Consider the following 67,578-nt stretch of genomic DNA (forward strand, 5'->3'; position numbering starts at 1 on the left):
AGCACTCAAAGTACTGACCCACTGACCGTGTATCTTTCCCTCATACTAACCCTCAGACCTTGCAGCACGCCCTCAGTACTAATCCTCTGAAAGTTCGTTCACTTCGCTCATTACGTCCTGACCCTCTGACATTGCAGCACTCACTTTATCCCGACCCTCTGACATTGAGGCACTCCCTTTGCATTAATCCTCGGACAGTACATCACTCCCTCAGTACCAACCCTCCGACAGTGCAGCACTCCCTCAGTACCAACCCTCTGACAGTGTAGAACTCCCTCAATACTGACCCTCTGACAGTGCAGCACTCCCTCTGTACTGACTCTCTGACAGCGCAACACTCTCTCATTATTGACCCTCGGACAGTGCAGCACTCTCAGTACTGACCAGCTGACAGTGCAGCACTCCCTTTGTACTAACACTCAGAGTGCAGCACTCCCACAGTACCAACCCTCCGACAAAGTGGCACTCCCTTAGTACTGACTCTCAGAGATTGCAGCACTCCCTCAGTCCTGACCCTCTGACAGTGCAGCGATCCCATCGTACTGACCTTCAGACGGTGTAGCTCTCCCTCTGTACTGACCATCTGAAATTGCAGCACTCTCTCAGTTCTGACCATTGACAGTGCAGCACACCCTCAGCACTGACCCTCTGACAGTGCAGCACTCCCTCAGTACTGACCCTCTGACAATGCAGCACTCCCTCAGTACTGACCCTCTGACAGTGCAGCACTCCCTCAGTACTGACCCTCTGACAGTGCCGCATTTCCTCAGTATTAACCGTCTCACAGTGCAGGACTCCCTCAGTACTTACCCTCTGTCGTGCAGCACTCCCTCAGTACTAACTAACTCTCTGACATTGCAGCACTCCCACTCTCCTGACCTGCTGACTGTGCAACTTTCCCTCAACACTAACCCTCAGAAAGTGCAGCACTCCCTCAGTACTGACCCTCTGACAGTGCAGCACTCCCTCTGTACTAACTCTCTGACAGTGCAGCACTCTCTCAGTCCTGACCATCTAACACGCAACACTCCCTAATTACTGACCCGCGGACAGTGCAGCTTTCCCTCAGTACTACCCTTAAACATTGCAGCACTCCCTCAGTGCTAACCTTCTGACATTGCAGCACTCCCTCAGCACAGACCCTCTGACAGTGCGGCACTCCCTCAGCACAGACCCTCTGACATTACAGCACTCCCACAGTACTGACCCTCTGACATTGCAGCACTCCCTTCGTACTGACCCTCTGACAGTGGGCACTCCCTCAGCACTGACACTCTGACAGTGCAGCACTCCCTCAGCACTGACCCTCTGACATTGCAGCACTCCCTCAGCACTGACCCTCTGACATTGCAGCACTCCCTAAGCACTGACCCTCTGACATTGCAGCACTCCCTCAGCACTGACCCTCTGACATTGCAGCACTCCCTCAGCACTGACCCTCTGACATTGCAGCACTCCCTAAGCACTGACCCTCTGACATTGCAGCACTCCCTCAGCACTGACCCTCTGACATTGCAGCACTCCCTAAGCACTGACCCTCTGACATTGCAGCACTCCCTCAGCACTGACCCTCTGACATTGCAGCACTCTCTCAGTACTGACCCTCTGAGAGTGCGGCACTCCCTCAGCACTGACCCTCTGACAGTGTGGCAAACCCTCAGTTCAAATCCTCAGATATTGCAGCACTCTCACAGTACAGACCCTCTGACAGTGCAACTCTCCATCTAAACTAACTCTATGACAGTGCAGCACTCACTCAGTACTGACCCTTTGACAGTGCAACAATGCCTCATTAATGACCCTCTGACAGTGCAGCACTCCCCGAGTACTAATCCTTCTGACAGTGCAGACTTCTCTCGGCACTGACCCATTGACAGTGCACCTCTCACTCTGAACTGACCCTGACAGTGCAGCACTCCCTCCGTACTGTCCCCTGAGCGTGCAGCAGTCCCTCAGCCCCAACTCTCCAACAGTGTGGCACTCCCTTTGTACTGACCCTCAAACAATGCAACAGTCCCTCATTACTGACCCTCTGGCAGCGCGGAGCTTCCTCAGTACTTACCCACAGGACTCAGCATTGACAGTGCAGCACTCACTCACTACTGACTCTCTGACAGTGTTGTGCTCCCTCATTACTGACCCTCTGACAGTGCAGCACTCCCTCATTATTGACCCTCTGACTGGGCAGCACTCCTTCAGTACTGACCATCTGTCAGAGCAGCACTCCCACAGTGCTGAACCTCCAACAGTGCTGCACTCCCTTAGTACTGACTCTCTGACAGTGCAATTCCATCTTTCTACTGACCCTCTGACACCGCAACACTCCCTCATTACTGACCCTCTGACAATGCAGCACTCCCTCAGTACTGAGCGTCTAGCATTGTGGCATCCCTCAGTACTGACCCTCTGACATTGCAGCGCTCCCTTCGTACTGACCCTCTGACAGCGCAATACTCCCCCATTACCGACATTGTGACAGTGCGGCACTCCCTCAGTACTGACCCGCTGACAGTGCAGCACTCCCTCAGTACTAACCCTCTGATATTGCAGCGCTCCCTTCGTACTGATCCTCTCACAATGCAGCACTCCCTCGGGACTCAGCATTGACAGTGCAGCACTCCCTTCGTACTGACCCTCTGACAGTGTAGTACTCCCTCATTACTGACCCTCTGACACGGCAGCACTCCCTCAGTACTGACCTTCTGTCAGAGCAGCACTCCCTCAGTACTGACTCTCTGACAGTGCAGCACTCACTCAGTACTGACTCTCTGACAATGCTGCGCTCCCTCATTACTGATCCTCTGACAATGCGGTACTCCCACAGTACTGACCCTCTGACAGTGCAGCACTCCCTCAGTACTGACCCTCTGACAGTGCAGCACTCCCTCAGTGCTGACCCTCTGACAGTGCGGCACTCCCTCATTACTGATCCTCTGACAATGCGGTACTCCCACAGTACTGACCCTCTGACAGAGTGTATTCCGTCTGTCAGAGCAGCACTCGCTCATTATTGACCCTCGGACAGTGCAACACTCTCAGTACTGACCTGCTGACAGTGCAGCTTTCCCTCAGTACTAATTCTCAGACAGTGCAGGACTCCCTTTGTACTAATCCACTGACAATGCAGCACTCCCTCAGTACTAAACTAACTCTCTGACAATGCAGCACTCCCTCAGTACTAAACTAACTCTCTGACAATGCAGCACTCCCTCAGTACTAAACTAACTCTCTGACATTGCAGCACTCCCTCAGTACCAACCTTCTGACGGTGCAGCACTCTGTCAGTACTAACCCTCTGACAGTGCAGCACTGCCACAGTACTGACCCCCTAACAGCGCAAAACACCCTCAGTAATAACTCTCTGACATTGCAGCCTCCCATCGTACTGACCCTCCGACAGTGCAATAGTCCCTCAGTACTGACCTGTTGACAGTGCAGCTTTACCTCAGCACTAACGCTCAGTGTAGGACTCCATTTGTACTAATCCACTGACAGTACAACACTCCCTCAGTACTAACTCTCTGACATTGCAGCACTCCCACACTCCTGACCTGCTGGCAGTTTTCCCTCAACACTAACCCTCAGACACTGCAGGACTCCCTCAGTACTAACCCTCTGAAGGTGCAGCACTCCCACAGTACAGGCCCCCTGACAGCAGAAAACTCCCTCATTACTGACCCTCTGACAGTGCAGCACTCCCTCTGTACTAACTCTCTGACAGTGCAGCACTCTCTCAGTCCTGACCATCTAACACGCAACACTCCCTAATTACTGACCCGCGGACAGTGCAGCTTTCCCTCAGTACTACCCTTAAACATTGCAGCACTCCCTCAGTGCTAACCTTCTGACATTGCAGCACTCCCTCAGCACAGACCCTCTGACAGTGCGGCACTCCCTCAGCACAGACCCTCTGACATTACAGCACTCCCACAGTACTGACCCTCTGACATTGCAGCACTCCCTTCGTACTGACCCTCTGACAGTGGGCACTCCCTCAGCACTGACACTCTGACAGTGCAGCACTCCCTCAGCACTGACCCTCTGACATTGCAGCACTCCCTCAGCACTGACCCTCTGACATTGCAGCACTCCCTAAGCACTGACCCTCTGACATTGCAGCACTCCCTCAGCACTGACCCTCTGACATTGCAGCACTCCCTCAGCACTGACCCTCTGACATTGCAGCACTCCCTAAGCACTGACCCTCTGACATTGCAGCACTCCCTCAGCACTGACCCTCTGACATTGCAGCACTCCCTAAGCACTGACCCTCTGACATTGCAGCACTCCCTCAGCACTGACCCTCTGACATTGCAGCACTCTCTCAGTACTGACCCTCTGAGAGTGCGGCACTCCCTCAGCACTGACCCTCTGACAGTGTGGCAAACCCTCAGTTCAAATCCTCAGATATTGCAGCACTCTCACAGTACAGACCCTCTGACAGTGCAACTCTCCATCTAAACTAACTCTATGACAGTGCAGCACTCACTCAGTACTGACCCTTTGACAGTGCAACAATGCCTCATTAATGACCCTCTGACAGTGCAGCACTCCCCGAGTACTAATCCTTCTGACAGTGCAGACTTCTCTCGGCACTGACCCATTGACAGTGCACCTCTCACTCTGAACTGACCCTGACAGTGCAGCACTCCCTCCGTACTGTCCCCTGAGCGTGCAGCAGTCCCTCAGCCCCAACTCTCCAACAGTGTGGCACTCCCTTTGTACTGACCCTCAAACAATGCAACAGTCCCTCATTACTGACCCTCTGGCAGCGCGGAGCTTCCTCAGTACTTACCCACAGGACTCAGCATTGACAGTGCAGCACTCACTCACTACTGACTCTCTGACAGTGTTGTGCTCCCTCATTACTGACCCTCTGACAGTGCAGCACTCCCTCATTATTGACCCTCTGACTGGGCAGCACTCCTTCAGTACTGACCATCTGTCAGAGCAGCACTCCCACAGTGCTGAACCTCCAACAGTGCTGCACTCCCTTAGTACTGACTCTCTGACAGTGCAATTCCATCTTTCTACTGACCCTCTGACACCGCAACACTCCCTCATTACTGACCCTCTGACAATGCAGCACTCCCTCAGTACTGAGCGTCTAGCATTGTGGCATCCCTCAGTACTGACCCTCTGACATTGCAGCGCTCCCTTCGTACTGACCCTCTGACAGCGCAATACTCCCCCATTACCGACATTGTGACAGTGCGGCACTCCCTCAGTACTGACCCGCTGACAGTGCAGCACTCCCTCAGTACTAACCCTCTGATATTGCAGCGCTCCCTTCGTACTGATCCTCTCACAATGCAGCACTCCCTCGGGACTCAGCATTGACAGTGCAGCACTCCCTTCGTACTGACCCTCTGACAGTGTAGTACTCCCTCATTACTGACCCTCTGACACGGCAGCACTCCCTCAGTACTGACCTTCTGTCAGAGCAGCACTCCCTCAGTACTGACTCTCTGACAGTGCAGCACTCACTCAGTACTGACTCTCTGACAATGCTGCGCTCCCTCATTACTGATCCTCTGACAATGCGGTACTCCCACAGTACTGACCCTCTGACAGTGCAGCACTCCCTCAGTACTGACCCTCTGACAGTGCAGCACTCCCTCAGTGCTGACCCTCTGACAGTGCGGCACTCCCTCATTACTGATCCTCTGACAATGCGGTACTCCCACAGTACTGACCCTCTGACAGAGTGTATTCCGTCTGTCAGAGCAGCACTCGCTCATTATTGACCCTCGGACAGTGCAACACTCTCAGTACTGACCTGCTGACAGTGCAGCTTTCCCTCAGTACTAATTCTCAGACAGTGCAGGACTCCCTTTGTACTAATCCACTGACAATGCAGCACTCCCTCAGTACTAAACTAACTCTCTGACAATGCAGCACTCCCTCAGTACTAAACTAACTCTCTGACAATGCAGCACTCCCTCAGTACTAAACTAACTCTCTGACATTGCAGCACTCCCTCAGTACCAACCTTCTGACGGTGCAGCACTCTGTCAGTACTAACCCTCTGACAGTGCAGCACTGCCACAGTACTGACCCCCTAACAGCGCAAAACACCCTCAGTAATAACTCTCTGACATTGCAGCCTCCCATCGTACTGACCCTCCGACAGTGCAATAGTCCCTCAGTACTGACCTGTTGACAGTGCAGCTTTACCTCAGCACTAACGCTCAGTGTAGGACTCCATTTGTACTAATCCACTGACAGTACAACACTCCCTCAGTACTAACTCTCTGACATTGCAGCACTCCCACACTCCTGACCTGCTGGCAGTTTTCCCTCAACACTAACCCTCAGACACTGCAGGACTCCCTCAGTACTAACCCTCTGAAGGTGCAGCACTCCCACAGTACAGGCCCCCTGACAGCAGAAAACTCCCTCATTACTGACCCTCTGACATTACAGCGCTTCCTTCGTCCTAACCCCCTGACATTGCAGCCTCCCTTCGTACTGACCCTCTGACAGTGCAGCACTCCCAGAGTACTGATCACTGAAAGATATGTTCGGTACAACTTGTGGGGCCGAAGGGCCTGTTTTGTGCTGTGGTTTTCTATGTTTCTATGTTTAACCCTCTGACAGGGCAACACTCCCTCAATACTGACCCTCTAACATTGCAGCACTCCCACAGTATTGATTCGGTTAGTGCAGCACTCTCTCAGTACTGACCTGCTGACAGTGCAGCAGTCCCTCAGTACTGTCCCTCTGACAGTGCAGCACTCCCTCTGTACTGACCCTCTGATAGCACAACACTCCCTCATTACTGATCAACAGTGCAGCATTCTCTCAGTACTGACCCACTGACAGTGCAGCATTCCCAGTACTAACCCTCAGATATTACAGTACTCCCTCAGTACTAACACACTGACATTGCAGCGCTTCCTTCGTACTGAACCTCGGACAGTGCAGCACTCCCTCAGTATTGACCCTCAGACACTGCAGCACTCCCTCAGTACTGGAAAACAGCAAATGTGACACCACTGTTTAAAAAAGGAGGTAGACAAAAGGCGGGTAACTATAGGCTGGTTACCTTAACTTCTGTAGTAGCTATGTTTGAATCATCAAGGTAACGGTAACTATAGACTGGTTACCTTAACTTCTATAGTAGATATGTTTGATTCATCAAGGAAGAAATAACGAGACATCTGGATACAAACTGTCCCATTGGGAAGACTCAGTATGGGTTCATGAAGGGCAAGTTACGTTGGCTAATTTGGTAAGATCCCCAGTTCATAAAGTTTAGTTTATTTCTTAGTGTCATATGTAGGCTTACATTAACACTGCAGCGGAGTTACTGTGAAAATCCCCGAGTTGCCACACTCCGGCATCCGTTTGCGTACACGGAGGGAGAATTTTATATCAGCATGTCTTTCAGACTGTGGGAGGAAACCGGGGCATCCGACGGAAACCCACGCAGACATGGGGAGAACGTGCAAATTCCACACAGTGAAGACTCAAGGCCGGAATTGAACCCAGGTCCCTAGCACTGTGATGCAGCAGTGCTAACCGCTATGCTACCATGCCATCCACTCCTCTTTGTAAAAGGCCAGAAGGGTCCTTCCTCCCTCACTGCACCGAATTCACTCACATAGCAAATTCCCAGATTTATGGGCTCGACCTTGGAGTGACTCATTCTGTGTTGGCTAAAGCTCCTGACTTGTTCCTAGATCAGCTTCCAGTGAAATGTGTCAGCCACTGCTGACCTCAGGACCGGTTCAAATGGGGTTACTCAATTGCCAAACTGCAGCTACCTGGGGCAAGTGAGCTTCTTTACCACTGACTACGCCAGTGATGGTTAAATGCTAAGCACACACGAGTCAATTTTGGAAAGAGGTTCACCCATTAAAACACCCCCGCTTATCAAATGCCACTGGCCAGAAACTGAACTAGACCAGCCATATAAATACTAACTACAAGAGCAAGTCAGAGGCTGGGAATCCTGTGGCAAGTAACTCACCTCGTTACTTCCCAAAGCCTGTCCATCATCTACAAGGCACAAGTCAGGAGTGTGATGGAATATTCTCTACTTGCCTGGATGAGTGCAGCTCCAACACCACTCAAGGAGCTCAACACCATTCAGGACAAATCAGCCCCACTTGATTGGCACCACATCCACTCCCTCCACTACTGACCATGGCTGATCTTTGCTGGTCTCAACTCCTTTTCTGTGCCATTTCCCCATAGCCCTCTATCCCACTATCAAATATTTATGGAGGATCATGTATGTTTGAATGTCACCCCTCACTCTTCTAAACTCCAAGGAATACAGACCCAGATTGTTTATTCACTTTTGAGCCTCTCATCCCAAGAATTAGCCTGATGAATCTCCTTTGGACTGCCGCCAATATTATTGTATCCTTTTTTAGGCAAGGGGACCAAAACTGTCCATAGTATTTCAGGTGAGGCTTCACCAACACCAATTGCAACAAAACCTCCTGATTTTTAAACTCCAACCCTTTTACAATAAATGCCATTTGCCTTCTTCACTACTTGTTGGAACTGCTTTTAGTGATTCACCTAGATCTCTCTGTATTTCACTCATACGCAGTCTCTCTCCAGTTAAATAATCTGTCTTTTGATTCCGCCAACAAAGTGCATGACCTCACACTACCGAACATTAAACTCCATTTACCAGCTTTTCGCCCAGTCACCCAATCTATCTATATCCCTTTGCAGAATCACAATATTCTCATCACAACTTACATGTCTTCATATCATCGACAAATTTAGAAACCTTACATTCTGTTCCATCCTCCAAGCCGTTAACATAAATAGTGAACAATTGAGGGCCAATATTCTACTAGTTACATCTTTCCACTCTGAAAGGACCAATTTATTCCGACTCTCTATTTTCTTTGACAGCCAGTTTTCAATCCATGCTAACACACTTCCTCCTGTTCCATGGGCTTTGACTTTATGCACCAGTCTCTTATGCAGCATCTTGCCGAATTCCTTTTGGAAATCTAAATACACTACATCTACAGGTTCCCCTTTATCTATTGTTATTTCCTCAAAGAACGAATAAATTTGTCAAACAAGATTTATCTTTCATTAAACCATGTTAACTTGAACAAAGAAAATGACAGCCCTTCGGCCCTCCAAGCCTGCATTGACCATGCTGCCCGACTGAACTAAAACCCCCCACCCTTCCGGGGACCATGTTCCACTATTCCCATCCTATTCACGTATTTGTCAAGACACCCGTTAAAAGTCACTCTCGTATCTGCTTCCATTACCTTAACCGGCAGCAAGTTCCAGACACCCATCACCCTCTGTGTAAAAAAAACTTGCCTCGTACATCTCCTTTAAACCTTGCCCCTCGCACCTTAAACCTCGGGGGTTCGCAGCCTAGTCTGCAGCGAGTGGACGAAGGGCGGAGCTGAGCGTAACTGTAAGTATAAAACTAACTTTTTTTCAGAGCAGCAGGAAACCGGAAGTCGGCCGTGGGAAGTTCTAGGAAGGTTTGTAGTTTGCTTTTATAGTGCGGGTCGCGGTGGTTGCTGGTTAAGTGTTTTATTTTTACCTGTATATAAGTTGGGCGGTTCCTAAACCCAAGACACTACACTTAGTGTCCCCCACCCTTCCACCTCCTCTAAACTAATGGGGGTGAGTAAATATCAGCTAAGATCTTTCTTTCTTTCTTGTTGTATTAGCAAGTTATCTAGAGGGGATGGAAGTGAAGGCAGTGCAGTGTTCCTCTTGCAGAATGTTTGAGGTGAGGGACGCCGTCAGTGTCCCTGCTGATTTCACCTGTGGGAAGTGCACCCATCTTCAGCTCCTCAAAAACCGCGTTAGGGACCTGAAGCTGGAGCTGGATGAACTTCGGATCATTCAGGAGGTACAGGTGGCCATAGGGACGGCACGGTAGCACAGTGGTTAGCACTTCTGCTTCACAGCTCCAGGGACCTGGGTTCGATTCCCGGCTTGGGTCACTGTCTGTGTGGAGTTTGCACATTCTCCTCGTGTCTGCGTGGGTTTCCTCCGGGTGCTCCGGTTTCCTCCCACAGTCCAAAGATGTGCGGGTTAGGTTGATTGGCCATGCTAAAAATTGCCCTTAGTGTCCTGAGATGCGTCAGTTAGAGGGATTAGTGGGTAAATATGTAGGGATATGGGCGTAGGGCCTAGGTGGGATTGTGGTCGGTGCAGGCTCGATGGGCCGAATGGCCTCTTTCTGTACTGTAGGGTTTCTATGATTCCTATGATAGACAGAAGCTTCAGGGATATAGGTACTCCAAGGAATGAAGATAGATGGGTGACGGTTAGAGGGGCTGGGAGGAAGCAGTCAGTGCAGGGATCCCCTGTGGTCGTTCCCCTTGGCAACAAGTATTCCGCTTTGGATACAGATTAGGGGGACAACCTCCCAGTGGTAAGCCATGGTGACTGGATCTCCAGCACTGAGTCCGTCCCTGTGGCTCAGAAGGGAAAGGGGGAGAGCAATAGTTATTGGGGACTCATTAGTTAGAGGGATAGATAGGAGGTTCTGTGGCAGCAAAAGAGACTCACGGATGGTATGTTGCCTCCCGGGTGCCAGGGTCGGTGATGTCTTGATGTCTTGATGCACCTGTACAGGGCATTGGTGAGGCCGCAGCTGGAATACTGTGTGCAGTATTGGTCCCCTTATATGAGGAAGGATATATTGGCATTGGAGGGAGTGCAGAGAAGGTTCACCAGGTTGATACCGGAGATGAGGGGTTTGGATTATGAGGAGAGGCTGAGGAGATTGGGTTTGTACTCGTTGGAGTTTAGAAGGATGAGGGGGGATCTTATGGAGACTTATAAGGTAATGCGGGGGCTGGATAGGGTGGAGGCGGAGAGGTTCTTTCCATTTAGTAAGGAAGTTAAAACTAGAGGACACAGCCTCAAAATAAAGGGGGGTCGGTTTAAGACAGAGTTGAGGAGGAACTTCTTCTCCCAGAGGGTGGTGAATCTCTGGAATTCTCTGCCCACTCAGGTGGTGGAGGCTACCTCGCTGAATATGTTTAAAGCGCGGATGGATGGATTCCTGATCGGTAAGGGAATTAAGGGTTATGGGGATCAGGCGGGTAAGTGGTACTGATCCACGTCAGATCAGCCATGATCTTATTGAATGGCGGGGCAGGCTCGAGGGGCTAGATGGCCTACTCCTGCTCCTATTTTTTATGTTCTTATGTTCTTATGTCTCGGACCGTGTTTTCAGGATTCTTAAGGGGGAGGGGGAACAGTCACAAGTCGTGGTACACATCGGTACCAACGACATAGGTAAGAGAAGGGACGGGGATTTAAAACAGGAATTTAAGGAGCTAGGGTGGAAGCTGAGAGCCAAGACAAATCATGTTGTCATCTCTGGTTTGTTGCCGGTGCCACGGGATAGCGAGTTGAGGAACAGGGAGAGAGTGCAGATAAACACGTGGCTGCAGAGATGGTGCAGGAGAGAGGGTTTCAGCTACATGGATAATTGGAACACACTCTGGGGAAGGTGGGACCTGTACAAACAGTACAGGTTGCACCTGAACCAGAGGGGCACCAATATCCTGGGCGGGAAATTTGCTACGGCTCTTCAGGGGGGGTTTAAACTAATTTGTCAGGGGGAATGGGAAAAGGAGTTGTAGTCCAGAAGACAGTGTTGAGTGTAGTGAGGTACTGAAGAAGATATCAAGGTCGCAGGAGTGTACCGGCAGACAGGAAGGGGGGTTGAAGTGTGTCTACTTCAATGCAAGGAGCATCTGAAATAAGGTGGGTGAACTTGGAGCCTGGATTGGTACTTGGACTACGATGTTGTGGCCATTACGGAGACGTGGTTAGAACAGGGACAGGAATGGTTGTTGGAAGTTCCGGGGTATAGATGTTTCAGAAAGTAGGGAAGGTGGTAAAACAGGTGGTGGAGTTGCATTGTTAATCAAGGATAGTGTAACGGCTGCAGAAAGGCAGTTCGAGGGGGATCTGCCTACTGAGATAATATGGGCTGAAGTGAGAAATGGGAAAGGAGCGGTCACATTGTTAGGAGTTGTCGATAGGCCCCCAAATAGTAATAGAGATGAGGAGCAAGAAATTGCTAAGCAGATTATGGATAGGTGTGGAGGTCACAGGGTAGTTGTCATGGGTGACTTTAACTTTCCAAATATTGATTGGAACCTTTATAGGCCGAGTAGTTCGGATGGGGCAGTTTTTGTACAGTGTGTGCACGAGGGTTTCCTGACACAATATGTGGATGAGCCGACAAGAGGTGGGGCCACATTGGATTTGGTACTGGGAAATGAACCGGGCCAAGTGTTAGATTTTGTTGTGGGCGAGCACTTTGGAGATAGCGACCACAATTCGGTGTATTTTGTTATTGCAATGGAGAGGGATAGGACCGTACGGCAGGGCAAGGTTTATAATTGGAGGAGGGGTCATTATGATGCGATTAGGCAAGAATTAGGGAGCATAAGATGGGAACAGAAACTGTCAGGGAAAGGCACAAATGAAAAGTGGAGCTTGTTCAAGGAACAAATACTGCGTGTCCTTGATAGGTATGTCCCTATCAGGCAGGGAGGAAATGGCCGAGTGAGGGAACCATGGTTCACAAAAGAGGTTGAATGTCTTGTCAAGAGGAAGAAGGAAGCGTATGTAAGGATGAGAAAACAAGGTTACAAATTAGCAAGGAATGAGCTGAAAAAAGGGCTTAGGAGAGCTAGGAGGGGGCATGAGAAGTCCTTGGCGGGCGGATCAAGGAAAACCCCAAGGCTTTTTACTCTGTGAGGAATAAAAGAATGACCAGGATGAGGTTAGGGCCAGTCAAGGACAGTAGTGGGAACTTGTGCATGGAGTCAGAAGAGATAGGAGAGGCGATGAATGAATACTTTTCTTCAGTGTTCACCAAGGAGAGGGGCCATGTTATTGAGGATGAGTGTATGATACAGGCTGATCGGCTGGAGGAGGCAGATGTTCTGAGGGAAGATGTATTAGTAATTTTGAAAAACCTGAAGGTCGAGAAGTCCCCTGGGCCAGAAGAGATATATCCTAGGATTCTTTGGGAGGCAAGGGATGAGATTGCAGAGCCTTTAGCTTTGATCTTTGGGTCCTCACTGTCCACAGGGATAGTCATGATTGTGGAGATGCCGGCGTTGGACTGGGGTAAACACAGTAAGAAGTTTAACAACACCAGTTTAAAGTCCAACAGGTTTATTTGGTAGCAAAAGCCACACAAGCTTTCGGAGCTGCAAGTCCCTTCTTCAGGTGAGTGGGAATTCTGTTCACAAACAGAGCATATAAAGACACAAACTCAATTTACATGAATAATGGTTGGAATGCGAATACTTACAACTAATCAAGTCTTTAAGAAACAAAACAATGTGAGTGGAGAGAGCATCAAGACAGGCTAAAAAGATGTGTATTGTCTCCAGACAAGACAGCCAGTGAAACTCTGTGGGGGTTACAGATAGTGTGACATGAACCCAATCCGAAGAGGAAAGAGTCGAATTGGACTCCTCCGGAAGGCCGCTGCCCTCGACTTGACATAGAACATAGAACATAGAACATTACAGCGCAGAACAGGCCCTTCGGCCCACGATGTTGCACCGACCAGTTAAAAAAAAAACTGTGACCCTCCAACCTAAACCAATTTCTTTTCGTCCATGAACCTATCTACGGATCTCTTAAACGCCCCCAAACTAGGCGCATTTACTACTGATGCTGGCAGGGCATTCCAATCCCTCACCACCCTCTGGGTAAAGAACCTACCCCTGACATCGGTTCTATAACTACCCCCCCTCAATTTAAAGCCATGCCCCCTCGTGCTGGATTTCTCCATCAGAGGAAAAAGGCTATCACTATCCACCCTATCTAAACCTCTAATCATCTTATATGTTTCAATAAGATCCCCTCTTAGCCGCCGCCTTTCCAGCGAAAACAATCCCAAATCCCTCAGCCTCTCCTCATAGAATCTCCCCTCCATACCAGGCAACATCCTGGTAAACCTCCTCTGCACCCTCTCCAAAGCCTCCACATCCTTCCTGTAATGTGGGGACCAGAACTGCACACAGTACTCCAAGTGCGGCCGCACCAGAGTTGTGTACAGTTGCAACATAACGCTACGACTCCTAAATTCAATCCCCCTACCAATAAACGCCAAGATACCATATGCCTTCTTAACAACCTTATCTACTTGATTCCCAACTTTCAGGGATCTATGCACACATACACCTAGATCCCTCTGCTCCTCCACACTATTCAAAGTCCTCCCGTTAGCCCTATACTCAACACATCTGTTATTCCTACCAAAGTGAATTACCTCACACTTCTCCGCATTAAACTCCATCCGCCACCTCTCGGCCCAACTTTGCAACCTGTCTAAGTCTTCCTGCAAACTACGACACCCTTCCTCACTGTCTACCACACCACCGACTTTGGTGTCATCAGCAAATTTGCTAATCCACCCAACTATACCCTCATCCAGATCATTAATAAATATTACAAACAGCAGTGGCCCCAAAACAGATCCCTGAGGTACACCACTTGTAACCGCACTCCATGATGAATATTTACTATCAACCACCACCCTCTGTTTCCTATCCGCTAGCCAATTCCTGATCCAATTTCCTAGATCACCCCCAATCCCATACATCTGCATTTTCTGCAGAAGCCTACCATGGTGAACCTTATCAAACGCCTTACTAAAATCCATATATACCACGTCCACTGCCTTGCCCCCATCCACCTCCTTGGTCACTTTCTCAAAAAACTCAATAAGGTTAGTAAGGCACGACCTACCTGCCACAAAACCATGCTGACTATCACCTATCAATTCATTACTCTATATGACATGTATGCCCAAGCCGTCAGGAGGTGCGTCAACACCAAATTCATCAGCCGCACTCACAAGACAGCCCCGAGCATCACCCAAGCACAACGTAACGCCATCCACGCTCTCAAGGCCAACCGCAACATTGTCATCAAACCAGCAGACAAAGGAGGGGCCATCGTCATACTGAACAGAACGGATTACTGCAAAGAAGTGTACCGACAACTAAACAACGAGGAACACTACAGACAGTTACCTGCAGATCACACCCGTCAACTCAACACTCTGATCAAGACCTTTGATCCGGACCTTCAGAACACCCTCCGTGCTCCCATCCCACGTACTCCCCACGTTGGAGATCTCTACTGCTTCCCGAAGATACACAAGGCAACACACCCGGCCGTCCCATCGTATCGGGCAATGGGACCCTGTGCGAGAATCTCTCCGGCTATGTCGAGGGCAACCTGAAACCCATTGTACAAAGAACCCCCAGCTTTTGTTGCGACACGACGGACTTCCTACAGAAACTCGGCACACATGGAGCAGTTGAACCAGGAGCGCTCCTCGTCACAATGGATGTCTCGGCACTCTACACCAGCATCCCCCATGACGATGGCATTGCTGCAACGGCCTCAGTGCTCAGCGCCAACAACTGCCAGTTTCCAGATGCAATTTTACATCTCATCCGCTTCATCCTGGACCACAATGTCTTCACCTTCAACAACCAGTTCTTCATCCAGACACACGGAACAGCCATGGGGACCAAATTCGCACCTCAATATGCCAACATCTTCATGCACAGGTTCGAACAAGACTTCTTCACCGCACGGGACCTTCAACCGATGTTATACACTAGATACATCGATGACATTTTCTTCCTTTGGACTCATGGTGAACAATCACTGAAACAACTCTATGATGACATCAACAAGTTCCATCCCACCATCAGACTCACCATAGACTACTCTCCGGAATCGGTTGCATTCTTGGACACACGCATCTCCATTAAGGACGGTCACCTCAGCACCTCACTGTACCGCAAGCCCACAGATAACCTCACGATGCTCCACTTCTCCAGCTTCCACCCTAAACACGTTAAAGAAGCCATCCCCAACGGACAAGCCCTCCGTATACACAGGATCTGCTCGGATGAGGAGGATCGCAACAGACACCTCCAGACGCTGAAAGATGCCCTCATAAGAACAGGATATGGCGCTCGACTCATTGATCAACAGTTCCAACGCGCCACAGCGAAAAACCGCACCGACCTCCTCAGAAGACAAACACGGGACACAGTGGACAGAGTACCCTTCGTTGTCCAGTACTTCCCCGGAGCGGAGAAGCTACGGCATCTCCTCCGGAGCCTTCAACATTTCATTGATGAAGACGAACATCTCGCCAAGGCCATCCCCACACCCCCACTTCTTGCCTTCAAACAACCGCACAACATCAAACAGACCATTGTCCGCAGCAAACTACCCAGCCTTCAGGAGAACAGTGACCATGACACCACACAACCCTGCCACAGCAACCTCTGCAAGACGTGCCGGATCATCGACACAGATGCCATCATCTCACGTGAGAACACCATCCACCAGGTACACGGTACATACTCTTGCAACTCGGCCAACGTTGTCTACCTGATACGCTGCAAGAAAGGATGTCCCGAGGCATGGTACATTGGGGAAACTATGCAGACGCTGCGACAACGGATGAATGAACACCGCTCGACAATCACCAGGCAAGACTGTTCTCTTCCTGTTGGGGAGCACTTCAGCGGTCACGGGCATTCGGCCTCTGATATTCGGGTAAGCGTTCTCCAAGGCGGCCTTCGCGACACACGACGGCGCAGAGTCGCTGAGCAGAAACTGATAGCCAAGTTCCACACACACGAGGACGGCCTCAACCGGGATATTGGGTTCATGTCACACTATCTGTAACCCCCACAGAGTTTCACTGGCTGTCTTGTCTGGAGACAATACACATCTTTTTAGCCTGTCTTGATGCTCTCTCCACTCACATTGTTTTGTTCCTTAAAGACTTGATTAGTTGTAAGTATTCGCATTCCAACCATTATTCATGTAAATTGAGTTTGTGTCTTTATATGCTCTGTTTGTGAACAGAATTCCCACTCACCTGAAGAAGGGGCTTGCAGCTCCGAAAGCTTGTGTGGCTTTTGCTACCAAATAAACCTGTTGGACTTTAACCTGGTGTTGTTAAACTTCTCACAGGGATAGTGCCAGAGGACTGGAGAGTGGCGAATGTTGTTCCTCTGTTCAAGAAAGGAAATAGGAATGACCCTGGTAATTATAGGCCGGTTAGTCTTACTTCGGTGGTCAGTAAGTTAATGGAAAAGGTCCTGAGGGATAGGATTTACGACCATTTAGAAAGATGCAGCTTAATCCAGGATAGTCAACACGGATTCGTGAAGGGTAAGTCTTGCCTCACAAATTCGATTGAATTTTTTGAGGAGGTAACTAAGTGTGCCGATGGAGGTAGAGCAGTTGATGTCATAAACATGGATTTTAGTAAGGCGTTTGATAAGATCCCCCATGATTGGCTCATGAAGTAAGGAGGTGTGGGATAGAGGGAAATTTGGCTGATTGGATAAGTGACTGGCTATCTCATAGAGGCCAACAGCGAACACAATGAGACAGCCAATGAACTGAAACAGCCGACAGAGAGATCCGCAGTGCAACCGAAGAGGAAAGAGTCGAATTCGACTCCTCCGGCAGGCCGCTGCCCTCGACTTGACATGTATGCCCAAGCCATCAGGAGGTGCGTCAACACCAAATTCATCAGCCGCACTCACAAGACAGCACCGATCATCACCCAAGCACAACGCAACGCCATACACGCTCTCAAGACCAACCGCAACATTGTCATCAAACCAGCAGACAAAAGAGGGGCCATCGTCACACTGAACAGAACGGATTACTGCAATGAAGTGTACCGACAACTAAACAACGAGGAACACGACAGACAGTTACCCACAGATCCGACCAAAGAACACACCCGTCAACTCAACACTCTGATCAAGACCTTTGATCCGGACCTTCAAAGCACCCTCCGTGCTCTCATCCCACGTGCTCCCCGCGTTGGAGATCTCTACTGCCTCCCGAAGATACACAAGGCAAACACACCCGCCCCGTCCAATCGTATCGGGCAATGGGACCCTGTGCGAGAACCTCTCCGGCTATGTCGAGGGCATCCTGAAACCCATTGTACAAAGAACCCCCAGCTTTTGTCGCGACACGACGGACTTCCTACAGAAACTCGGCACACATGGAGCAGTTGAACCAGGAGCGCTCCTCGTCACAATGGATGTCTCGGCACTCTACACCAGCATCCCCCATGACGATGGCATTGCTGCAACGGCCTCAGTGCTCAGCGCCAACAACTGCCAGTTTCCAGATGCAATTTTACATCTCATCCGCTTCATCCTGGACCACAATGTCTTCACCTTCAACAACCAGTTCTTCATCCAGACACACGGAACAGCCATGGGGACCAAATTCGCACCTCAATATGCCAACATCTTCATGCACAGGTTCGAACAAGACTTCTTCACCGCACAGGACCTTCAACCGATGCTATACACTAGATACATCGATGACATTTTCTTCCTTTGGACTCATGGTGAGCAATCACTGAAACAACTATATGATGACATCAACAAGTTCCATCCCACCATCAGACTCACCATGGACTACCCTCCAGAATTGATTGCATTCTTGGACACACGCATCTCCATTAAGGACGGTCACCTCAGCACCTCACTGTACCGCAAACCCACGGATAACCTCATGATGCTCCACTTCTCCAGCTTCCACCCTAAACACGTTAAAGAAGCCATCCCCAACGGACAAGCCGTCCGTATACACAGGATCTGCTCGGATGAGGAGGATCGCAACAGACACCTCCAGACGCTGAAAGATGCCCTCATAAGAACAGGATATGGCGCTCGACTCATCGATCGACAGTTCCGACGCGCCACAGTGAAAACCGCACCAACCTCCTCAGAAGACAAACACGGGACATGGTGGACAGAGTACCCTTCGTCGTCCAGTACTTCCCCGGAACGGAGAAGCTATGGCATCTCCTCCGGAGCCTTCAACATGTCATTGATGAAGACGTACATCTCGCCAAGGCCATCCCCACACCCCCACTTCTTGCCTTCAAACAACCGCACAACCTCAAACAGACCATTGCCCGCAGCAAACTACCCAGCCTTCAGGAGAACAGTGACCACGACACCACACAACCCTGCCACCGCAACCTCTGCAAGACGTGCCGGATCATCGACACGGATGCCATCATCTCACGTGAGAACACCATCTACCAAGTACACCTACTCTTGCAACTCGGTCAATGGTGTCTACCTGATACGCTGCAGGAAAGGATGTCCCGAGGCATGGTACATTGGGGAAACTATGCAGACGCTGCGACAACGGATGAATGAACACCGCTCGACAATCACCAGGCAAGACTGTTCTCTTCCTGTTGGGGAGCACTTCAGCGGTCACGGGCATTCGGCCTCTGATATTCGGGTAAGCGTTCTCCAAGGCGGCCTTCGCGACACACGACGGCGCAGAGTCGCTGAGCAGAAACTGATAGCCAAGTTCCACACACACGAGGACGGCCTCAACCGGGATATTGGGTTCATGTCACACTATCTGTAACCCCCACAGAGTTTCACTGGCTGTCTTGTCTGGAGACAATACACATCTTTTTAGCCTGTCTTGATGCTCTCTCCACTCACATTGTTTTGTTCCTTAAAGACTTGATTAGTTGTAAGTATTCGCATTCCAACCATTATTCATGTAAATTGAGTTTGTGTCTTTATATGCTCTGTTTGTGAACAGAATTCCCACTCACCTGAAGAAGGGGCTTGCAGCTCCGAAAGCTTGTGTGGCTTTTGCTACCAAATAAACCTGTTGGACTTTAACCTGGTGTTGTTAAACTTCTCACAGGGATAGTGCCAGAGGACTGGAGAGTGGCGAATGTTGTTCCTCTGTTCAAGAAAGGAAATAGGAATGACCCTGGTAATTATAGGCCGGTTAGTCTTACTTCGGTGGTCAGTAAGTTAATGGAAAAGGTCCTGAGGGATAGGATTTACGACCATTTAGAAAGATGCAGCTTAATCCAGGATAGTCAACACGGATTCGTGAAGGGTAAGTCTTGCCTCACAAATTCGATTGAATTTTTTGAGGAGGTAACTAAGTGTGCCGATGGAGGTAGAGCAGTTGATGTCATAAACATGGATTTTAGTAAGGCGTTTGATAAGATCCCCCATGATTGGCTCATGAAGTAAGGAGGTGTGGGATAGAGGGAAATTTGGCTGATTGGATAAGTGACTGGCTATCTCATAGAGGCCAACAGCGAACACAATGAGACAGCCAATGAACTGAAACAGCCGACAGAGAGATCCGCAGTGCAACCGAAGAGGAAAGAGTCGAATTCGACTCCTCCGGCAGGCCGCTGCCCTCGACTTGACATGTATGCCCAAGCCATCAGGAGGTGCGTCAACACCAAATTCATCAGCCGCACTCACAAGACAGCACCGATCATCACCCAAGCACAACGCAACGCCATACACGCTCTCAAGACCAACCGCAACATTGTCATCAAACCAGCAGACAAAAGAGGGGCCATCGTCACACTGAACAGAACGGATTACTGCAATGAAGTGTACCGACAACTAAACAACGAGGAACACGACAGACAGTTACCCACAGATCCGACCAAAGAACACACCCGTCAACTCAACACTCTGATCAAGACCTTTGATCCGGACCTTCAAAGCACCCTCCGTGCTCTCATCCCACGTGCTCCCCGCGTTGGAGATCTCTACTGCCTCCCGAAGATACACAAGGCAAACACACCCGCCCCGTCCAATCGTATCGGGCAATGGGACCCTGTGCGAGAACCTCTCCGGCTATGTCGAGGGCATCCTGAAACCCATTGTACAAAGAACCCCCAGCTTTTGTCGCGACACGACGGACTTCCTACAGAAACTCGGCACACATGGAGCAGTTGAACCAGGAGCGCTCCTCGTCACAATGGATGTCTCGGCACTCTACACCAGCATCCCCCATGACGATGGCATTGCTGCAACGGCCTCAGTGCTCAGCGCCAACAACTGCCAGTTTCCAGATGCAATTTTACATCTCATCCGCTTCATCCTGGACCACAATGTCTTCACCTTCAACAACCAGTTCTTCATCCAGACACACGGAACAGCCATGGGGACCAAATTCGCACCTCAATATGCCAACATCTTCATGCACAGGTTCGAACAAGACTTCTTCACCGCACAGGACCTTCAACCGATGCTATACACTAGATACATCGATGACATTTTCTTCCTTTGGACTCATGGTGAGCAATCACTGAAACAACTATATGATGACATCAACAAGTTCCATCCCACCATCAGACTCACCATGGACTACCCTCCAGAATTGATTGCATTCTTGGACACACGCATCTCCATTAAGGACGGTCACCTCAGCACCTCACTGTACCGCAAACCCACGGATAACCTCATGATGCTCCACTTCTCCAGCTTCCACCCTAAACACGTTAAAGAAGCCATCCCCAACGGACAAGCCGTCCGTATACACAGGATCTGCTCGGATGAGGAGGATCGCAACAGACACCTCCAGACGCTGAAAGATGCCCTCATAAGAACAGGATATGGCGCTCGACTCATCGATCGACAGTTCCGACGCGCCACAGTGAAAACCGCACCAACCTCCTCAGAAGACAAACACGGGACATGGTGGACAGAGTACCCTTCGTCGTCCAGTACTTCCCCGGAACGGAGAAGCTATGGCATCTCCTCCGGAGCCTTCAACATGTCATTGATGAAGACGTACATCTCGCCAAGGCCATCCCCACACCCCCACTTCTTGCCTTCAAACAACCGCACAACCTCAAACAGACCATTGCCCGCAGCAAACTACCCAGCCTTCAGGAGAACAGTGACCACGACACCACACAACCCTGCCACCGCAACCTCTGCAAGACGTGCCGGATCATCGACACGGATGCCATCATCTCACGTGAGAACACCATCTACCAAGTACACCTACTCTTGCAACTCGGTCAATGGTGTCTACCTGATACGCTGCAGGAAAGGATGTCCCGAGGCATGGTACATTGGGGAAACTATGCAGACGCTACGACAACGGATGAATGAACACTGCTTGACAATCACCAGGCGAGACTGTTCTCTTCCTGTGGGGGAGCACTTCAGCGGTCACGGGCATTCAGCCTCTGATCTTCGGGTAAGCGTTTTCCAAGGCGGCCTTCACGACACACGACAGCGCAGAGTCGCTGAGTAGAAACTGATAGCCAAGTTCCGCACACATGAGGACGGCCTAAACCAAGATGTTGGGTTTATGTCACACTATCAGTAACCCCCACAGCTTGCCTTCTAGACTTGCAGAATCTCACTGGCTGTCCTGTCTGGAGACAATACACATCTCTTTAACCTGTGCTTGTCAGTTGTTTGGCTTTAATCTGAGTTGTTTGGGTTTAATCTCAGTTGTTTGGGTTTAATCTCCGTTGTTTGGATTTAATCTCCGTTGTTTGGGTTTAATCTCAGTTGTTTGGGTTTAATCTCAGTTGTTTGGGTTTAATCTCAGTTGTTTGGATTTAATATGAGTTGTTTGGATTTAATCGCAGTTTGTTTGGGTTTGATCTCAGTTGTTTGGATTTAATCTCAGTTGTTTGGATATAATTTGGATATAATCCGCTCTGTGTTCCTGCTTTTTAAACTGTCACCGCTCTGTGTTCCTGCTCTTTAAACTGTCGCCGCTCTGTGTTCCTGCTTTTTAAACTGTCACCGCTCTGTGTTCCTGCTTTTTAAACTGTCGCCGCTCTGTGTTCCTGCTTTTTAAACTGTCACCGCTCTGTGTTCCTGCTTTTTAAACTTCTTTCCCAGTGCACTCTGAGGAAGGGGAAAAAGGGTTCAGTGTTCCATTGGAGCAATTCTTTTTCTTTGTAGCAGTAAGTTATATGGAGGGGATGGAAGTGAAGGCAGTGCAATGTACCTCCTGCAGAATGTTTGAGGTGAGGGACACCGTCAGTGTCCCTGCTGATTACACCTGTGGGAGGTGCACCCATCTGCAGCTCCTCCAAGACCGCGTTAGGGAGCTGGAGCTGGAGTTGGATGAGCTTAGGGTCATCAGGGAGGCAGAGAGGGCCATAGACACAAGCTTCAGGGATATAGTTGCTCCAGGGAATGAAAATGGATGGGTGACAGTGAGAGGGGCTGGGAGGAAGCAGTCGGTGCGGGGATCCCCTGTGGTCGTTCCCCTTAGCAACAAGTATTCCACTTTGGATACAGGTGAGGGGAGCGACCTACCAGTGGTGAGCCGCAGTGACCAGATCGCCAGCGCTGAGTCCGTCCCTGTGGCTCAGAAGGGAAAGGGGGAGAGCGGTAGAGCTATAGTTATTGGGGACTCGTTTGTTAGAGGGATAGATAGGAGGTTCTGTGGCAACAAGAGAGACTCACGGATGGTATGTTGCCTCCCAGATGCCAGGGTCCGTGACATCTCCGACCGTGTCTTCAGGATTCTAAAGGGGGAGGGGGAACAGTCACAAGTCGTGGTGCACGTCGGCACCAAAGACATAGGTAAGAGAGGGGACGGGGATTTAAAACAGGAATTCAGGGAGCTAGGGTGGAAGCTGAGAGCCAGGACAAAACAGGTTGTCATCTCTGGTATGTTGCCGGTGCCACGGGATAGCGAGTTGAGGAACAGGGAGAGAGTGCAGTTAAACACATGGATGCAGGGATGGTGTAGGAGAGAGGGTTTCAGCTATGTGGATAATTGGAACACTTTCTGGAGAAGGTGGGACCTGTACCAACAGGACGGGTTGCACCTGAACCAGAGGGGCACCAATATCCTGGGAGGGAAATTTGCTACAGCTCTTCGGGGGGGTTTAAACTAATTTGTCAGGGGGATGGGAAAAGGAGTTGTAGTCCGGAGGTCAGTGAGTGTAGTGAGGTACTGGGAAGGGTATCATGGTCAAAGGTGGGTACCAGCAGACAAGAAGGTGGGTTGAAGTGTGTCTACTTCAATGCAAGGAGCATCCGAAATAAGGTAGGTGAACTTGGGGCGTGGACTGGCACTTGGGACTACGATGTTGTGGCCATTACGGAGACATGGGTAGAACAAAGACAGGAATGGTTGTTGGAAGTTCCGGGGTATAGATGTTTCAGTAAGAGTAGGGTAGCTGGTAAAAGAGGTGGAGGAGTGGCACTGTTAATCAAGGAGAGTGTAACGGCTGCAGAAAGGCATTTCGAAGGGGATCTGCCTACAGAGGTAATATGGGCTGAGGTTAGAAATAGGAAAGGAGCGGTCACGTTGTTAGGAGTTTACTATAGGCCCCCAAATAGTAATAGAGATGTGGAGCAAGAAATTGCTAAGCAGATGATGGATAGGTGTGGAGGTCACAGGGTAGTTGTCATGGGGGACTTTAACTTTCCAAATATTGACTGGAGCCTTTATAGGTTGAATAGTTCAGATGGGGCAGTTTTTGTGCAGTGTGTGCAGGAGGGGTTCCTGACACAATATGTGGATAAGCCGACAAGAGGTGGGGCCACATTGGATTTGGTACTGGGAAATGAACCGGGCCAAGTGTTAGATTTGGTTGTGGGAGAGCACTTTGGAGATAGTGACCACAATTCGGTGTCTTTTGTTATTGCAATGGAGAGGGAGAGGGCCATACGGCAGGGCATAGTTTACAATTGGGGGAGAGGTAATTATGATGCAATCAGGCGGGAATTAGGAAGCACAGGATGGGAACAAAAATTGTCAGGGAAAGGCACTAATGAAAAGTGGAACTTTTTCAAGGAACAAATACTGCATGTCCTTGATAGGTATGTCCCTGCCAGGCAGAGAGGAAATGGCCGAGTGAGGGAACCATGGTTCACAAAAGAGGTGGAATGTCTTGTCAAGAGGAAGAAGGAAGCATATGTAAGGTTGAGAAAACAAGGTTCAGTTGGCTCGATGGAGGGTTACAAGTTAGCAAGAAATGAGCTGAAAAAGGGGCTTAGGAGAGCTAGGAGGGGGCATGAGAAGTCCTTGGCGGGTCGAATCAAGGAAAACCCCAAGGCTTTTTACTCTTATGCGAGGAATAAAAGAATGACCAGGGTGAGGTTGGGGCCGGTCAAGGACGGCAGTGGGAATTTGTGCATGGAGTCAGAAGAGATAGGAGAGGTGATGAATGAATACTTTTCTTCAGTGTTCACGGAGAGGGGCCATGTTTTTGAGGAAGAGTGGGTGTCACAGGCTGATAGGCTGGAGGAAGTAGATGTTCGGAGGGAAGATGTACTAGCAATTTTGAATAAACTGAAAGTTGATAAGTCCCCTGGGCCTGATGAAATATATCCTAGGAGTCTTTGGGAGGCAAGGGATGAGATAGCAGAGCCTTTGGCATTGATCTTTGCATCCTCACTGTCCACGGGGGTGGTGCCAGAGGACTGGAGAGTGGCGAATGTGGTTCCTCTGTTTAAGAAAGGGAATAGAAATGATCCTGGTAATTATAGGCCAGTTAGTCTTACTTCGGTGGTCGGTAAGTTGATGGAAAAGGTCCTCAGGGATAGGATTTACGACCATTTGGAAAGATGCTGCTTAATCCGGGATAGTCAGCACGGATTTGTGAAGGGCAAGTCTTGCCTCACAAATTTGATAGAATTTTTTGAAGAAGTAACTAAGTCTGTAGATGAAGGTAGTGCAGTTGATGTCATATACATGGATTTTAGTAAGGCGTTTGATAAAGTCCCCCATGGTCGGCTTATGAAGAAAGTAAGGATGTGTGGGATGGAGGGAAGTTTGGCCGATTGGATAGGTAACTGGCTATCTAACAGAATGTGGAGATGCCGGCGTTGGACTGGGGTAAACACAGTAAGAAGTTTAACAACACCAGGTTAAAGTCCAACAGGTTTATTTGGTAGCAAAAGCCACACAAGCTTTCGGAGCTCTTAGCCCCTTCTTCAGGTGAGTGGGAATTCTGTTCACAAACAGAGCTTATAAAGACACAGACTCAATTTACATGAATAATGGTTGGAATGCAAATATTATTTGCATTCCAACCATTATTCATGTAAATTGAGTCTGTGTCTTTATAAGCTCTGTTTGTGAACAGAATTCCCACTCACCTGAAGAAGGGGCTAAGAGCTCTGAAAGCTTGTGTGGATTTTGCTACCAAATAAACCTGTTGGACTTTAACCTGGTGTTGTTAAACTTCTTACTGTATCTAACAGAAGACAGAGGGTGGTGGTGGATGGAAAATTTTCGGACTGGAAACCGGTTACCAGCGGAGTGCCACAGGGATCAGTGCTTGGTCCTCTGCTATTTGTCATTTTTATAAATGACTTGGAGGAGGGGGCTCAAGGGTGGATTAGTAAATTTGCTGATGACACCAAGATTGGTGGAGTAGTAAATGAGGTGGAGGGCTGTTGTAGGCTGCAAAGAGATATAGATAGGATGCAGAGCTGGGCTGAAAAATGGCAAATGGAGTTTAACCCTGACAAATGCGAGGTGATTCATTTTGGTAGGACAAATTTAAATGTGGATTACAGGGTCAAAGGTAGGGTTCTGAAGAATGTGGAGGAACAGAGAGATCTTGGGGTTCATGTCCATAAATCTCTGAAGGTTGCCACTCAAGTGGATAGAGCCGTGAAGAAGGCCTATAGTGTGTTGGCGTTCATTAACAGGGGGTTTGAGTTTAAGAGCCGTGGGGTTATGCTGCAACTGTACAGGACCTTGGTGAGACCACATTTGGAATATTGTGTTGTAGCGGGATCCCTCTTTTTAACTCCACTGGGCTTATTTTAGGTTTGGTTCTCCGTCACCCAAACCCCACCAATGCCCGAGTGATTCTCTCTCTCGCCGATGGAACAATGGCCACCTTGCGTCTACTTCACTAGAGTAGCGCTCCCAAGAGAGAGAAAAGGAAACTGCTGCCTATCCACTACCTGGCAGCCTTTCCTGAGTGGGCGGTTTCGAAGCGCCCAGGGTACCCTCAGTTCTAGACTCCGGAATTATGGTAAGGAATATTTATATTGTGACTTAGTCAGAGATCATCGGTGAGAAATTGAAAAGATCAAAATGGACTCCAACGGAAGTCAAAGATATATATATATTAAAACATCAAGGTCAAAGGTCATCAAACACCAGGAAAACAACACACCATGCCTTATGCTCTATGAGACTATAGCTATGGAAGGAATACTAAAACGGACACAACGGAATTCTTACTTTATACAAGTTTACCACATCTTAAACTATTAAAGGTACATGCAAAAGCCCCCCCCTTTCCCCAAAGCCTCATCCACTATGATGGTCTCGAGAACTTGGCAAATTACCGGAGGGTACTCACAATCCTAGTTTAAATTGCTCAGTGGGCTTCAGGCCACGTGCTGGAGACGACCGAGAGGCAGGAATAGGAGGAGAGTGGAGAGTGCTGTCATGCTGGTCCGAAGAGAAAAGCGAGAAATGGCCGGCCTGACCATCCTTTTATATTGTAAAACTTGAATTCTTTTCCTGCCAACTCCGCCCCCCTTCCAATCAGCAGTTCCACAGACAAAGGCTTGCTAGTGTTATCTGCAGCTGCGATCTTACAGTCCATAGAGACCAGATGGTCCCATCCCAGGTGATAGGTCTCTTGCTGTCCTTTATTGTTCCATCGGAGATCGTTTAATTGTTTTCTCATTAGGGAAATGGGCTTCTCCTCGCTCTGGGACAAGGCCATTATCACCTGTATTGAGTCCAGACCAGGTGCATTGTCTTGCTGCCGGCCTAGTCTGGTGAGGTCGTCAGGTCCTTTTTGTGCTGCTGATAACCTAATCAGCAGTCTGTCTGTTTTCTGGCTGCTTGCAATTTTTGGACTGGGCCCCTTCACACACACACACACACACACACACACACACACACACACACACACACACAGGCTGGCTGGGCTCCCTGGGACATTTTTGGTCAAGTCTTGCAGCCAAGTGTGGCCACTTTCACAGTTCTTTAGGGTTCAGCCTGAGTTGCCCGAAAAACTTACAGTGTGCAGTTCTGGTCACCTCACTATAAGAAGGATGTGGAGACACTGGAAAGAGTGCAGAGATTTACCAGGATGCTGCCTGGTTTGGAGGGTAGGTCTTATGAGGAAAGGTTGAGGGAATTTGGGCTTTTCTCTTTGGAGCGGAGGAGGTTGAGAGGAGACTTGATCGAGGTTTATAAGATGATGAGGGGGATAGATAGAGTGAACGTTCAAAGACTATTTCCTCGGGTGAATGGAGTGGTAACTAGGGGGCATAACTATAGGGTTCATGGTGGGAGATATAGGAAGGATGTCCGAGGTAGGTTTTTTACTCAGGGAGTGGTTGGGGTGTGGAATAGACTGCCTGCAGGGGTAGTGGAGTCAGAAACTTTCGGAACATTTAAGAAGCTATTGGATAGGCACATGGAGTACTTTGGGATGAGAGGGAGGAAATAGCTTGATCTGGGTTTCCCTTGGGCGGCACGGTAGCACAGTGGTTAGCATTGCTGCTTCACAGCTCCAGGGTCCCAGGTTCGATTCCCGGCTCGGGTCACTGTCTGTGTGGAGTTTCCACATTCTCCTCGTGTCTGCGTGGGTTTCCTCCGGGTGCTCCGGTTTCCTCCCACAGTCCAAAGATGTGCGGGTTAGGTTGATTGGCCAGGTTAAAAATTGCCCCTTAGAGTCCTGGGATGCGTAGGTTAGAGGGATTAGCGGGTAAATATGTGGGGGTAGGGCCTGGGTGGGATTGTGGTCGGTGCAGACTCGATGGGCCGAATGGCCTCCTTCTGCACTGTAGGGTTTCTATGATTTCTATGAAAGCTCGGCACAACATCGTGGGCCGAAGGGCCTGTTCTGTGCTGTACTGGTCTATGTTCTATTAATGCTCCCTCCACTCACATTGTCTGTATCTTTAAGACCTGGTTGGCTGTAGAGACTTGCCTTCTAATCAGTATTCTGTAACTTCATTTTGTGTCTCTGTGCCCTGCTTGAGAGCAGATTTCCACTCCATCTGACGAAGGAGCAGCGTTCCGAAAGCTAATGGTATTTGCTACCAAAAAAATCTGTTGGACTTTAACCTGGTGTTGTTATAACTCTTACTATCTCATAGAAGGCAGAGGGTTGTGGTGGATGGAAAATTTTCAGACTGGAGACCAGTTACCAGCGGTGTACCACAAGGATCAGTGCTGGGTCCTCTGCTATTTGTGATTTTTATAAATGACTTGGAGGAGGGGGCTGAAGGGTGGATCAGTAAATTTGCTGATGACACCAAGTTTGGTGGAGTACTGGATGAGGTGGAGGGCTGTTGTAGGCTGCAAAGAGACATTGATAGGATGCAGAGCTGGGCCGAAAAATGGCAGATGGAGTTTAACCCTGATAAGTGCGAGGTGATTCATTTTGGTAGGACAAATTTGAATGCGGATTACAGGGTCAAAGGTAGGGTTCTGAGGAATGTGGAGGAACAGAGAGGTCTTGGGGTTCATATCCACAGATCTCTGAAGGTTGCCACTCAAGTGGATAGAGCCGTGAAGAAGGCCTATAGTGTGTTAGCGTTGATTAACAGGGGGTTTGAGTTTAAGAGCCGTGGGGTTATGCTGCAACTGTACAGGACTTTGGTGAGACCACATTTGGATTATTACGTGCAGTTCTGGTCACCTCACTACAAGAAGAATGTGGAAGCACTGGAGAGAGTGCAAAGGAGATTTACCAGGATGCTGCCTGGTTTGGAGGGTAGGTCTTATGAGGAAAGGTTGAGGGAGCTAGGGCTTTTCTCTTTAGAGCGGAGGAGGTTTATAAGATGATGAGGGGGATAGATAGAGTGGACGTTCAGAGACTATTTCCTCGGGTGGATGTAGCTGTTACTAGGGGGCATAACTATAAGGTTTGTGCTGGAAGATATAGGAGGGATGTACGAGGTAGGTTCCTTACTCAGAGTGGTTGGGGTGGGGAATGGACTGCCTGCTGTGATAGTGGAGTCGGACACTTTAGGAACTTTCAAGTGGTTATTGCATAGGCACACGGAGCACACTAGAATGATAGGGAGTGGGATAGCTTGGTCTTGGTTTCGGAAAAGGTTCGGTACAACATCGTGGGCCGAAAGGCCTGTACTATGCTGTACTGTTCTATGTTCTATGTAACCTGTGCCCCCTCGTAATTGATTCCTCCAACTTGGGAAAAAGCTTCTGACTATCCACTCTGTCCATGCCCCTCATAATCTTCTCTCAGGTCGCTCTTCAACTTCCATCGTTCCAGTGAGAACAAACCAAGTTTCTCCAACCTCTCCTCATCGCTGATGCCCTCCATACCAGGCAACATCCTGGTACATCTTTTCTGTACCCTCTCCAAAGCCTCCACATCCTTCTGGTAGTGTGGTGACCAGAATTGAACACTATATCCCAAGTGCGGCCTAAGGTTCTATAAAGCTGCAACATGACTTGCCAATTTTTAAACTGAATGGTTTGATTATATTCAGTTTTCCTAAAAGATAAGCGATTTCCTCTGATTATTGACTCCAGTGCCCGGGCAATAATAGATGTTACACTAACTTGCCAATAGTTCCCTGATTTATAACAAAGGGCTAATAAAGAGGTCTCACAACACCAGGTTAAAGTCCAACAGGTTTATTTGGAATCACGAGCTTTCGGAGCGCTGCTCCTTCATCAGGTGAGTGCAACGCTCCGAAAGCTTGTGATTCCAAATAAACCTGTTGTACTTTAACCTGGTGTTGTGAGACATGTTATTGTACCCACCCCATCCAATGCCAATATCTCCACATGAAGTCTCACAAGACACCATGGATAGGTCTTATATTAAATCCCCCTTCAGTGAGGAAATGCGAGTGTTTTGATTGTTTAAATGGATGAGCAGTTAACAGCCCCATCATTCGGACAAAGATACAATGATAAGAAAACAGTTGATGAGTGTACGCCTTTTATTTCACATTTGATACATTGTAGGAAACAGGATATCAAATTAAATTGTTTAATGTTTCTAAAAGAAGGCCATCATCCCACATACAACTGATATTCTCTCCTTTGGAACTGGGCTCAGTCTCTCTTCAGCATTAAGCCCACACCAGGTGTTGGAACCGTCGATGAATTGAGGAATTCCACTAAACAGTTGAGGTGGAGTCACTCCACAGTTGTCATCCTCATTCTATAACCGCACCTATTCCTCATCAGCCAATCTGTCACCTATTCTTCTCTGTAACAGTGAGCCCGATCACGTTCCACAGATATCCAATATTCCTCAGCCCAATCCATCCAGCTTTCTTAACTCCCAACGAGAACACTTTTCAGTTACACCTCCCAGGCCAGTCCAGGTGGTTTTTGACTGATGGTGGTTAACAGGATCGGGTCACAAGGGCTCTTGAATGTTCAAAGTGTTCCCCCATCTACTTCAATTAAGTTATAATTTAAACAACACATGCTGAGACCTCTGAAGATTCTGGTTTAATTGTAGTCTCTTCCCTGATGTTAGATGCGGAGTTACAGGGTCAAATAGCAATTAAATCATGAAAGAAAGCCTCTAACAGATGAACTTCTGAAGGATATTTAAGAATTGTTAATAATCTGCAAAAGGTGAATCCAGAAAATAAACAAAATGCCATGCAGCTAACCCCCCCCCCCCCCCCCCCCGAAGTTAATCACCATGGCACGACACACTTAGCTGAGAATCTCGCTGATATTTCAGGCAGCTTTATTTACCCATCACGTACTCAGCACCTCAGTTAAAGGGCAACCAAAAAACAGCAGAGTAGGTAAAGTACCACTGAAACACTTTGCTGTTACATTCTGAACTGAACCGGGAAAGACAGAGGGAGAAAACAACCTTTAATTGATCTAGTGAATGGAATTTACCAATGGCTGTCTTTGCCATAAGTGAAATTAATAGCAAGTAAACCAACTTGCATTTATCATCAGCCTCAGCTCACAAAAGGCTCTTCACAGCTAAAGAATTGCTTCTGAAGTGAAGGAACATGACAATCAATTCAGGCATAGCAAGATTCTGTAAACTGGAATGAAATACATGACCAGTTATACTGATTTTGGCAATGCCCAGGATCAGGCCCAGGACATACAGTACCCCTTGCTTGTCTTTAATATTACCATGGCATCTTTTATATTCATGTGAATGGACAAGTGAGACTTTAGTCCTGCCACACAGTGCCAGACTAGATTGTATTATCTAGTCTTTGAGTTGGAGGCAAATCAACTGAGCAAAGCTGCAGAGTGCTGCTGAAAGGCAGTATTAATTCTCTAGTCTACTTCAAGGACTATTTGTTCAGCCAAGAAGTTTCCCAGCCCTTCCCAAAGTGAAAGTGTAGCAGTGATTTGAGTATAGATATAGATCATCAGAAACTTTCACTTTGAAGTCAGCACCTGAATTTTTCACAGAATACAAACATTTCCACAGAATTACAGCCAAAGAACCTTTTAAACAAAGATTACTAGTCCATTCAAACCAGTTTCACATTCATGCTGTTTCATCAACTGCTGAATTCAAACAATAGTTTCAGTCCATTCGATACGCTTTTTGTTCTTAATGTATATCTGAAGGCAGAAAAACTTGATGAAAGATTCTAGCTTCTCAGCAAAGTTCCTCCATCTGCATTTTAGATTACACAAAGACCTGGAAAAAGGATTGCTTCTGTTTGTCCTCACGCAATGAGGAGCCAGAACATAATCACAAGAGCTACGAAGAGGAAAAGACGAGACAAAAACTGTTCATCCACATACTGCGGTGTTCCAGGGACTGCTGCAGGATGAAAGGGCACAAGAAGTCAGGTTCTATCACATGGAGACAATTCTACATTAAATGAACCTCACCCCCTCCTTGCACAGCGTTTCCCTTGTCTCCTGTTGTGGAGTATTGGATACCTTCCATTCTTGCCCTTACATTCACCTCTGTGTTAAATAGCAATGTTATTCATGTGCACAGGGCTCAAGAATCTTTTGCACCATCAATGTTTTTCTTTGTATCTTTTGCAGGTATCTCTGGCTGTTCTTGATGACAGGTGTACTACGCAGAGTCAGAGATGAAGCATGTGGTCTAGTGTGCCATTACATTGAGGTGAAAACAAATAGAAGTGTGGGCCAGTAAGCTGATAAATGCAGGCACAATGGACCGATCTTGGGAAACACCTGCCTATTGACTTGCAGCCTAAACATGATTTTTTTAATGAAATGATTTGTGATTCAAGATTATTAGGAAGATGATACTAATTGAACTTAGAAACCTATCAAAGTGAGGATCGCTAGAAGGGCATTCAAGAGGTAAAAGGGCATATGGAAATGTTTGCACTGCTACAGAATCATTTTTGAGATCAATGTGGGGATTAACCGGGTGGGACAAGTAAGGTCGGCACCACTATTGTTAAATATTAAATAAACAAATAATTTAGAATATAAACAGGTTGTATGAGGTCACAATCAGGAAAAGATGGAACAAGAGAGTTGACCTGGTCTGTTCTGTGCATAGAGCCTGCAAATGAATCAAATATAAAGATCATTACATTGAGGCATATATAGAAAATAGGGGTTGGCATGCGGCCCTTCGAGTCTGCTCCACCATTCATTTTGATCATGGCTGATCATCAAATTCAATATCCTGAGCCCGCCTTCCCCTTATCTCCTGATCCCTTTAGCCCCAAGAGCTATATCTAGAGTCATAGAGGTTTACAGCATGGAAACAGGCCCTTCGAACCAACTTGTCCATGCTGCCCCTTTTTTAAACCCCTAAACTAATCCCAATTGCCTGCATTTGGCCCATGTCCATCTATACCCATGTAACTGTCTAAACTCTTTTTAAAAGACAAAATTGTACCTGCCTCTACTACTACCTCTGGCAGCTTGTTCCCGATACTCACCACCCTGAGAGAGAATAAATTGCCCCTGTGGAACCTTTTGGACCTCTCTCCTCTCATCTTAAACCTATGCCCTCTAGTTTTATCCTCCCATACCTTTGGGAAAAGATATTGACTATCTAGCTGATCTATGCCCCTCATTATTTTATAGACCTCTATAAGATCACCCCTAAGCCTCCTACGCTCCAGAGAAAAAAATCCCAGTCTGTCCACCCACTCCTTTTAACTCAAACCATCAAGTCCCGGTAGCATCCTAGTAAATCTTTTCTGCACTCTTTCTAGTTTAATAATATCCGTTCTATAATAGGGTGACCAGAACTATACACAGTATTCCAAGTGTGGCCTTACCAATGTCTTATATAACTTCGACAAGATATCCCAACTCCTGTATCCAATATTCTGACCAATGAAACCAAGCATGCTGAATGCCTTCTTCACCACTCTATCCACCTGTGACTCCACTTTCAAGGGGCTATGAACCTGTACCCCGAGATCTCTTTGTTCTATGACTCTCCCCAATGCCTTACCATTATCTGAGTAAATCCTGCCCTGGTTCGATCGACCAAAATGCATCACCTCACATTTATTTAAATTAAACTCCATCTGCCATTCGTCAGCCCACTAGCCCAATGGATCGAGATCCCATTACAACCTAGATAACCTTCTTCACTATCCACTACGCCACCAATCTTGGTGTCATCTGTAAACCTACTAACCGTGCTTACTAAATTCGCAACCAAATCATTAATATAAATGACAAACAACAATGGATCCAGCACCGATCCCTGAGGCACACCACTGGTCACAGGCCTCCAGTTTGAAAAACAACCCTCTACAACCACCCTCTGTCTTCTGTCAAGCAAATTTTGTATCCATTTGGCTACCTTGTCCTGGATCCCCTGAGATTTAACCTGATGCAACAACCTACTATGTGGTACCTTGTCAAAGGCCTTGCTAAAGTCCATGTAGACAACATCAACTGCACTGCCCTCATCTACCTTCTTGATCACCCCTTCAAAAACTGCAATTAAATTTGTGAGGCATAATTTTCCACTCACAAAGCCATGCTAACTGTCCCTAATCAGTCCTTGCATCTCTAAATGCCTGTAGATTCTGTCTCTCAAAATATCTTCCAACAACTTACCCACTACAGATGTGAGGCTCACCGACCTGTAGTTCCAGGCGTTTCCCTGCAGCCCTTTTTGAACAAAGGCACAATATTTGCCACCCTCCAATCTTCAGGCACTTCACCTGTGACTATCGATGATTCAAATATCTCTGCTAGGGGACCCGCAATTTCCTCCCTAGCCTCCCTGGGATACACTTCATCAGGTCCCGGGGATTTATCTACCTTGATGCACTTTAAGACTTCCAGCACGTCCTTCTCTGTTATATGCACACTCCTCAAGACATCACTTTTATTTCCCCAAGTTCCCTAACATCCATGCTTTTCTCAACAGTGAAATACTGATGAGAAATATTCATTTAGAATCTCACCCATCTCTTGTGGATCCATACATAGATTACCTCGTTGATCCTTAAGAGGTCCTACTCTCTCCCCAGTTACTCTTTTGCCCTTCCCTTTATGTATTTGTAGAAGCTCTTTGGATTCTCCTTTGCCTTAGCTGCCAAAACAATCTCATGTCCCCTTTTGCCCTCCTGATTTCTCTCTTAACTCTATCTACACTCCCTATACACTTCAAGGGATTCACTTAATCCCAGCTGCCTTTGCATGTCACGTGCCTCCTCCTCCTCCTTCACCAAGGCCTCAACATCCTGAGTCATCCAGGGTTCCCTACTTCTATCAGCCTTGCCCTTCACTCTAAGAGGAATGTGCTTACCCTGAACCTTGGTTAACACACTTATGAAAGCCTCCCACTTACCAGACATCCCTTTGCCTTCCCACAGACTCCCCCAATTAACTCGAACATTCCTGCCTGATACCATCAAAATTGGCCTTGCCCCAATTTAGAATTTTCACTTTTGTGCCAGACGTATCATTCTCCATAGCTATCTTAAAACTAATAGAATTATGGTCACTGTTCTCAGAGTGATCCCTCACTAACACTTCTGTCACCTGCCCTTCCTTATTTCCCAAGAGGAGGTCCTCTCTGGTTGGGCCATCCACATACTGATGAGAAATTCCTCCTGAATACACTCAACAAATTTCCCTGCATCCAAGCCACTCATACTATGGCTGTCCCAGTCAATGTTAGGAAAGTTAAAGCCCCCTACTATTATCACCCTATTTTTCTTGGAGCTATCTGTAATCTCCTTATATATTTGCTCCTCAATTTCCCGCCGACTATTTGGGGGCCTATAGTACAATTCTTATCAAAGTGATTTCCCCCTTCTTATTTCTCAGTTCAACCCATATAGATTCAGTGAGCGAAGCTAATTCCTTATTGAAATCACACAACGTTTTGGCCTCAACTATTTTCTGTAGTAGTAAATTCCACAGATTCACCACCCTCTGGGTGAAGAAATTTCTCCTCACCTCAGTTCTAAAAGATTTACCCCTTATCCTCAAACTACGACCCCTAGTTCTGGACTCCCCCAACATCAGGAACATGCTTTCTGAATCTACCCTGACTAATCCTGTTAGAATTATACAAGTTTCTATGAGATCCCCTCTCATTCCAATGAATACAATCCTAACTGACTTAGTCTCTTCTCATGTGACAGACCTGCCATCGCAGGAAAATGCCTGGTAAACCTTCGCTGTGCTCCCTCTATTGCAAGGACATCCTTCCTCAGGTAAAAATCCTTCCAAAAGAAAATCCTTCCAAAGCCACACACATCAGATGTGACCTCACCAACACCCTATACACTTGCAGTAAAACAAGATATAATTCTATACTCAAATCCTCTCGCAATGAAGGCCAACATACCATTTGCCTTCTTTATTACAGCTGTACCTGCATGCTATTACAACAATCAGAAAAGGCCAGGATAGTAAGATACAAACTATGAAAAGTAATTATAAATGTTCTACAAATGGACATAATATCATGAAAACATAACTTACAAAATGACTTAATTGTTAACATGTTACACTTTAAAGCAGGCTTCCCAGCCTTTCCAGTCCATTGACCATAGAGAATTAGAGCACAGAAGGAGACCATTCAGTCCATCATGTCCATGCGGGCCCAAGGACACTCAGGTGCCCTTTCTAATCCCACCTTCCTCACCCGGCCCAAATGCCTGTGGCTTACAGCACTTTAAAAAAAAATACCTGGACCTGCACCTTAAGAGTTTAGGGTGTCTGCCTCCACCATCAACTCGGGCAGCAAATTCCAGACCCCCACCACCCTCTGTGTAAAAAGGTTCTTCTTCAAGAGGGAGGTTTGATGGATGAGGAGCCTAGGATAGGGTGTGTAGATATTCTGCGTCATGTTGATATCAAAAAGGTGGTGGTATTGGGCATCTTAAAAAGCATTAAAGTAGATAAGTCCCCAGGGCCTGATGGGATCTATCCCAGAATACTGAGGGAGGTAAGGATGGAAATTGCTGGGGTCTTGACAGAAATCTTTGCATCCTCATTGGCTACAGGTGAAGTTCCAGAGGACTGGAGAGATAGCCAATGTTGTTCCATTAAGATGGGCAGCAGGGATAATCCAGGAAATTATCGGCCGGTGCACCTTACGTCAGTGGTATGGAAATTATTGGAAAAAATTCTTAGGGACAGGATTTACTCACATTTGGAAGAAAATGAACTTATTAGTGATAGACAGCGTGGTTTTGTGAAGGGGAGGTCGTGCCTCACTAACCTGATCAAGTTTTTCGAGGAAGTGACAAAGATGATAGATGAAGGAAAGGCAGTGGATGTTGTATACATGGACTTCAGTAAAGCATTTGACAAGGTACCTCATGGTAGACTGATATAAAGGTGAAGTCACACAGGATCAGAGGAGAGCTGGCAAGATGGATATAGAACTGGCTTGGCCACAACTTGCCTGGGCTTGCAAAATCTCACTAACTGTCCTGGCTGGAGAAAATACACATCTCTTTAACCTGTACTTAACCCTCTCTCCACTCACATTGTCTGCACCTTTTAAGACTTGATTATCTGTAAAGACTTGCATTCCAACCATTATCTTGTAAATTGAGTTTGTGTCTTTATATGCCCTGTTTGTGAACACGGCTCCCACTCACCTGATGAAAGCTCCGAAAGCTTGTGGCTTGTGCTACCAAATAAACCTGTTAGACTTTAACCTGGTGTTGTGAGACTTCTTATTTGGCCATAGAAGACAGAGGGTAGCAGTAGAGCAGTGCTTTTCTGGATGGAAAGCTGTGACTAGCAGTGTTCCAGAGGGATCAGTTTCCGGGACCTTTGCTGCTCGTAACATATAAAAATGATTTGGAGGAAAATGCAGCTGGTCTAATTAGTAAGTTCACAGGCGACACAAAAATCGGTGGAGTTGCAGATAGTGAATAGTCTGTAGCGGATAGACTGGTTGGAGACTTGGGTGGAGAAACGGCAGATGGAGTTTAATCCAGACAAGTGTGAGATAATGCATTTTGAAAGATCCAATGCATGTAGGATTTATACAGTAAATTGTAGAATCCTTAGTAGTATTGACAGGCAGAGAGATCTGGGCGTACATGTCCACCGATTACTGAAAGTGGCAACGCAGGTGGATAAGGTAGTCAAGAAAGCATACAGCATGTGTGCCTTCATCAGTCAGGCATTGAGTATAAAAATTGGCAGGTCATGCTGCAGCTATAGTCGACCTCATTTTGAATATTGTGTACAATTCTGGTCGCCACACTACCAGAAGGATGTAGATGCTTTGGAGAGGGTACAGAAGAGGTTTACCAGAATGGTGCCTGGTCTTGAGGGTATTAGCTATGAGGATAAACTTGGTTTGTTTTCACTGGAACGACGGAGGTTGAGGGGTGACCTGACAGAGATTATGAGCGGCATGAACAGAGTGGATAGTCAGATGCTCTTTCCTGGAGTAGAAAAGTCAAGTACTGGGGGACATAGGGGGCAAAGTTTAGAGGAGATGTGTGAGGCAAGTTTTTTCTTTACACAGAGGTGGTGAATGTCTGGAATGCACTGCCTGTAGAGGTGGTGGGAGCAGGTACGATAGCGGCATTTAAGGTGCAACTGGACGAATACACGAATAGGACAAGAATGGAAGAATATGGACTCTAAGTGCATACGTTTTTAGTTTAGGCAGGCATCATGATCGGCGCAGGCTTGGAGGGCCAAAGGGCCTGTTACTGTGCTGTACTTTTGTTCTTTTGTTTTTCTTTGTTCTCAAGTCTCCTCTACACCTCATGCCATTTAGTTTGAATCTATGATCCCTGGTTCTAGAATTCTCCACCAAGAAAAACAATTTTATCCTGTCCACTATTTCTCTCCCTCAATTTTGTACACCTCAATCAACTCACTCCTCAGCTTTCTTGCCTCTTAGCTACATTTTTCTGGCCTGGGCAACATTCTTGTAAACCTACACTCTTTCCAGAGCAACAACATCCTTCCTGTAATGTGGTGACCAGAACTGCACACAATACTCCAGTTGTGGCCTCACCAGTGTTTTATACAATTCCAACATTATACCCTTACTTTTATAATATATATCTCTGCCAATGAAGGAGAGCATTCCATATGCATTCTTTATAACCTTGTCTACTTGAACTGCTGCCTTTAGGGACTTGTACACTTGTAAATCAAGATCTCTCAATTCATCTACCCCTCTCAGTATATTCCCACTTATTGTGTATTCCCTTTTACTGTTTGACCTCCATAAATGCCTCACACTTCTCTATGTTAAAATCCATCTGCCACTTTACCGACCACCCCGCCAAACCATCGATGTCACTTTGTAAATTATAGCTATCTTCTGCACTATCCTCTGCTCGGTCAATCTTTTGTGTTGTCTGCAAATTTACCAGTCGTGTTCCACGTTCATGTCCAGATTGTTAATATATAACACAAACAGTAAGAGTCCCAGCACCTGTGGAACACCACTTGAAACAACCTTCCATTCGCAAGGGCATCTATCGACCATTACCCTTTGTTTCCTGATACTAAGCCAACGGTATATACAGTTTGCCACATTACCATGTATCCCATGGGTTTTTAATCTGCCATGAGGGACCTTGTCAAACAGCTTGCTAAAATCTAGATACACAACATCCACTACGTTACTCTCATCAACACTTCCTCAAAGAATTCAATTAAATTTGTGAGGCAAGATCTTCCTTCAACAAATCCATGTTGACCGTCCCTGACTAGTCCATGCCTTTCTACGTTACAGTTAATCCTGCCTCGAATAAGGATTGATTCTACTAATTTGCCCACCACTGATGTAAGACTAATAGCTCTATAATTGTTTGGTATTTCCTTCCATTCCTTTTTAAACAATGCATTTTTCAAGTCCCCTGTTTCTAGTGAGGATTGGAAAATCATAATTTGCATGTAGCTCAAGTAATAATCTAGAGTTTATGACCTTTGAGGTTCTGCTTCTTAATTTGGTGCCTAGATCCTTGTACGGACTCTACGGAACCTCCTTCTTTGTGTTGCCTAGGTCTTCGAGACCCAGTTAGACCACTACAACTGGGTCCTTGGTCCCACTCCAAGTTCTTCTCCAGCTCTGAGCAGATGTCTTGAACGTTGGCACTAGGCAGTCAACTCAGTCTTCTGGAATTACGTTCTTTGCTCTGCGGTGCCAATCTCTCCACTAACCTGTCCCCAATGAATTGGCTGCTGATTGACTCACTAGTCAGCCTAGTGTCCATGCAGTGTGAAAAGTGCCTTTAAGCTGGACAGATAGCTTTTTTCAAATTTAAAAGGGCCAGGATTATCATGGAACCCTGGATTGTCTCCCATGGAACCAAAGGGCCCCAAGTCAAGGTGGGAAGAGGGGAAAAGGATCTCCAAGTACAAATATCCCAATCAGTAAAAGTTACATAACAGGTTAGCTCCACGAGGTGTGGTCATCCTCAGGTTAAATCACCATCAGTCAGTTCTCCCTCTCAATGGGGAGAGCAGCTTCTGGTCATCTGGGACTGAGGACCTTTTACCATTACAATAGGGGAAATTAAAACTTCAGCTTCAACCAGCAACTACAGGTTACATCCATGTTATTCCTGAGGCATTCAGTGGATAATGAATAAAAAAACATTAAACAGGCATCACATTTTTCCAAGTTCATTTGAGGGGATCTGGATACAGATTATCCTGTTAAGATACAATGAGATTTAGTCTGCTGAAAGTAAAAACTTCAGAATTATGCAGGCTACTAAACAATGTATTGGAGTGAACCTGCTCCTTTTCTCACCACACATTCTTGGCAGTGGTCCCAAGATAGCAACCAAGAACAGAAACTTGAAAACTGGTACAGACATGATGGTCAGAATTGCCGTGAGATTCTGATTCTATTCTATTAAGTGCTGGGCCAGTAACTATCAGGATCAGCTTTGAATGGGTTGCAGGCCAACCACACAATGCTTGCAATTATAGCCACTCTTTCAACCAACTTGATGCTAATTCTTCAATGCAATTTTCACAAGATGCATTTTAGTACTGGATATCAATGTCACTCTACTATGCTTTAGTTGCAATGCCGGATGAGGCCATTCCCACCTGGATGAGCTGTGAAGGCTGCAAAGGTAATGTCCCAATTCTTGCTTTGGAATGTGTGAAACTGAGCATGATCATTTTGCCTGCCCAACTCTCAAACTTTCATTTCCAAAACACTCAACAATTTTAAAATAGGAAAGCAATTATGTGTGCATAACATCGAGATCATGCCAGGTAGGGAGAGCTGGTTTTGTACCTGTTTGGTGCAGTACTGGATGTTATCTGAACAGGATGGAGAATGTGGTGATTTTAATCATGTACCTGGAGGTGGGCGGCCATCATTGATGTTAAATGCTGTTGCAAAAATCCCAAATGGAAATGCACCAATCCCAAATGACATCTGGAATCCACCATCTCCAAATCCAAAACCTTGAAAGCCCTGAGAAATAAGATTGTGGCAGTAATTCAACAGGAGCTGTTATGAAGAACACGTCTAGCACACTGCCTAACAAAAGCACCATTTACTGCATAATAAATTAAAATTTCCCACATTTCAGAACAGGGAAAATGAAAGCAAATTCAAAAGTGGAGGGGAACAATTGAGATGGGTAGAGAGTTGCTTAGGTAGTAGGGAGAACAGCTATGCACCCAAATTGGCTGGAAGTAACAGGCAGGGCCCATCAGGGAATCTGGGATCTGTCCTAGAGATTGCCAGGGGCAGGGAAGGAGGAGGAGGGGGAAAGAATGCGCAGGGGGAAGCAGAGGAAGAGGAGGGAGGAGTAGTGGAGAGGAGAACAGGTTAACCTTCACTCCAACAGTTGAAAACAAGGTTTTCAGACATAAAGAGAGGCCACTATTTCCTTTCACACCCTCAATCTCTCTACGATCAGTGCCCTGTACTAGAATAGTTTGAGTGGTGATGTTCGGAAAAGAGGAGTTGGTTCCCTCTTTGGCTCCTCAGATACCTGTTGCTTTACAAGCATTCACCCAATTGTCTGCTGACACGCTCAGTGGGAAAGGCACATTTGGTTGGATAGGGCTTGTGGCTAATTGAGAATCTTTCACGCAAATGAAGATTGCGAAGACAATGATTTTGGAGATTCCTGATATGATAGCAAAGGGGTAAAGTTACAGGATGAGGAAGAAATTGTGATGGAGAACATGAGTTACAGAATTCAAATTTTTTAAGAGTTGCATTAAAAACCCTGAAACAGAAACTAGTTCGGAGGGAAAGAGCAAGTTAAAGGGCCCACAGCAAAAGTTAAAACTGCTGTGAAAAAGGAATAGACAGCTTCTGCTTTAAAGGAGAAGACAACTGGATTTTGTTTTCAGTTTGTGAGAGAATGGGGAAGCTTCCTGATCTGAGGCTGAAATGTGTCTGAAAGCAGTCTGCGACATACTTATTTCAAAATACAAATCAATGCTGATGTAACTGAATGGTGGGCTATCTTATTCATTGAATAAGCCATGGAATCACAACAACCTTCAGTCAAAAGTGCTCAGTGGATGATCTATCTCAGCCTCCTCTGGAACGGCTGAAAGATCTGGATACTGCAAAGGCAATGAGTCCTGACAATATCTTGGCAATAGCACTGAAGACGTGCTCCACCACTTACTACACTCCTAGCCAAGATATTCCAGTGGAGCAGCAATACTGGCATCGACCCGGCAATGTGGAAAACTGCTCAGGTACGTCCTGTACACAAGAAACAGGTCAAATCCAACCCGACCAATTATCATCCCATCAGTCCACTCTCAATCCATCAGTAAAGTGATGGAAGGGGTCATCAACAGTGCTATCAAGCGGCACTCAGCAATAACCTGCTCACTGATGTTCAGTTTGGGTTCTGCCAGGGTCACTCAGCTCCGACCTCATTACAGCCTTGGTTCAAACATGGACAAAAGAGTGGGACTCGTGAGGTGAGATGAGAGTGACTGTCAGTGACATCAAGGCAGCACTTGACTGAGTGTGGCATCAAGAAGCCCTGATAAAACTGGAATCAGTGGTTGAAAGTCAGCTATCTCGGCTCCAGGACATCTCTGCATCCTCGGCCCAACCATCTTCAGCTGCTTCATCAATGACCTTCCTTCCATCATAAGGTCAGAAGTGGGAATGTTCGCCGATGATTGCACAATGTTCAGCAGCATTCACGACTCGTGAAGCAGTCCATGTTGAAGTGCAGCAAGACCTGGACAATACCCAGGCTTGGTCTGACAAGTGGCAAATAACACTCGCGCAACACATGCCTCTTGATATTCAATGGCATTACCATCACTGTCAACACCCATTGTTACCATTGACCAGAAACTGAACTGGATTAGCCATATAAACACAGTGGCTACAAGAGTAGGTCAGAGTCCCCAAAGCCTGTCCACCCTCGACAAGGCACAAGTCAGGACAGTGATGGAATACTCTCCACTTACCAAGATGAGTGCAGCTCCAACAGCATTCAAGAAGCTCAACACCATGCAGGACAAAGCAGCCCACTTAATTGGTATCCTTTCCACAAACATTCACTTCCCTACACTGATGCGCAGTGGCAGCAGTGTGTACGATCTACAAGATGCACAGCAGAAATTCACCAAGGTTCCTTAGGCAACATCTTCTATACCCATGACCACTATCATCTAGAAGGACAAGAGCAGCAGATACCTGCGGATCACCACCATCTGGACGGTCCCCTCCAAGTCACTCACCATCCTGACTTGGAAATATATCACTGTTGCTTCACACTTGCTCCTTAACAGCACTGTGGGTCTACCTACACTTTAGGGACTGCAGCAATTCAAGAAGGCAGCTCACCACCACCTTCTCAAGGGCAACTAGGTACGGGCAATAAATGCTGGCCTAGCCAGTGATGGCCACATCCTGTAAACTAATTTAAAAAAAAGAAAAAGGATAGAACAAGAAGGCGTTTGTTCTTAGCCAAATGTTTATCTGATCTATTTCTGCCCAGCATGTTTTTACAGAGAAATTGTTTTCAATGGTAAAAATGTAATTAACAGAATACCACATAGTTACGGTGATGGCATAATGAGTAATCAGGATTAGGAATGCACTCTCGGATGTGATACTACAGAGTCAGTAGTAGCCTTTAAAAGGATATTGGGGGAAAAAAATGCAGCAATATGAGAAAGAGGGTTGGAGCACGATTAGTTAATTGAAAGATTCAATGGGCTGAATAGCCTCATACTGCTCTGTGATTGTATAACAGACTGGAGGAGCTGAATAATTCACTCTTGCTTCTACGTTTCAATCTGTTTGTATCAGGAATGCGACACAAACTTAAAGGAAGACATTGACTATCCCACAGTTACCACAAACCATCCACCTCCTCCCAATTTCTCTCTTCGCCTTCCAGCTGCTGAAATGAATGAAGAAGCACTCACCCCTCTACTCTCTGGCTCAGGTCTCTGGCCTTGTGGTCTTGGAGGGGTTTTCTCTCTAAAATAGTACAAAATTTAAAGGTGTTTATGAAATGTGCCAGAATGAATCCAATTGCTTCTGCTGAATTTAAGCACATAAACCCTAAACAAAAATGATGATATCCCATAAACTTTACAAATAACCTATTTAAAACAAACAAATATTGAGAAGAATGGGACTGATAAACAATAAAAACCACGGCCCTGAAGCATGGGGAGCTGTGTGAATACAGGAGAGCCCTCCAAGCATTTTCCCACAGGGCAACAAGACCCAACTAATGGGGATGGCAGTAAAATGTAGATGTTTGTAATCTTACACAGAATGAAAAGTAAAGCATTCCCCATTCTGAATTATTTGAATGAGCTGTGATGCTGACAAGACATTTATTGCGGTGGGAATTGAGTCAACTGTAGACCAAACTTTGAGAATAAGGCAGGGGAGGAGTGTGGAAATGAGTGCTAAAGGCATTTATTTAAGTTTTGATAACAGTCTGGCAAACTTCAGGATCACTTTCCTCTTGCCAAACACAAATGAGCTGTGAATGACTGCACAAAACCTGTACACAATGGGTACTAACTTATTCGTTAGTCCACATTCAGCATCCTTATCCAGCCTTTCAGCAATTTTCACCAACTATATTGCAACTATTTACACTATCAAAATAACAGGCTGCCCTTTAATCCACATTGTTATCTCTGACAGCTACCAGTTTAGAATTGCTGTAGAACCATAGAAAATTACAGCTCAGAAACAGGCCTTTTGGCCCTTCTTGTCTGTGCCGAACCATTTTTTGCCTAGTCCCACTGACCTGCACTTGGACCATATCCATCCACACCCCTCTCATCCATGAACCCGTCCAAGTTTTTCTTAAATGTTAAAAGTTACCACTTTATCCGGCAGCTCATTCCACACTCCCACCACTCTCTGTGTGAAGAAGCCCCCCCTAATATTCCCTTTAAACTTTTCTCCTTTCACCCTTAACCCATGCCCTCTGTTTTTTTTCTCCCCTAGCCTCAGTGGAAAAAGCCTGCTTGCATTCACTCTATCTATACCCATCAAAATCTTATACACCTCTATCAAATCTCCCCTCATTCTTCTACGCTCCAGGGAATAAAGTCCCAACCTATTCAATCTCTCTCTCTAACTCAGCTTCTCGAGTCCCGGCAACATCCTTGTGAACCTTCTCTGCACTGTAATGTAAACAGGACCCAAAAGTTAGAAAATATCATGGGAAGAGGTCAATCCAAACGTTAACTAACATTGGGGACATCACCTCCATTCAAAACCTGGTCAGTTCCAGAAGTGCATCACAGTTTCCAACTTCCAGACAAATGCTTATATGCCTGAAGGGTTCTCCACGTTAATTGTTTAAATGCTGTTTTCAAAACAGGTGACAGTCTGCAGGGGATCAGGATTGATGATGGAAGGCCTTCAGCTTGTCCTAATCTTGCTGGCCTCAATTCTACAAGGGAGAGATTCCTTGTAGTTCATAGGAGGCAGTGGCACAGTTGTATTGTCACTGAACTAGTTAATCCAGAGATCCAGTGCAAGCAGCACAGGTTCAAATTTCACCCCAACAGATGGTGAAATCTAAATTTAGTAAAAACCTGGAATTGAAAGTCTAATCAATGACTGTTGATTGTCATAAAAACCCATGTTGTTCACTAATGTCCTTTAGGGAAGGAAATCTGCCATCCTTACCTGGTCTGGCCTACATGTGACTCCAGAGCCACAGCAATATAGTTGACTCTCAACGGCCCTCTGGAGGGCAGTTAGGGATGGACAATAAATGCTGGTCCAGCCAGTGACACTAATGTCCCATAACATGAATTAAAAGAATCAATTAACAATCTCTCTGTGCATGCCCATCCACCTTATCTTTACTCCTCATTCCCACCAGTAAAAACAGATCAAAGCATTTTCTTTATTAATTCATGGGGTGTGGGTGTCATAGACATAGCAAATAGGAGCAGGAATAAGCCAGCCGGCCTTTCAAGCCTGCTCCACTACTGAGTGTGATTGTGGCTGATCTTCTGACTCAACACCATATTCTCACTCTCCCCATACCCTTTGACACCAAGATATCTATTTCCTTCTTAAATATATTCAGTAATTTGGCCGCCACAGCTTCTGTGGTAGAGAATTTTACAGATTCACCATCCTCTGAGTGAAGAAGTTTCTCCTCCTAAATTGCTTATTCCTCATCCTGCCACTGCAACCCCTTGGTTCTGGACCCCTAACCTCCGTGTGTCCCCCTCCCCACCCAGAGGAAACAACATCCCTGCATCCAGTCTGCCCAGCCCTGTCAGAATTTTATATATTCCAATCAGATCCCCTCTCATTCTTCTAAATTCCAGTGAGTACAAAGCCCAGTTGTCACAATCTCACCATTTTAGGAATTAGTCTTGTGAACCTTCACTGCATTGCCTCTATGGCAAGTATATCCTTTCTAAAGCAAAAGACCAAAACTGCACATGATGCCCAAGGTGTGATTTCACCAGAGCCCTGCCCAGCTGCAGTAAGACCAAAGATGTGCGGGTTAGGTTGATTGGCCAGGTTAAAAATTGCCCCTTAGAGTCCTGGGATGCATAGGTTAGAGGGATTAGCGGGTAAATATGTGGGGGTAGGGCCTGGGTGGGATTGTGGTCAGTGCAGACTCGATGGGCCGAATGGCCTCCTTCTGCACTGTAGGGTTTCTATGATTCTATGAAGACATTCTTTGCTCCTTCACTCAAGTCCTCTTGCAATAAAGGCCAACATGGCGTTTGTCCTCCTAACTGCCTGCTATACCTGCACGCTTGTTTTCAGTGACTGATGTACAAGGACACCCAGGTCCTTTTGTATATCAACATTTATCAATCTATCACTATTTAAATAACGCTCTGCCATTCTGTTTCTCCATCCAGAGAGAATAATTTCACATTTATACTGCATCTGCCATATATTTGCCCACTCATTCAACTTGTCTGAATGACCTTGAAGCCCCTCAACATCCTCCTCACCACTCACCTCACCAAGTTTGGTGTTGTCAACAAACTTGGAAATATTACCTTTGGTCTCTTATCCAAAACATTGAGGTCGCTGGCTGGGCCCATCGCTAATTGCCCTAGAAATGAGTGGCTTGCTGGCTATTTTCAGAGGGCATTTAAGAGTCATTGGATGGCACGGTAGCACAGTGGTTAGCATTGCTGCTTCACAGCTCCAGGGACCTGGGTTCGATTCCCAGCTTGGGTCACTGTCTGTGTGGAGTTTGCATATTCTCCTCGTGTCTGCGTGGGTTTCCTCCGGGTGCTCCAGTTTCCTCCCACAGTCCAAAGATGTGCGGGTTAGGTTGATTGGCCATGCTAAAAATTGCCCCTTAGAGTCCTGAGATGCGTAGGTTAGAGGGATTAGTGGGTAAATATGTAGGGATATGGGGGTAGGGCCTGGTTGGGATTGTGGTCGGTGCATACTCGATGGGCCGAATGGCCTCCTTCTGCACTGTAGGGTTTCTATGGTTTCAACCACATTGCTGTGGGTCTGGAATCACAAGTCGGCCAGAACAGGTAAGGACAGCCTTCCCTAAAAGACATTAGTGAACCAGATGGATTTTTAAGGACAATGAACAATGATTTCATGATCTTCATTAGACTCAATCCAAAATTTTTATTGAATTCAAATTTCACCATCGGCTCTGTTGGAATTTGAACTCAGGTCCCTGGAGCATGACCCTGCATATCTCTAGATTACTAATCCAGTGACAATATCACTAAACCACTATCTTCCTAAACTGACATGCACAGTTCATATGTCTGAAAGCACCCTGTGGAATGTGATCTGCATTTGAAAAATTAATGCATAGCATCATGATTCAATTTACAAATGGCAATTCCAACTGTTTAAGTACTGAGCCCAGGTTCCAGTCTACTGCTTGTTGAATCCTCTCCAAAATCACATAGCAGGACATTAGCTTCACCAAATAAAACTGTCTTAAGTTACACGAAAAACGTCTTGACAGAATATGGTAGCATTCCAGCTACCCACTGAACGGGAGCACTGAAAAGATTGTATTTAAAAGGGGAGATTCTCATTTCATTGCGTCTATCAAACAAACAAAAAATACAAATATCAGAGGTTTTCAATTAGTGACTTCTCCTATATTTGAAGTGAGATTAATAAAATTATCATTTACATTGAGAATCGAATTAAAATACTTCATCTTTCCTGAAGCACATCACTCACAAGTCAAATCATTAATATCACAAAAAATAAAGAGAAATGCCATTCAGCCTCGGCGATGTTCCATATAAATGCACAACTTGTACCGTATTCACCAATTACAAATTAATGAATGACCCTCTCCCCAGTCCCCTTCTTGCTTATCAGGATGGATCGGAGTTGACGTGGTGTTGTTTCATTGATTGTCTCACCTTGGATCCTGCTGACCTGTACTTCCTCTTCCATAAAGGGGAATGACTTTGTCTCGACTGATGCCTGCTTTGCAAACAGGGCAAACCTGTCTGTTGGGTCTGGTCTCTAACCACTGTCAGAATATAAACATCACAGGCTTTCAGTTAGTGATAACCGCACCCCAAATAAAAGAGACAAAGAATATAATGGTTCCAGTTCAACATAGTTCAAGAGAAACTAAAGAACACAAGAGGACATTTTTGCAGTACAAATATAATGGCTTCTAGGTAGTTTAATGGAGGCATAAGCCTGAGTGCAAAGATGCTTTTATTGAATCTCACCTGTCCAATAAGGGTGACCCCTCATTTTAAAACAGTTGTGGGCTCACCCACTAGAGGATACATGCTTTCAATGTCCACCTTGTCAACATCATTCAAGATCTTATATACTTCACTGAAGTCACTTCTCACTCTTCTAAACTCTTGTGCAAACATGCCCTGCCTTTCATGAGACAACCTGTTCATTCCAAGTATTCTGGTAAACCTCTTCTAGAATGCCCCCAACGCATTTACATATTTTTTTAATGAAGAGACCAAAACTGCAGTGTTCAAGGTGCAGTCTCACCAATGTCCTGCATAAATGAGGCATAGCATCCTTACTTTTATGTTCAACTCCTCTTGTAATAAAGGATAGCATTCCATTAGCCTTCTTGATTACATGTTGTACCTGCACACTAACCTTTTATATTTACTGAACCTATATCCCTTTGTATCGCAGCATTCTGCAATCGTTCTCCATTTAGCTCATACTGTTTCTTCATTCTTCCCACCAAAATGAACAATTTCACACTTTGCCACTCCATCTGCAAGATTTTTGTCCACTCACTCAATCTATCTATATCCATCTGCAAACTTCAACTGTCTTCTTCACAGCATACTTTCCTATCCATCTTTGCACTGTCTGCAAATTTAGCTACCACCGCTCCTCTCATCTCAGTCATTGGTGTAAATTATAAAAACATTGAGGCTCCAGACAGCACAGACCCCTGCGGGACTCCACTCATCACATCTAGTCAATTAGACAAAGATCCATTTCTGCATATTCTGTTTCGTGACAGCCAATCTTCAATCCAACTAATACCAACTAATACCCCCGATACCATGAGCTTTTATTTTCTGATTAATCTTTGATGTGGCACTGTATCAAATGTTTTCTGGAAATCCAAGTACAATATGTCTTTGATTGGATTTGATTTATCATCACATGTATTGGTATACAGTATTGTTTCTTGCGCGCTATACAAAGCATACTGTTCATAAAGTACATAGGGGAGAAGGAAAGGAGTGGGTGCAGAATGTAGTGTTAAATAGGGCATTATTAGAGTTTGTAAGAGTACAGTTTTAAAAGCACAGAGCGAGAGTAAAAGATAGAATTAAAAGGCATGCTGGGGGACAGCTTGCAAGAAGTCACCAAGCTCCGGCATCATCTTGTACATCTACAGGCTCCCTTCTAACCACAGCACATGTTAACAAGAATGTTTCAAAGAATTCTTCATTTTCTTTTAATTAATTCGTGGGATATGGGAGTCACTGGCTGGGCCAGCATTTGTAGTCTGTCTCTGATTGCACTGGAACTGAGTGGCTTGCTTGGCCATTTGTCACTAAATGTTAGGATGCTTAGTAAAGTGTTTTTATTCCCCACAAGTAAAATCCATCTGCCATCTATTCTGTAAACCATTTCTGGGAAGCAACTAAGAATCATCGAATCCCTACAATGCAGAAGAAGGCCATTCAGCCCGAGTCTGCGCCGACTCTCCGACAAGAGTATCTTTCCCAGGCTCACCTGCCCCACCATAACTGTAACCCCATGCATTTTCCTCACTAATCCCCCTAACCTACACATCTTGGAACACTAAGCGGCAATTTACCATGGCCAATCCACCTAAGCTGCACATCACAATGGGAAGAAACTAGGAGGAAACCCACACAGACACAGGGAGAATTGGCAAACTCCACACAGGGTCAACTAAGGCTGGAATCGAACCTGGGTCACTGGCACTGTGAGGTAAAAGTGCTAACCACTGTGGGTGTTGGATAGTCAGAAGCTTTTTTCCCAGGGTGGAAGAGTCAATTACTCGGGGGCATAGGTTTAAGATGCGAGGGGCAAGGTTTAAAGGAGATGTATGAGGCAAGTTTATTTTTACACAGAGTGGGTGCCTGGAACTCACTGCCGGGGGAGATAGACGAAGCAGATATGATAATGACTTTTAAGGGCAAGTGACAAATAAATGAAGAGGAAGGGAATAAAGGGATATGGTCCCCAGGAGGGTAGGAGTTTTAGTTCAGTCGGGCAGCATGGTCGGTGCAGGCTTGGAGGGTTGAAAGGCCTGTTCCTGTGCTATAATTTTCTTTGTTCTTTGCAATTAGTAGTCAGAGTGCTGTGATCTTGGAAGCAGTTTAGACACAGAGGGTGTTCAAGAAGCAGTAGCAAAGAACGAGATGAGAAGCCATCCCAGGAAACAGCTCAGCTAGAGAAGGAGTGCTGAAACAAAAATTAGTTTGTCCAAAGGTCTTTCCTGAACTGAAGACCATTCCCATGTCCTGGTCACTTAGGCTGTGCGGTGTGGTAATCACTGGCTAGATTTAACCAATTGGTTTATGGCTGTTGGTTGGGAAAAAGGGTCTCAACAGAGTTTAGGATTATGGGAGAAACAGATATTTTTGGGTTTTCAGTCTTTGAGGGCCTAAATGCTCAGTTAATTTGCTGAAATATATAACACAAATATATCTTTGCGTTATCTTTCTTCTAGTTAATTAATACTTGTCTTTATTTGTTTAGCGAAAGTGGGTCTGAGTTCTCAGTGTTTCTGCAAACATTTCACATTAATATCCAAAAATAAAAACACCACATGAAACCCATGTTTGAGCTTGGAACACTCCCACACGTAACGTCAGTGGGGTTTTGTAATATAGAAAATTGGGGGCTCTTGGATCAGGATATTTTAAAAAGCATAATTCTTTTGGTGTAGAAAATTTGACTTATAAAAGTAACGAGTATGAGAAACGTGGAAAGCAAGTGAAAATGTATTTTTCAAAGTAAAAGACTGCAGAACAAATGGCTCACTCTAGTCCATACTTAATTGGAAGAGGATAACATAACCGCGGCAAAATTGAAAAACATGCCTAATGCTAAGCTGTTACAATTGGCAGGGAAATTGGAGCTAAGTTCACTAATACTGTTAAAGAAATCCAAGATTGTGGAAAGACGAGCAGAGCACTTAAACATACCACAGACATCCAGCAAAACCCACTTCTCTAAAAAACAACATGAGGCAGTAGAATTAGCAGGCATTCAGGAGTTGCAGGAAATGCAGGAAATGCAGTAGTTCGCAATTGCAGAAAAAGAAAACAAGACAGAGAATTTGAGCTCAGAATGCAACAAGTCAAAGTAGAGACACTACAGCAAGGTGAGGGGGAAAGCAGCTCTACACATGAACTTAATGGGAACAATTTTTAAATTTGTATAGGTACTTCCAAAATTTGAGGAACATGATGTAGAAGCACTCTTTATATCTTTTGAAAAGGTAGCTAAAAAAATAAGATGGTGACAAGAGAATTAGACAATCCCCTTGCTGAGTAAATTTGTAGGTTATATATGCATCTTTGGAGGGGGGGTAGATTGAAGGACAATGAGACTGTCAAAAGAGTTGCCCTTCGTGCATATGGAGAACTGGCTTGGTCACAGAAGACAGAGGGTGGTAGTGGAAGGGTCTTTTTCCGGCTGGAGGCCTGTGACTAGTGGTGTTCCACAGGGCTCTGTATTGGGACCTCTGCTGTTTGTGATTTATATAAATGATCTGGAAGAAGGTGTAACTGGGGTGATCAGTAAGTTTGCGGACGACACAAAATTGGCAGGACTTGCAGATAGTGAGGAGCATTGTCAGAAGCTACAGAAGGATATAGATAGGCTGGAAATTTGGGCAAAGAAATGGCAGATGGAGTTCAATCCTGATAAATGCGAAGTGATGCATTTTGGTAGAAATAATGTAGGGAGGAGCTATATGATAAATGGCAGAACCATAAAGGGTGTAGATACGCAGAGGGACCTGGGTGTGCAAGTCCACAGATCCTTGAAAGTGACGTCACAGGTGGAGAAGGTGGTGAAGAAGGCATATGGCATGCTTCCCTTTATAGGACGGGGCATAGAGTATAAAAGTTGGGGTCTGATGTTGCAGATGTATAGAACGTTGGTTCGGCCGCATCTGGAATACTGCGTCCAGTTCTGGTCGCCACACTACCAGAAGGACATGGAGGCTTTGGAGAGAGTACAGAGGAGGTTTACCAGGATGTTACCTGGTATGGAGGGGCTTAGTTATGAGGAGAGATTGGGTAAACTGGGGTTGTTCTCCCTGGAAAGACGGAGGATGAGGGGAGACTTAATAGAGGTGTATAAAATTATGAAAGGCATAGATAGGGTGAACGGTGGGAAGCTTTTCCCCAGGTCGGTGGTGATGTTCACGAGGGGTCATAGGTTCAAGGTGAAGGGGGGGAGGTTTAACACAGATATCAGACGGACATATTTTACACAGAGGGTGGTGGGGGCCTGGAATGCGCTGACAGGCAAGGTGGTGGAGGCGGACACATTGGGAACGTTTAAGACTTATCTAGACAGCCAAATGAACGGAGTGGGAATGGAGGGATACAAAAGAATGGTCTAGTTTGGACCAGGGAGCGGCGCGGGCTTGGAGGGCCGAAGGGCCTGTTCCTGTGCTGTATTGTTCTTTGTTTTGTTCTTTGAGGCATATAGACAGAAATTTCAAAACACAAGTAAACAGCCTGGGCAAACTCATCTTGAATTAGCAAGATTAAAGGAAAACAATTTTCATCGTTGGATACAAGCTTGCTTGAAATGTTTGAAACCCATAGAGAGGTGATGGTTTTAAAAGAGTTTAAAAATTCAATTTCTTTGTTCCTCCACATGCATCCTAACAATCAAAGAGTCAGACTGTGAGACAGGCAGCAGAGCTAAATGTGATTACAAACTGGTCCACAGAAGCAAACCTTTTAAATCAGAAGAAGACAGAAAACAGGAAGGAGTGAGAAAAGACAGTCAAGGAAAAGGGGAGTGGCTGAAACTCTCAAAGTTTTCACTATCACAGAGAAAAGACAGTGCTAAAGAGGTTTCTTCGGAAAGAGGTCAAGAGGGTTAGATGTCATAATTGCAATAAACTGGGCCACCTGAAATCAGAATGCTGGTTATTAAGGGGAAAGCTGATTGGAGTTATCAATTTTAAGAAGTGAAAAATGAAACCAGAGAATGGAGAACAAGAAAAGCAGGTTGAATTTATGCATAGAGTGAGCAAGCTGAGTTTCTGGTCAATGGTAGCACGAAGAATGTTGACAGTGGGGTTCAGTGATGGCAACACCATGGAATGCCAAGGAGTGGTGGTTAGAGTGTCTCTTATTAGTGATGGTCATGGCATAGCATTTGTGTGGTGCGAATGTTACTTGCCAGTTGTCAGCCCAAGCCCCATATTGTCCAGATCTTGTTGCATTTGAACATGAACTGCTTCAGTATTTGAGAAGTTGCAAATGGTGCTGAATATTGTGCAATTAATTTTGTGGGATAAAGATATTTGTTGTCCTGAAGGGATGCTAAAAAAAAAGTTCTGATTACAAGCATTCATGGGGGAAACGGTAAAATCCCACTCATGAAGGTAACTTAAGGATCATTTGATTTATTATTGTCACATGTATTAGCATACAATGAAAAGTATTGTTCTTGCGCGCTATACATTCAAAGCATGCCGTACATAGAAAAGGAAACAGAGTGTAGAATGTAGTGTTACAGTCATAGCTAGCGTGCAGAGAATGATCAACATAATGCGAGGTAGGTCCATTCAAAAGTCTGACAGCAGCAGGGAAGAAGCTGTTCTCGAGTCGGGGTTGGTACGTGACATCAGACTTTTGTATCTTTTTCCCGACGGAAGAAAGTGGAAGAGAGAATGTCTGGGGTGCGTGGGGTCCTTAATTATGCTAGTTGCTTTCCCAAGGCAGCGGGGAGTGTAGACAGAGTCAATGGATGGGAGGGGGTGCATCTACAGAAACTGGTGAGAGTCGGAGCTGACATGCCAAATTTCCTTCATCTTCTGAGAAAGTACAGGCATCGGTGGGCTTTCTTAACTATAGTGTCAGACAGGTAATTGCAGGATTGGTTGAGAAATTACCTATTGCAGGGATTCATTCTATTTTGGGGAGTGATGTGGCAGGATCACAGGTAGTGGTGATATGCACGGTAGCTGAACAGCCTATATACAACCTAGCTACAAAGTCCTTACAAAAATAATTTCCTGGAATGCTCTCAGATTATGTACTGACGAGATCACAGGCACAAAGTTAAATAGGAGCAAGATAAAACAAACCAGACTGCAGGGGGGAGCAAGTGAAGATAAAGAGACAGATATGTTTACTTCAAACAGATTACTGTCGCTCAGTCAAAAACAGTCCAAATTACACCAAATTCATCAAGCAGCCTATTCAACGCCGGAAGCACAGTGCATTCCTGAATGTTATTTCAAGGATAAAGTCCTGATGAGAAAGTAAAGACCAGCACAGGTGAGTGCAAATGACACATGGGTACAAGAACATCAGATTACACTACCTCCTGAATACAGAAAACAGATTCTAAGAATAGCTCATGAGATACCATTTGGGGATAAGGAAAACCAAAACCAAAGCTAGATTACACAGATGTAGCTATTTCTGCCAAGTGGTGTGGAAACCACAAGATGTAATTAAACCAGTGCCTTTCATCCCTATTAAATTTAAAAGAAATTAAACAGCTTTTGAAGAACCTTTTTTTCATGATTGTTTGGGCCCCTTATCAAAACAAACACACTACAAATCAATATTTGTTGACGATCATGGATATAGCAATTAGATTTCCTGAAGTCATCCCACTCAGAAGTATTTCAGCCAAGAAAGTGGCAGAGGAATTGATCAAATCTTTTACACAATATGGCTTACCAAAAGAAATCCAGTCTGATCGGGATCAAATTTCACGTCAAAATTATTTAAAGGGGACAATTTAGAGATAAAGCAATATAGTTTATTGGATTTATGGAGTTGGGGTGGAAACTAAAGGCCAAGACTGACAGAGTGGTTATCTCTGGACTCTTGCCTGTACCACGGGATAGTTTAGAGAGGAATAGGGAGAGGGAAGGTTTGAATTCATGGCTGAGGGGATGGTGCAGGAGGGAGGGGTTCAGGTACTTAAGCAATTGGGGCTCGTACTGGGGAAGGTGTGACCTCTATGAGAAGGATGGTCTACACCTTAATCAGAAGGGGACCAATATCCTGGGGGGTAAATTTGCTAAGGCCATGCAGGGAGGTTTAAACTGATTCGGGGGGGGGGAGGGATCCTGAGTAGTGGGGCTGAAAGTGAGGGATGCATGGATGGGGACTGCAATGCACGGCATTGCAGAGGTGGGGTGGAGCAGGGTTTGAAATGTGTATACTTCAATGCCAGGAGTATTCGCAATAAAGTGGGTGAACTTGCAGCGTGGATCAGTACCTGGGACTTCGATGTTGTGGCTATTTCAGAGACATGGATAGAGCAGGGGCAGGAATGGATGCTGCAGGTCCCGGGGTTCAAATGTTTTAGTCGAAGTAGGGAAGGAGGTAGAAGAGGGGGAGGGGTAGCATTATTGGTCAGAGATTGTATCACAGTGTCAGAGAGGAGGTTTGATGAGGACTTATCTGTTGAGGTAGTATGGGCGGAGATTAGAAATAGGAGAGGAGAGGTCACCCTGTTGGGAGTCTTTTATAGACCTCCTAAAAGTTCTAGAGAGGTTGAGGAAAGGATTGCGGAGTCAATCCTGCTTAGGAGTGAAAGTAATAGGGCAATTGTTATGGGGGATTTTAACTTGACTAATATTGACTGGAATTGTTATAGCTCTAGCTCGTTAGAGGGGTCAGTTTTTGTTCAAAGCGTGCAGGAAGGTTTTTTGACTCAGTATGTAGACAGGCCAACTAGAGGTGAGGCTATATTGGATCTGGTGCTGGGAAATGAGCCAGACCAGGTGCTAGACTTGGAAGTTGGTGTGCATTTTGGTGATAGTGACCACAATTCGGTTACGTTCACCTTAGTGATGGAAAGGGATAGGCATGAACCTCGGGCCAGTGGTTTTAGCTGGGGGAAGGGTAATTATGAGGCTATTAGGAGAGAATTAGGAAACATAGGTTGGACTAGGAGATTACAGGGACTGGGAACGTCCGACATGTGGAGTTTTTTCAAGGAGCAGCTACTGCGAGTCTGTGATAGGTATGTCCCTGTCAGGCAAGGAGGAATTGGTAGGGCTAGGGAACCGTGGTGCACCAAAAAAGTTTCTTTGTTGGTTAAAAAGAAAAAGGAGGCTTATGTTCGGATGAGACGTGAGCACTCGGGTAGTGCACTAGAAAGCTTTAGATTGGCTAAGAGGGAGTTGAAGAGCGAGCTTAGAAGGGCTAAAAGGGGACATGAGAAGACTTTGGCGGATAGGGTTAAAGAGAATCCTAAGGCGTTCTATAGGTATGTCAAGAACAGAAGGTTGGTTAGGGCAAGTTTAGGGCCAGTTATAGATGGCAGAGGGAAGTTATGTGTGGAACCGGAGGAGATTGGTGAAGCATTGAACCAATATTTCTCTTCGGTGTTCACGCAAGGGGACATGAATATAGCTGAGGAGGACACTGGGTTGCAAGGGAGTAGAATAGACAGTATTACAGTTGATAAGGAGGATGTGCAGGATATTCTGGAGGGTCTGAAAATAGATAAATCCCCTGGTCCGGATGGGATTTATCCAAGGATTCTCTGGGAGGCAAGAGAAGTGATTGCAGAGCCTCTGGCTCTGATCTTCAGGTCGTCGTTGGCCTCTGGTATAGTACCAGAAGATTGGAGGTTAGCGAATGTTGTCCCATTGTTTAAGAAGGGGAACAGAGACTTCCCCGGGAATTATAGACCGGTGAGTCTCACTTCTGTTGTCGGCAAGATGTTGGAAAAAATTATAAGGGATAGGATTTATAGTTATTTGGAGAGTAATGAATTGATAGGTGATAGTCAGCATGGTTTTGTGGCAGGTAGGTCGTGCCTTACTAACCTTATTGAGTTTTTTGAGAAAGTGACCAAGGAGGTGGATGGGGGCAAGGCAGTGGACGTGGTATATATGGATTTTAGTAAGGCGTTTGATAAGGTTCACCATGGTAGGCTTCTGCAGAAAATGCAGATGTATGGGATTGGGGGTGATCTAGGAAATTGGATCAGGAATTGGCTAGCGGATAGGAAACAGAGGGTGGTGGTTGATAGTAAATATTCATCATGGAGTGCGGTTACAAGTGGTGTACCTCAGGGATCTGTTTTGGGGCCACTGCTGTTTGTAATATTTATTAATGATCTGGATGAGGGTATAGTTGGGTGGATTAGCAAATTTGCTGATGACACCAAAGTCGGTGGTGTGGTAGACAGTGAGGAAGGGTGTCGTAGTTTGCAGGAAGACTTAGACAGGTTGCAAAGTTGGGCCGAGAGGTGGCGGATGGAGTTTAATGCGGAGAAGTGTGAGGTAATTCACTTTGGTAGGAATAACAGATGTGTTGAGTATAGGGCTAACGGGAGGACTTTGAATAGTGTGGAGGAGCAGAGGGATCTAGGTGTATGTGTGCATAGATCCCTGAAAGTTGGGAATCAAGTAGATAAGGTTGTTAAGAAGGCATATGGTGTCTTGGCGTTTATTGGTAGGGGGATTGAATTTAGGAGTCGTAGCGTTATGTTGCAACTGTACACAACTCTGGTGCGGCCGCACTTGGAGTACTGTGTGCAGTTCTGGTCCCCACATTACAGGAAGGATGTGGAGGCTTTGGAGAGGGTGCAGAGGAGGTTTACCAGGATGTTGCCTGGTATGGAGGGGAGATCCTATGAGGAGAGGCTGAGGGATTTGGGATTGTTTTCGCTGGAAAGGCGGCGGCTAAGAGGGGATCTTATTGAAACATATAAGATGATTAGAGGTTTAGATAGGGTGGATAGTGATAGCCTTTTTCCTCTGATGGAGAAATCCAGCACGAGGGGGCATGGCTTTAAATTGAGGGGGGGTAGTTATAGAACCGATGTCAGGGGTAGGTTCTTTACCCAGAGGGTGGTGAGGGATTGGAATGCCCTGCCAGCATCAGTAGTAAATGCGCCTAGTTTGGGGGCGTTTAAGAGATCCGTAGATAGGTTCATGGACGAAAAGAAATTGGTTTAGGTTGGAGGGTCACAGTTTTTTTTTAACTGGTCGGTGCAACATCGTGGGCCGAAGGGCCTGTTCTGCGCTGTAATGTTCTATGTTCTATGTTCTATGTTTGTCAACTCATCATCCAGAGCCACAGGGCGTATTAGAGAGATGGCATCAAACTCAGAGAGAGTGTTAACTGAAGCAACTGAACACATTTACATTTATCCTGGAAGAGTTACAGGCCAGAAGCATTTCATCTGTCTGAAATCATAAATTACAGTAAATGAGTCGTCAACTTCAAGCATGTCATCTTTGGATGCCAAGGCTGGAGAGATTCAAGTTGTGGAGCAATTATGGCCATAGCTGTCCGAGAAGCTTCAATAATTAGTTCATCACGAGGCGGAGAGCCATGGGAAGTATCCTATAATTGTAGAGCTTCAACATGAAGAGATGCCGTGCCACAGGCTTCAGAGTGCAATAAACTTCTCACTTTTTCACCATCCACACCAGTTTTACTGTTGTTATTTTGTCTTAAACATGGTCCAAGGGGGAGGAAAAATACATGTTCGACACAAGTTAAAATGCCATCACAAACTAGTGTGATCAGCCATTTTATTTTATTTTGCAAGGTTAAGACAAGTTTTATGCATGGTTCTATGGTGAACTGCAAGGTAATGAAAAACAGGATGAGGTGCACATCTATCTCACTTCAGTATTTTATCTTTTTTTTAAAAAACAGGAATTCAGGAGCTTCATGGAGCTAATGGTTAAACAAATCGCTTGAACATAGGTCTTTGTTAACAAGGTTTGTGTTGCGTACATTTTACTGTGATATTTTGACAGTTTAAGGACTTTCTCAAGAGCTGGATGATATCCAGGAGAGACACATAGTTTTGGTACCAGTATTACAGAGTCAAGTTTTATGAGAATAATAATATATATACCTACATTCTCTTTCTCTACACCCTAGCTATGACTGTAACACGACATTCTGCACTCTCTCATTTCCTTCTCTATGAACTGTATGCTTTGTCTGTGTAGCGAGCAAGAAACAATACTTTTCACTGTGGACTAATAACTGTGACAATAATAAATCAAACACCTATATATATTCAATAGAACCTCAAGCCTAAGTTAACAACACTATACGTGCACGAAAGTAGAAAAATCTTCAAGGTCTTCAAACGTTTCTCCCCAGCGTTGGTGAGCGAAGTGAATTCACTACATTGGGTGAAAAGTGAAGAGTTTAGCAACTCGAAAAAGCAAACAAAAAGCGAAAAATGAAACAAAAGAAACAACCATTGAAACGTGTGAAGTCTGTGATGAACTGAAGTCACCATTAACCTGTGGGAGTTACAGATTTCTGGGATAGGGTAGCGGGATTGGGCAGGAGGAGGTGCTTCACTCCTCTCCATGACTGTCAAGCACATGTGTACTTTTTACACATGTGCGAACATAACAATTAAATTAGGCCAAGGTGTTACTGTTTTGCATTTGTGCATACTTTGGTGCCTTTTCAGACTCGGTGCAGACTCGATGGGCCAAAGGCCTCTTTCTGCACTGTACGACTTCTATGGCTCTATAAATTGCATGGGGCAATTCTAGGAAGGAACTTAAGAGGGAAATTACAAGAGCAAGAAGGGGTCATGAGAAGGCCTTGGCAGACAGGATAAAGGAAAACTCCAAGGCATTCTACAAGTATGTTAAGAGCAAGAAGATAAGATCTGAAGGAGTAGGACCTATCAAATGCAACGGTGGGAAAGCCTGTATAGAACCGGTAGAAATAGCAGAGGTACTCAATGAATACTTTGCTTCAGTATTCACAGTGGAAAAGGATCTTGGTAGTTGCAGTGCAGACTTGCAGTGGACTGAGAAGATTGAGCATGTGGACATTAGGGGAGAGGATGTGTTGGAGCTTTTGTAAAGCATCAAGTTAGATAAATCGCCGGGACTGGATGGGATGTACCCCAGGTTACTGTTGGGAGGCGAGAGAAGCGATTGTTGAGCCTCTGGCGACGATCTTTGCGTCATCAATGGAGACGGGAGAGGATTGCGGATAGAACATAGAACAGTACAGCACAGAACAGGCCCTTCGGCCCACGATGTTGTGCCGAGCTTTGTCTGAAACCCAGATCAAGCTATTTCCTCCCTCTCATCCCAAAGTACTCCATGTGCCTATCCAATAGCTTCTTAAATGTTCCGAAAGTTTCTGACTCCACTATCACTGCAGGCAGTCCATTCCACACCCCAACCACTCTCTGAGTAAAAAACCTACCTCGGACATCCTTCCTATATCTCCCACCATGAACCCTATAGTTATGCCCCCTAGTTACCACTCCATTCACCCGAGGAAATAGTCTTTGAACGTTCACTCTATCTATCCCCCTCATCATCTTATAAACCTCTATCAAGTCTCCTCTCAACCTCCTCCGCTCCAAAGAGAAAAGCCCAAGTTCCCTCAACCTTTCCTCATAAGACCTACCCTCCAAACCAGGCAGCATCCTGGTAAATCTCCTTTGCACTCTTTCCAGTGTCTCCACATCCTTCTTATAGTGAGGTGACCAGAACTGCACACACTATTCCAAATGTGGTCTCACCAAGGTCCTGTACAGTTGCAGCATAACCCCACGGCTCTTAAACTCAAACCCCCTGTTAATGAACGCCAATACACAATAGGCCTTCTTCACGGCTCTATCCACTAGAGTGGCAACCTTCAGAGATCTATGGATATGAACCCCAAGATCTCTCTGTTCCTCCACATTCTTCAGAACCCTACCTTTGACCCTGTAATCCACATTTAAATTTGTCCTACCAAAATGAATCACCTCGCATTTGTCAGGGTTAAACTCCATTTGCCATTTTTCAGCCCAGCTCTGCATCCTATCTATATCTCTTTGCAGCCCACAACAGCCCTCCACCTCATCCACTACTCCACCAATCTTGGTGTCATCAGCAAATTTACTGATCCACCCTTCAGCCCCCTCCTCCAAGTCATTTATAAAAATGACAAATAGCAGAGGACCAAGCACTGATCCCTGTGGCACTCCGCTGGTAACCGGTTTCCAGTCCGAAAATTTTCCATCCACCACCACCCTCTGTCTTCTGTTAGATAACCAGTTACCTATCCAATCGGCCAAACTTCCCTTTATCCCACACATCCTTACTTTCTTCATAAGCCGACCATGGGGGACTTTATCAAACGCCTTACTAAAATCCATGTATATGACATCAACTGCACTACCTTCATCTACATACTTAGTTACCTCCTCAAAAAATTCTATCAAATTTGTGAGGCAAGACTTGCCCTTCACGAATCCGTGCTGACTATCACAGATTAATCCGCATTTTTCTAAATGGTCGTAAATCCCATCCCTAAGGACCTTTTCCATCAATTTGCCAACCACCGAAGTAAGACGAACCGGGCTATAATTACCAGGGTCATTTCTATTCCCTTTCTTAAACAGAGGAACCACATTCGCCACTCTCCAGTCCTCTGGCACCACCCCCGTGGACAGTGAGGACGCAAAGATCAATGCCAAAGGCTCTGCTATCTCATCCCTTGCCTCCCAAAGAATCCTAGGATATATTTCATCAGGCCCAGGGGACTTATCATAGAACATAGAACATAGAACATTACAGCGCAGAACAGGCCCTTCGGCCCACGATGTTGCACCGACCAGTTAAAAAAAAAAACTGTGACCCTCCAACCTAAACCAATTTCTTTTCGTCCATGAACCTATCTACGGATCTCTTAAACGCCCCCAAACTAGGCGCATTTACTACTGATGCTGGCAGGGCATTCCAATCCCTCACCACCCTCTGGGTAAAGAACCTACCCCTGACATCGGTTCTATAACTACCCCCCCTCAATTTAAAGCCATGCCCCCTCGTGCTGGATTTCTCCATCAGAGGAAAAAGGCTATCACTATCCACCCTATCTAAACCTCTAATCATCTTATATGTTTCAATAAGATCCCCTCTTAGCCGCCGCCTTTCCAGCGAAAACAATCCCAAATCCCTCAGCCTCTCCTCATAGGATCTCTCCTCCATACCAGGCAACATCCTGGTAAACCTCCTCTGCACCCTCTCCAAAGCCTCCACATCCTTCCTGTAATGTGGGGACCAGAACTGCACACAGTACTCCAAGTGCGGCCGCACCAGAGTTGTGTACAGTTGCAACATAACGCTACGACTCCTAAATTCAATCCCCCTACCAATAAACGCCAAGACACCATATGCCTTCTTAACAACCTTATCTACTTGATTCCCAACTTTCAGGGATCTATGCACACATACACCTAGATCCCTCTGCTCCTCCACACTATTCAAAGTCCTCCCGTTAGCCCTATACTCAACACATCTGTTATTCCTACCAAAGTGAATTACCTCACACTTCTCCGCATTAAACTCCATCCGCCACCTCTCGGCCCAACTTTGCAACCTGTCTAAGTCTTCCTGCAAACTACGACACCCTTCCTCACTGTCTACCACACCACCGACTTTGGTGTCATCAGCAAATTTGCTAATCCACCCAACTATACCCTCATCCAGATCATTAATAAATATTACAAACAGCAGTGGCCCCAAAACAGATCCCTGAGGTACACCACTTGTAACCGCACTCCATGATGAATATTTACTATCAACCACCACCCTCTGTTTCCTATCCGCTAGCCAATTCCTGATCCAATTTCCTAGATCACCCCCAATCCCATACATCTGCATTTTCTGCAGAAGCCTACCATGGTGAACCTTATCAAACGCCTTACTAAAATCCATATATACCACGTCCACTGCCTTGCCCCCATCCACCTCCTTGGTCACTTTCTCAAAAAACTCAATAAGGTTAGTAAGGCACGACCTACCTGCCACAAAACCATGCTGACTATCACCTATCAATTCATTACTCTCCAAATAACTATAAATCCTATCCCTTATAATTTTTTCCAACATCTTGCCGACAACAGAAGTGAGACTCACCGGTCTATAATTCCCGGGGAAGTCTCTGTTCCCCTTCTTAAACAATGGGACAACATTCGCTACCCTCCAATCTTCTGGTACTATACCAGAGGCCAACGACGACCTGAAGATCAGAGCCAGAGGCTCTGCAATCACTTCTCTTGCCTCCCAGAGAATCCTTGGATAAATCCCATCTGGACCAGGGGATTTATCTATTTTCAGACCCTCCAGAATATCCTGCACATCCTCCTTATCAACTGTAATACTGTCTATTCTACTCCCTTGCAACCCAGTGTCCTCCTCAGCTATATTCATGTCCCCTTGCGTGAACACCGAAGAGAAATATTGGTTCAATGCTTCACCAATCTCCTCCGGTTCCACACATAACTTCCCTCTGCCATCTATAACTGGCCCTAAACTTGCCCTAACCAACCTTCTGTTCTTGACATACCTATAGAACGCCTTAGGATTCTCTTTAACCCTATCCGCCAAAGTCTTCTCATGTCCCCTTTTAGCCCTTCTAAGCTCGCTCTTCAACTCCCTCTTAGCCAATCTAAAGCTTTCTAGTGCACTACCCGAGTGCTCACGTCTCATCCGAACATAAGCCTCCTTTTTCTTTTTAACCAACAAAGAAACTTTTTTGGTGCACCACGGTTCCCTAGCCCTACCAATTCCTCCTTGCCTGACAGGGACATACCTATCACAGACTCGCAGTAGCTGCTCCTTGAAAAAACTCCACATGTCGGACGTTCCCAGTCAACTTTCAGTTTATTCAAAATTGCTAGTACATCTTCCCTCCGAACATATACTTCCTCCAGCCTATCAGCCTGTGACACCCTCTCTTCCTCAAAAACATGGCCCCTCTCCTTGGTGAACACCGAAGAAAAGTATTCATTCATCACCTCTCCTATCTCTTCTGACTCCATACACAAATTCCCACTGCCGTCCGTGACCGGCCCCAACCTCACCCTGGTCATTCTTTTATTCCTCACATAAGAGTAAAAAGCCTTGGGGTTTTCCTTGATCCGACCCGCCAAGGACTTCTCATGCCTCCTCCGAGCTCTCCTAAGCCCCTTTTTCAGCTCATTTCTTGCTAACTTGTAACCCTCCATCGAGCCAACTGAACCTTGTTTTCTCAACCTTACATATACTTCCTTCTTCCTCTTGACAAGACATTCCACCTCTTTTGTGAACCATGGTTCCCTCACTCGGCCATTTCCTCTCTGCCTGGCAGGGACATACCAATCAAGGACACGCAGTATTTGTTCCTTGAAAAAGTTCCACTTTTCATTAGTGCCTTTCCCTGACAATTTTTGTTCCCATCCTATGCTTCCTAATTCCCGCCTGATTGCATCATAATTACCTCTCCCCCAATTTTAAACTATGCCCTGCCGCATGGCCCTATCCCTCTCCAATGCAATAACAAAAGACACCGAATTGTGGTCACTATCTCCAAAGTGTTCTCCCACAACCAAATCCAACACTTGGCCCGGTTCATTTCCCAGTACCAAATCCAATGTGGCCCCACCTCTTGTCGGCTTATCCACATTGTGTCAGGAACCCCTCCTGCACACACTGCACAAAAACTGCCCAATCTGAACTATTCAACCTATAAAGGCTCCAATCAATATTTGGAAAGTTAAAGTCCCCCATGACAACTACCCTGTGACCCCCACACCTATCCATCATCTGCTTAGCAATTTCTTGCTCCACATCTCTATTACTATTTGGGGGCCTATAGTAAACTCCTAACAACGTGACCGCTCCTTTCCTATTCCTAACCTCAGCCCATATTACCTCTGTAGGCAGATCCCCTTCGAAATGCCTTTCTGCAGCCGTTACACTCTCCTTGATTAACAGTGCCACTCCTCCACCTCTTTTACCAGCTACCCTACACTTACTGAAACATCTATACCCCGGAACTTCCAACAACCATTCCTGTCCTTGTTCTACCCATGTCACCGTAATGGCCACAACATCGTAGTCCCAAGTGCCAGTCCACGCCCCAAGTTCACCTACCTTATTTCGGATGCTCCTTGCATTGAAGTAGACACACTTCAACCCACCTTCTTGTCTGCTGGTACCCACCTTTGACCATGATACCCTTCCCAGTACCTCACTACACTCACTGACCTCCGGACTACAACTCCTTTTCCCATCCCCCTGACAAATTAGTTTAAACCCCCCCGAAGAGCTGTAGCAAATTTCCCTCCCAGGATATTGGTGCCCCTCTGGTTCAGGTGCACCCCGTCCTGTTGGTATAGGTCCCACCTTCTCCAGAAAGTGTTCCAATTATCCACATAGCTGAAACCCTCCCTCCTACACCATCCCTGCATCCATGTGTTTAACTGCACTCTCTCCCTGTTCCTCAACTCGCTATCCCGTGGCACCGGCAACATACCAGAGATGACAACCTGTTTTGTCCTGGCTCTCAGCTTTCACCCTAGCTCCCGGAATTCCTGTTTTAAATCCCCGTCCCCTCTCTTACCTATGTCTTTGGTGCCGACGTGCACCACGACTTGTGACTGTTCCCCCTCCCCCTTTAGAATCCTGAAGACACGGTCGGAGATGTCACAGACCCTGGCATCCGGGAGGCAACATACCATCCGTGAGTCTCTCTTGTTGCCACAGAACCTCCTATCTATCCCTCTAACAAACGAGTCCCCAATAACTATAGCTCTACCGCTCTCCCCCTTTCCCTTCTGAGCCACAGGAACGGACTCAGCGCTGGCGATCTGGTCACTGCAGCTTACCACTGGTAGGTCGCCCCCCTCACCTGTATCCAAAGTGGAATACTTGTTGCTAAGGGGAACGACCACAGGGGATCCCCGCACCGACTGCTTCCTCCCAGCCCCTCCCACTGTCACCCATCTATTTTCATTCCCTGGAGCAACTATATCCCTGAAGCTTGTGTCTATGGCCCTCTCTGCCTCCCTGATGACCCTAAGCTCATCCAACTCCAGCTCCCTAACGCGGTCTTGGAGGAGCTGCAGATGGGTGCACCTCCCACAGGTGTAATCAGCAGGGATACTGACGGTGTCCCTCACGGATGTGGTTCTGTTATTCAAGAAAGGGAGAAGAGATAGCTCAGGAAATTATAGACCAGTGAGTCTAACCTCAGTGGTAGATAAGCTGATGGAGAAGATCCTGAGAGGCAGGATTTATGAACATCTGGAGAGGAATAGTATGATCAAAAATAGCCAACACGGCTTTGTCCAAGGCAGATCATGCCTTACGAGCCTAATTGAATTTTTTGAAGATGTAACTAGACACATAGACGAGGGAAGAGCAGTAAATGTAGTTTATATGGATTTCAATAAAGGCATTTGATAAGGTGCCCCAT

General features: G+C 46.2%; 1 protein-coding gene across 1 annotated transcript; it reads right to left on the minus strand.

Annotated features, from left to right (window-relative positions):
- Nucleotides 1-30,734: 30,734 nt before the first annotated feature.
- On the minus strand, nt 30,735-60,466 carry LOC144487158 (E3 ubiquitin-protein ligase RNF185; the record flags this gene model as incomplete). The annotated part of the gene is made up of 5 exons (XM_078205219.1): nt 30,735-32,578; nt 41,542-41,659; nt 44,611-44,665; nt 49,057-49,169; nt 60,426-60,466. Coding segments are annotated over 5 exons (425 nt in total), but the record flags the coding sequence as incomplete, so codon positions are not given.
- Nucleotides 60,467-67,578: the final 7,112 nt, after the last annotated feature.

The sequence above is a fragment of the Mustelus asterias genome, unplaced genomic scaffold, assembly GCF_964213995.1.
Source record: "Mustelus asterias unplaced genomic scaffold, sMusAst1.hap1.1 HAP1_SCAFFOLD_625, whole genome shotgun sequence".
Lineage (NCBI taxonomy): Eukaryota > Metazoa > Chordata > Chondrichthyes > Carcharhiniformes > Triakidae > Mustelus > Mustelus asterias.